Genomic DNA, 72,089 nt, shown 5'->3' with positions numbered 1-72,089 from the left:
TTTGTGTCAAATTTATGTCAAAATTCTTACTCACTTTGCTCAAATTTGCATAGCTTAATTTCTTTCATTGTAATATCATTTAGATTTTAAATATGCATCCATTTAGCATACTATGTTTCTTCATTTCTTAGATTAATAATTTCATCTCTCATCTAGATTAATTGCACTTTCATTTAGCTACATAAATCCTTCATTCTAGAGGTTTGGTTGCCCACTTCTCATTTTGAGAGCAAAGGCATAATCCTTGTAGTTAGAAGGCAACAGGTCACTCTGTTAGACTTTTTGAATAAACAACACAATGTTTATTTCTGGATGATCTCATAGGTAATGACCATGTTGAGGTGTATGTGAGGATCAGAGGCTCCAAATTTTTCATATACATATCTTCTTCATCATCTTTAGCTTCTTCATCTTTTTCTTCTTTTGCAATTCCCTCACCAAATTTGGCTTTAAGTTTCTTTACAATTTTATCCTTCTTCTTCAGTGTGGAGGCAGTCTTCAACTCCATGTCCACCCTTGATCTCACCACATCATAAGTACCAAAAATTAGTGTGCTCTTGTCAACTTCCTCAGCTAATAATGTAGTTATGGCTACAAATGCCTCATCTATATTTATTTCATAGCCAAGAGGTCTTAGCCATCTAACCCTTGGTACTGTTGCTTGTATATAAGTATAATCAATATCTACAAGAAAGAATACATCATTTACATGCTCTTCTATGAATGAAACTAGTATTCTTAGCCTTTGCTTCATGGTCTTCTTGAAATCTTCAAAATAACTAGTCATTAATGTCTCAAAATTAGCTCCCATTTGTTCTATATATTCATTAACTTGAGCTATTATAGACCTATTCGCTTTCCAGACAACTTTACCAAAAGATGGAAATTCATTTTGTACATAGAAAAATATGCAAATCAAAATTGCACCAAACTTGTACTGTGCTCCCTTGGTTCTCCTTATTGCTGCAAATTTCTTGTTGATTTATTGCAATTTCAGTTCTACAAGATCATAAGTATGATCCTTTTTCACTAGTTTTTAACCCACATTCACTACATTTCATGGTACACTATTAAGTTTGCTGGATTGATAAAATTTGTGTGTAATAACTCTAACAGCAAAGTCAACAAGAGGGTCTTGGATAGTGTCTATTGTCATTCCTCTCTTGTTCCATTTGGCACCAGTGTTCTTCTCAATTGCTTCCTTGGAATTGCTTCTAAGGGTTTTTGGCCAATCTAGGGTTCAATACCTTGTTCTTTATGTACAATACTTTTTGTTATTTTTATTGGACCATCCTCCAACCATAAATTTCTATTATGAATCCTGTTGGGCACTATCCTAATCCATTCAGTTTTGAATACTGTGGGGAATTCTAGGGCATGCATCAAATCCTTCTTCTCAACAATTTGATACTCTTCTTTCAAGACTCCATTGTCACACAATTTTTCATAGGCTTCCCTCATTTCCATATCTCCTATGGCTCCAATTTTGCAATTATAACATCTCCTAACATCTTGGACCATAACTACTTTAGGAGGTATAACAGATAGGGCTCTAGCTGGGTCATTTTTGTATGCCACTTCTGGGATTGGCCAAAAATTAGGTTGTTTTACTTTGTTTGACACTAGTTGAACCTCAAACAACTCTTTCTCCTATGGTTTCCTAGAACTGGAGGCCATTTGTGCTGGCTAGGGTTTTAACATGAAGAAATTTAAAACTGCATAGCTCGACACAAATGTAAATACCTTGAATTCGATGAAGCTATGTTGAAATGCTTTGAAATTGGCTCAAATGCTAGATTCTTTTCTTTGAAGTCATTCTGCACTCTTCTTCATCTTTTCTCTTTGTTCATGATGAAGAAAAATAATTCAAAATATGATAATATACCCTATTTTCATAGCATTTAATGCTTAGTGCATTTATAGCTATGCACTCAGCTTCTTAAGCATTTCTACATTACCCGGCTTCCATTGTCTTTCCACCACTCGACATCTGCTGAAGTTTTTCTCACCTAGCTTCAACTAAAATTTCTGTCCACTCAGCTCCCACTACCAGCTTGACTACAATCATTTGGGTTCTACTGACTTTGACAATCAACTCGACATGTACTAGAATTTTACTTGGCATCTGAGGGCAACTATTCTAACTCGAAAACACTTATGAAATCTTGAAGTTTTAACTTTGCATCTCTATCCATGATGATCTCCTTCTTTTTAGTACTTGCTTGTTTAGGAACTGATGTATGATAAAGCTTTGTAAACTAGTCCCTCAATCCTTCTTGTACTTAGTTTGATGAAGTGTGACCACTTGACCTTTTAGGTGAAGTGATCCCTTCATTTAATGTGCTAATCCCATCTTTCTTCTTCCATATCTTATTCATTTCTCCTCTAATGTGTTCAACATCTACCTTCTCTTTTCCTTTGTTGATCTCTAAGTTGGGTGACTTTGACCTTTTTGGGCAATTCTTGCTAATATGACCTGTCTTCAAACAACTGAAACATGTGGTTTGACTCAACCATCTGTTGTAGTTTCCACTAAAATGTGTTCATATATAATTTTCAAGGATGTATCCATATTCCTGATAGTAATGATAGCTATACCTGGTGTTGTAGTCCCAATTTTAGTGATCTCCATGATTATTTCCCCTTGCTGGCTGATTAGGTGTCCACATGGGCTTTAATCTGCACTCAAAAGCTCTATGTCCATACTTGCAATTTTAGTAGTGACCTTCAAATCTTGGTGTTTTGATAGTCCTAATCTTGTAATCATGTGCTTGATGTCCTAGCTTGTTGCACTTATGATAGTGACCCACATTCTTAGGTTTTTCATGCTGATGGGCATTCTTGCGCCTGCATACATTAGAGGTATGTCATTTTTTACCACAAAAATGACAAGTAGGTTTAGTGTTCTTACCTTTGTTACTCCTTTCTTCTGTTGTATTGGATGAATCTCCTTGTTCAGTGTTGGTGTATCCTACTCCTAAAGTATCATTGCTAGCCCTTGGTGATTTCAATAGCTGCTCAAAGTATTTGATGGCCTCATTGGGTTTGTTGAAGCTTTCTACAATCTCCTTCTGTCTTTTTAGGTCATTTTGCATCTTTAGTGTAGAGATCACAATATCCTTGACATTCAGTTCATGATGTGTATTCATCATTTGGCTTAGGGTGTCTAGCTGCATGTTTGAAATTCTTGCAAGTTCAATTGAATTTTCTTCTAGTCTGTTGGCAAGATTTCTCTTGTCATCCTCTAGCATAACCTTATCTTCAGTGGCTCTTTTCTTCTATTTAGTCACTTCACAAAGCATCATGGCTTGTGATTCTTGTTCAAGCTTGAGTGTTCTAATTTATTCTGCTTGGGCTCTATTCTTCTCCATCACATCTACTATTGTTGCATCAAACTCTTTGGAATCTCCATTCGCAAACAATTTTGAGGTGTTAATCTCCTTGTATTGTGTATCATTCTCATCTATGGTAATCTCTCTTCTTCTCTTTAAAGATTTTTTGAGTTCTTCTCTTGCTTCTTCCAAAGTGTGCGAGCAAGTTTTATATCAATTGCCTAATTCTCTATAATCTTCCCAAGTTTGTAGACTTCCATTTCCATATCTTTTCTCCAAGTTGTAAGGCTCCTCCTTGTGAGAACTTGGCTTTGATACCAATTTTTGGAATTTACAAGTGGGAAGATTTACTTCTTGGGGGGGTGGGTGAATCAGAAGTAACAATTTTGACCTCTAAAAACCTTTTAGCTAAAATCATTCACATGCATTTAGTTCATCTATTAAACATGAAAGTAAAGACATGCATGAAAATAGATAACACAAGATTTTGGTAACCCAGAAACCCTCCAAAAATGAGAAGTTAAAACTGGGGTGGGGATGACACCCACAAAGTATCACTACAACAATATGTAATTTTTTAAGGTTACAAAGTTTGACCACTTCCAATGATCTGCCCTGTGAAAGGCCTATCCTATTAAAGACTTTACACTCTGTTAAAAGTGACCGGGTTAAAGGATTTACAAACACTCACTTGGAATGTTACCCTGTTAAAGGATTTAGCACCTTGTTTAAAGGCTTACAACATGGCTATTAAACCAAAATATCATTATAGGGTTTTCATTCCTAATACAATGGCTAGAGAGTATTAGAAAGTCTTGACTTGATGACTTGCAATCTTCAATTGCTGATTCCAGATCCCTTGTTTTGCTCTATCCATTTTGATCCTTTCTTGATTTGATATGTCTCTCCTCAAAATTTTTGATACTCTATTCTTGATCAACTAAATTATGCAATGTTGTTCTACTTATTCTAAGTCTTTACACCCCTCTACACTTCACTAGCATTCTTCCATAAAATCTTACTCATGCACACAAATAATGGGGTTTCATCCTCCTTTTAAAGGATTCAAAGAATTAGGGTTAGTTATGAATCTATGATCAATATTCATTCTTCTTTTCTCGCTCAATTCTTTCACTTTCTTATTGGTTGCATGCCTTCTCCATTTTTTTGATTGGTTGCATGTGGTTTACATAGGATATATAAAAGATTCAATCTTATCTTCAAGATACTTTGAGATTCATCTTGAGTCAGCTCACAAATGGTTTACATCTGAGTTTGTGAAGACACTAACTCATATGTTGATTCTGTGTTACTCAACACTTACTAATTCCTGATGCTCAATACATATAGGAAATTTGTTTCACTCGGCTTCTATAGTAATTTTGTTTCACTTGACATCTATACTTTTCTTGGCACCTATAGTGACTCGGCATCACTAATCACTCGACACCTGTTGAATTTCTAGCTCGACACATACAATAGCTCAGCTTTTGTATTATACTCGTCTTAACTTGAGAATTGGTTAAGTATGTTGACACTGAATGTTCAAAACCAATTTGAGACCAATACATATTACTTTCTATGTTGGTGTATTGAGACCAAAAAGAAACTCATAGTTATAGTCATTGATTCTGAGGATATTGAGTACTCAATGGGATCTGTCATTGTGATAGGCACATGGCTTAGAAGGTAGCATGTTTTTGTCCCCTGCCATGAAGATCTTTTTAAGTCAAATTTTCATTTATAATGTATCAATTTTTACTTTAAATTATATTTACAATTAAATGTAGCTACCCTACCACTAATTCTACCATGAGGTTATTTGAGGATTTTGAGACACACAAACATATTCTTCATTACCTTAACCTTATTGTTGCAACAAATATTCAATTGATACTATATCGTGGTAGGCCTCTTAACAAGAAGTTGTAGAAAGTATGTGAATCTAATCATGAGACAATACTTGATACAATAAGGGTTAGAGTTGATCTAGAAGGTTCCCTTGATTGATTGCGGGCTATATAGTTGAATCATTCTACATATGGTAGAATAATTTTGAAAATTTTGTATATTTGTTAATCAAAATGTTGCAACTTCGTAGTGATGTGCATATGTAGATGCCAAATTTTATATATTAAAAAGAGAAGACATGTAACATGTGCATATTTACATGCAATATTTTGTATAAAAATCTAATAAGAGATGTCACATGTGTATATGAGCAATGTTAGTATGCTAATAGAAACCAAATTTAAATAAAGCTTCTACAAACTAAACAAAATTCGTAAGCTTCAAGATAGACTAAGATGAGCTATCAATTGAGAATATGAGCCATTAATGGGCTCTCTCAATGAGAAGCTCTCTTGTTGAGTAGCTTTGTCTAAATAGATAGGATGTATGCTCAAGCTTTATGCTTCAAAAAGGGCTTCAAATGGAGTTGGAATTTGGGTGTGAGTGTATGGTTTTGATGTAAAATGGCTTCTCAAAATGGTGTTATGACTTTACTTCATGGATTGTGTTAAAATGGCTTGGGAGAGGATTCCTTAAATAGGCAAAGGGCTTGAGAGATCAAGGGCTAGGATGCAAGGATGGGAAAAAGCTTATGGAAGGCTCAGATTGCATGAGAGGAGAGCACATGGATTGTGCTTCCTTACAGCCAATCAGGGAGTGACACATGTCATAGGGTGAGAGGATGGAGGAAAGGGGAAGGATGAGTCAACAAAGGAGGCTCAAGGGATAAAATCTTCATAAAGACCCTCATAATGGATTGTAAGAGCAATAAAAGGGCTTGGAAGAGTCATTTATGGCCTAGTGGGCTTCATAAAGTTTTATGGTTGAGATATTTTGAGGGAGATGAGAGGAATTTCAACTTGGGCTTGATTAGGAAGGTTTTAAGCTTACTTAGGATTGTGCAAATGATTAGAGGATGGATTAGGATGGTTTAGGATTAGCCTAGGGATAGGCAAGTGGATGGCATTTAATGAGGGTGGGTGAAGGAGGAGATATTTTTTAACTTTGGCTTGGGTTAGTAAGTCTTAACCCATGTTTAGAGAATGTGACAAGGTTATGAGGGGATTAGGATTAGGTTTAAAGACATCTTCTAGAAGAGTCTAGACTTTGGATGAGGATAAAGACTTTCTAGAATAGTCTAGAATTTCCTAGGATGAGGATGAAGACTTTCTAGAAGACTCTAGAACTTCTTAGGATGAGGATAAATTAGATTTTTAGGAAATAAATAAAGTTTTATTTATTTCAAGGGTTTGGGTTGAGGAGATATTTATTAAAACTTTTTTGATAAACATGATTAATATTTAATCTTAATTAAATATTTTGAGTTGGGATTAGGGGTAGGAAATGATGGGATTAGCCTTTAATCAAAATTAAAGAAGGATTAGAAGATTTTGGAAGAGGTTAGTGGTCTTAAGGAAATTGGCCAAGTTTTGGGCAAAAAATAATTTTTAAATTTATTTTGGGTTTTTTGATCAATTTATTAATTAAATAATTAATAAATAAGGAAATAATGTTTAAATAAGATTTAAACATTTTTGGGAGGGATTCCTTAATTAAATATTTTTAATTAAGATAAAGGGATTTAATGGTATAAAAATAAATAAATTAATAAATTAATAAATGATGATGTCATTAGGGACTTTTTTCAGAAAATAAAAATATTTTATTTTCTAAAGAATTTTTAGGTGTCTACATTTTGCCCCTCTTTGATGTGATGCCGCAAGTGGCATGGCATCAAAGATAAGAAAATAAGATGCCCAAGGCTAGAGCAGAAGAGGAGAGAATGGACTACAAGATGCCACCTCAAGAAGGTGGCAGGGAGAGAAAGTGAGGCTCGACAACTTCTTGAAATGTACAAGAATCTTGGTGGGTGGGAGGACGAAGAGTGGCTTAAGAGAAGAGGTTTAGTTAGCTCAAACTCTCACTACGAGAGAATGATAAAGGAGAATCGGAGGCACAAGAGGAAGCAAGCTTAAGATCTCAGGGATTTCAGAGGATAAAGGAGCAGAGTGCTATAAAAAGGAATCAATGATAGGGAGATGGATGATGGGATGATAAAGCTGATGCAACAGGATTTCAAAGAGTCAGATTGGCAGAAGATGGGTTTTAGAGATCCCTAGGACTAGGATTGTAGATCTCGAAAGATGAGGCTTGGTGGATTGATTTGGATTGGTGGATCCCTAAAGCTAAAGGTGAGGATTGATTCAAAGAGATACTAATGCATAAGTTGGGGTAGGAGAGATAGATGCTGGATATGGATGGGGGATAATGGAGATGAAGGGAAACCATTGAAGCTTTTTTTTTTTGAGCAAGGGGATACTTCAAAGAGAAGTACCACCATGTAGTTGAGCACTAGATTTGCTATAGGACTATTGGTTAATTGCCAAGGTTACGAAGAACATCAAGGCTGTGTCACCAACCATCTAGAGGACTGACAGACTGACTCGAAAAAAAAACACAAGGATTGCCCCAGCATCACAAATGAAACCCGAAGGAAACCATGTGGAACTGACACTGGGTAACTCACAAGCAAAAAAAGAAACAAACGAAAGACTTGATCAAAACCGTATGCTCAGAGTGCCCCATTTGCAGCATACCATGATATGGAAGATCGTGGCAACCTTGAGGAGGGAACAAAAAGATTGTTTGGAAAAGATACTTCAAGACCCAAAAGGGAAGATTCCAAATCAAAAGGAAACGAAAATCCAAAAGAGAACCATTTGCCAATGAGATGGGTAGGATGAGGTACTAACGGACCAAGATCGAACATGAGGAAAGCTATATCTTGTAAGGATATATTAGAGAGCACCTAAGCTGGTGGATCTGGATGAGTGATGCATCTGGCAAGCTGAATTAAGAAGGATAACACTTTTTTGACAGGAGATCTAGCTAAAGGATGCATTGGAATAGCTAACCAAGGGTTGTACAATGTGTGCAAGATGCTGATCAAGGAGGAACTAACACGAAAGCTAGATAGATACAATGGTACTAAGCTAAAGAGGATGTACAAGCTGACGGACCAAGATATTTACAAGCGAGCTAATCAAGATAGTTACAAGCACGAAAAAGCTCAGGATGATAGGATAGCGAGATGGTTTGATGTTGTGCAAGATGCGAAAGCTAAGGGTGGGGTGATAGAAAAAGATATGGATTTGGCAAGATGCATCCAATGATGATGAGATATTTTGTGACCAAGGATAGCTAGAGGAGCAGGATGAGATGGCTGGATAGGATGGTAGATAGCTAGGATTATGATGGATATAAAGAGATGACATTGGGTTTGCATGAGGATAGCCGAGAGCTAGATACCAATGACAAGGGAGGACAGACAAGACAAGATCTCCAAGGAATATAGTGCCCCCAATCAGAAGATAACATGCGGAAGGAGGTCTTATGATGGATGTGATAGGATTGAAGCTAGGATGGAAAAAGCTGAAGGGGCTAGGGAGATGGATGATAGCTAGGATGGTTGGTTGAAGCTGCAGGAGATAAGTGGATGGTGTGAGATGGAAGATGGAGGGTGGAGGATAGGTGGATAGATTGGAAGATGGAGTTGGATGTCAAGAGATGACCAAAAGCATGAGGGTGATAGGCTAAGCTGGGGATGGCGGGATTACGCATGACGCTTGTTTGCCAAGTTTTCATCATGGTACTTGTCCAAGGCGCTTGAATTGCCAAGTTTTCACCAGTGGACACTTTATTTTTCTTTATTCTTTTTGACTTTTTGACTTTGGACTTAGCTGGAATGATTTTGGCTTTCTTCAATTATTTTGTCTTTTTTGAGATTTTTCACTGGCTGTTGGAATGTTCAATTTTGTTGCTAGCTATTGGTACACCGGATGTGTGATTTATGCAATAGATTGGATTAGATGGGATTGATGATAGGAGATGGAGGGATGAAAAGGTTGGAAAGGAGCATGAGATGGGGATGCTTGCAAGAGCAACATTGGCACATGTTGGGACCTGTGTGAAAAGAGCATATGGGGGATAGATGGTAGATGTGGGCGTGATGGAGGATTTGTGGAAGCGTGCTTGGGGATATAGGCACCCAATATGGAGTTAGGAGATGGGGGACATGAGTCACTGGATGGAGGATTAGCAATGGTGGATGCCATTATGCATTGGGTTTCAACTTTTTTCTTTGGGATCCACATGGTTTTGGATTTTCTTTTCATAGGCTTTTGCATTATTTTGCATTCTATGATTGGATTTTTCCTTTTTGGAGTATGTCTTTTAGAATAGACATATGATTGCCTAGGATGTGGATTTTTAGCTTTATGCATTTTGAAGTTGGCATTTACATTGCTGTGGTAAGCTTTGGGAAGATGGTTAGGAGAGGATATGGGAGAGCGTGTAGGGGGATGATTATGGATGATGTGCCTCGATATGTGCCTTTGCTGATCTTGCATAGGAATGGAGGGAACAGGATTTGAATGATGGCTGATAGGAGGATGGAGGATGGTAGATTTTGGGACATAGGGATCCAAAATGGATTTAGCAGATGAAGGGGAGCTATGGTAGGTTGTTTTAGGTTGCAAAGATGGTGGAGGGGGGATGACATAAGATTTCTTGAAGGAGTGATGGGAGGATGGCATGGGGGGTTTGGAGATAGGCTTGGTTTGGGGGTGTGGTGTACCAACACCTTTAGATGGTGAGCCTTTGGATACATATCCAAGACCATGAAATCCTAGATTTTTTTGTGCAATAATAGGCTTTCTGATTCCTTGCTCTTGTGGTCCTAAACCTTGACCTTGATAATGCCATCGATTGAGCATTTGAACTAGCTGAGGATACTTTTTGCTTGCAGAAAATGGTGGAAGTGCTTTATCAAATGTATTGCAATAGGGAGATACTATTCTTAATTCTTCTACTAAGAGGAGGCCAGTATGGATGAATGTAAGTGAACCAAGAGGGTATATTATAGATGGTGAAATAGCTTGGATAGGTGGTAAGATGGAAGCATGGAGTGGAGGAGATGGTAGGATAGGATCTTGAAATAGCTGATGGGATGAAAAGATATCCTGCAGTAGAGGAGGTATGGCTTGAGGTTTTGGAGATGGAGGGGATAGTGACTGCACTATGGAGGGAAGACATGGTATGATGATATCTTCATTTATGCTTTGGGGGATGTCAACATGCTTTTGGGCAGGATCTTGATAGGATTGGTTTGGAGTGGATGGTGCGATAGGAGGTGAAGGGATGGACTCTTCAAAGGCAGCGAATGGATAGATGGGAGATTCAGTAGTGGAGATGGGTGAGTAGAAGATGGATGCATAAGGGTCATTATGGGAGATTTGGGAAATGCTTGGAGGTGATGTGGATAGAATTTGGAGGGTTTTGATAGATGGTGGGATTTTGATGCTTGCAGGAAGTGGAAGGATTTTAAGCAATTTGATGGATGGTATGGGGATGATAGCTATGGGAGATGGAGGTGATATTATAGATGGGGAAGCTTCATTACTAACTACTTTACATGGTTGGATTAGATGACATGGCTTAGCGACTGCTGGAGGTGACTTTTCTTGTATTTCCTCTAGGAGATTCCTTGGAGACTCGTGTGTCAGAGGTGGAGGTGGATTGATAGGAATAGCTAGTGGGACGGGGGTGGAAGATTGGAAGCTTGGTTGATTGGGTGATGGAGGAGAAGCTGGGATATCATATGGTATGCCTAGATAGTTTTGAAGAATGCATGGAATTTGTGGGATGCTTGGGGGAATGTTTCTAAGGCTTTCAATATACCCATCATAGTCAACAAGATTTTCATCATTATTGGAATAGGAGGTGGCGGGAGCAAGGACAATATGACCGAACACATCATGATAGGTTTGGGATTTCATGTTTTGATGATGAGTCGGATGGGGATAGGATCTTGCATATGGATGAACACGGAAGCTCATGGTTGGATTTGGATTAAGCGCAGATTTTGGATTGGCTGATGAAAGATTTCCTAGGGAGAGTCAAAGATGTATGACAGACCTAAGGAGGATTGGCTAGCTATTTTTGGCTTTCCTGTGGATGGAAGACTTCAAGGGCATGCTATCAAAAGGTGAGAGTTTTGCTTTCCTATGCATTGGATTGGTGGAGATTGTATCAACTTAAGGATAGACTAATGATCCTATGGGTATGACATGAGATTGACCACTTGTGGATCCCAAACTTTAGCTCAAGGTGATGAGGGATAACAAGTGACAAAGCTAGATTACCCTAGACAAAGCTCTGTCAAAGGGATAACCTTGGTGAGGCTGGTGGATTGGTCGGATTGATTGGATAGCAAATTCTAGCAGAATGACAACAACTCTCTAAAGGCTTGGGTGTGATTTTGGATTGGGTTGCTAGCTGGCTAGGGGGGATGATTTGGAGAGATTTTGGATTTGGGATTGTTCTAAAGCAAGGAACTAGATAGATTCGGTTGCAACGGGGGAGCTTGGATGATTTTATGATGAGGCAGTGACTACACTAAGTATGCCTTGAGCTGGGAGATTTTTGCATTTTTGGGATTTTGACCAAAGTTCGCAAACATTCATTCAAAAGCTATGAACAAACAAGCAGACAAAATTTTGGAGCAAGCACGTCAAACACACCAACATCCTAGGAAGCTTTCTACAAGGATGAAATTTGTTATAGCTGGGAGTCCTCAATATACGTAAGGTACGTGAGGCCCAAATTCGTAGATGAAACCAAAAAGATGTCACACAGCTAAGAGGAGCGGTAACCCACTTCTCCTCTTTCACTTCTCAAGTGTATAAAGTTCCTTGAGGCTTAGCTCGAGTGACAAAATCTTGATTCCAAGAGAGGTGTCTTTGGATTCACCTCCCGATTTCACCGGAATGCTGGAGTTGAGGTCGTCCCAAGGGGTGATGAAATCCCCAAGCAGGCCTCCTAAAAAGTGTAAAACAAGACCACATACATGATCTTGGGCTTTGACAGACACGCATTTATTCCAATTGATGATTTAGATTTTGTAAGCTATGATTGAAGACACTTGTGATTATGGCATACAATGTTCATTCCAATTTGACAGCATTGTCAGCATAATGAAAGTCGAGAGATCATCAACATAAGAAATGCGAGCATCATTGAAAATGCATCCAAACCATGCAATGTTCATTGATTGTTAGGCATTCAAGATTGAGTGTGAGTTTGTTTTAAGCTCAAAACAAAGATGTGTGAAACTCGATTGCCAAGCGTGCGCTCGAAGGCCCTCCACATCAAGAGTTTGTTCAATTTTAATGTCCAAATGAAGTGTTAGCGAGCCTAATGTGCATTCAAGAAATTTTCTAAGTTAGAAAAAATAATAAAAACACAAGTAAGTGAAGTTTGATCTTTGTGGAGCACTTAACACCCTCTTAGGTGGACCCATCCCCATAGATGGCGCTGAGATTGCAACCAATGGTTAAATTGATGGGTGATTAAAGAGGGTGAGTCCAACTACAAATTCACTTAAAGAGTCTTTATTTGGTTTTTATAATTTAGGAAGTTCCTAGAATGTAGATTCTTTTTATGCCCCAAAAGATGAAGTGTGAGATATTGTAATGATTAATTGACCTTTTGCATTCAAGATTGAATTTGTTGTTTTAATCATGCATTCATAAAAAAAAAAAACTTGATTTTAATCCATGGCACTCAAGAGTGATTTTAGCAACATGCATTCAAAGACAAGTGATTAAACATTCAAGTTTTTTCCTTTGAGCATACAAGATTGAGATTTTGTGTGTTGTTTTAAGAACTTTGAAGTGCTTTTTTTTAACCTTAGATCATTCAAAATTTTTTTGGACTCAAAAGTGAAAATGACTCTTTGGACTTTGGTTTTCATTCAAGACTTTGTGTTCTAGTTTGCATATTTTAAGCCCAAAAATGATATTCCTAGATTGTTTTGATGCATGAAAAACCTAAGAAACATTCAAGATTTTGCAAAAAGACATTTGTTTGGAACAAATAAAAAAGCTTTTAGGACAATTTTGGCAACCATTTAGGACTCTTAGTTTTCATGAGATTTTTAAAAGAACTTTAAAATATTTGCAAATAAGGTTCATTTTATCTTTGATTGATGCTTTGAGTTTGATTTAGATTTTAGTGTGCACTTAGTGTTGATTTTGAACCTTTTGAAATGGAAACTTGAAGTTCTTTTTAAATTCCCAAAAATGAAGTGTTCCTAACTTTGCATGAATGCATCTAAAACCTTGATGTTGAAAGGATGAAAATGATTGGATTGGTTTAGTTTCACTTGTTAAAAGGCTTTTTTTTTTTTGCAAATTTTTAGTTTTTAATAGATTTAAGTATGATTTAGGGGTTCATTTTAAGCACTAAAAATAAGCGTGTATGATTTTGCTTCCTTAAAAAAAAAATGGCCAAGATCTCCCACAAGAAGAAGAAGAAGAAGTAGATGGAATAAGAAGAATATAGACAAGAAGAGAAAGAAGAATTCCAAGTGCTTTGTCCACCTATAAGCTTGAAAAATCTGCAAATACTATGAGATAGACTATGAGTTCCTTTGTCTTCTTCATGCTCATGTGGACCTACAAAACCAATTTATAAAATCCTACCAATCACAAAAACAAGCAAAATTAGAAAAAATTAGCAAATGACATACAAAACTTGACTAAAAAAGCTAATAAAGATGACCCATGCGGGGTCCCACCGGGCGTGCCAAAATGTATATGAGCAATGTTAGTATGCTAATAGAAACCAAATTTAAATAAAGTTTCTACAAACTAAACAAAATTGATAAACTTCAAGATAGACTAAGATGAGCTCTCAATTGAGAATATGAGCCATTAATGGGCTCTCTCAATGAGAAGCTCTCTTGTTGAGTAGCTTTGTCTAAATAGATAGGATGTATGCTCAAGCTTTATGCTTCAAAAAGGGCTTCAAATGGAGTTGGAATTTGGGTGTGAGTGTATGGTTTTGATGTAAAATGGCTTCTCAAAATGGAATTATGACTTTACTTCATAGATTGTGTTAAAATGGCTTGGGAGAGGATTCCTTAAATAGGCAAAGGGCTTGAAGGATCAACGGCTAGGATGCAAGGATGGGAAAAAGCTTATGGAAGGCTCAGATTACATGAGAGGAGAGCACATGGATTGTGCTTGCTTACAGCCAATCAGGGAGTGACACATGTCATAGGGTGAGAGGATGGAGGAAAGGGGAAGGATGAGTCAACAAAGGAGGCTCAAGGGATAAAATCTTCATAAAGACCCTCATAATGGCTTGTAAGAGCAATAAAAGGGCTTGGAAGAGTCATTTATGGCCTAGTGGGCTTCATAAAGTTTTATGGTTGAGATATTTTGAGGGAGATGAGAGGAATTTAGACTTGGGCTTGATTAGGAAGGTTTTAAGCTTGCTTAGGATTGTGCAAATGATTAGAGGATGGATTAGGATGGTTTAGGATTAGCCTAGGGATAGGCAAGTGGATGGTATTTAATGAGGGTGGGTGAAGGAGGAGATATTTGTTAACTTTGGCTTGGGTTAGTAAGTCTTAACCCATGTTTAGAGAATGTGACAAGGTTAGGAGGGGATTAGGATTAGGTTTAAAGACATCTTCTAGAAGCGTCTAGACTTTGGATGAGGATAAAGACTTTCTAGAATAGTCTAGAATTTCCTAGGATGAGGATGAAGACTTTCTAGAAGAGTCTAGAACTTCTTAGGATAAGGATAAATTAGATTTTTAGGAAATAAATAAAGTTTTATTTATTTCAAGGGTTTGGGTTGAGGAGATATTTATTAAAACTTTTTTAATAAACATGAGGATTAATATTTAATCTTAATTAAATATTTTGAGTTGGGATTAGGGGTAGGAAATGATGGGATTAGCCTTTAATCAAAATTAAAGAAGGATTAGAAGATTTTGGAAGAGGTTAGTGGTCTTAAGGAAATTGAACAAGTTTTGGGCAAAAAATAATTTATTTATTTATTTTGGATTTTTTGGTCAATTTATTAATTAAATAATTAATAAATAAGAAAATAATGTTTAAATAAGATTTAAACATTTTTGGGAGGGATTCCTTAATTAAATATTTTAAATTAAGATAAAGGGATTTAATGGCATAAAAATAAATAAATTAATTAATTAATAAATGATGATGTCATTAGGGACTTTTTTCAAAAAATAAAAATATTTTATTTTCTAAAGGATTTTTAGGTGTCTACAACATGTACATATTGAGATGTCAAATTTTGCATATAAAACTGATAAGAGATATAAATATTGTATATTATTGTTATAAATTTTTGCATTGAATTTATTGTTATGGTTATAAATTTGGCTCTTAATTTTTTTTTTTGTGGGTTTAATGACAATGGCTTCTTAAAAAAATTCAATTATATTCAACTTATATAATTTATAAGGTAAATACAAAGTTCACCTAATAAGCCTAATGACACCTAGATGGTTATCATCTTGCATTTTTCTCCCAACTTTCCGAAGAAATCAAGAAAATAAATTATAGATTTTGGATACCCATTTGTCTTCTCTACCACATATGAAAATCTTGGATAGGGTTATTTTGGGTCGTGTTCTTGCTGTCACACTATGACACCCCTTTTTAGGCTTAAAATAATCCATTTTTACAAAGAAACTACTCTTTATCCTTGACCCCTAAGTCCCCAACTTTGTACAATGCCTACTTAGGTGTTAAAACCATAGATTTAGTAGTTTCAAAGTCCCCTCGGCCTTGTTTACATTCCCAACTATCAAATCCTCACCACTTGCTCCTAAAAACTAGGGCCTTCTACAAATTCACTCTCTAATCACTTTCAAAACTAATTATTTCAATGTAAACCTTCAACTACACATATATAAAAAACATCAACTCAAAAAATTACCCCTTGTTAAGGCATATAACTTTTTGGTATATTGTTGCATCAACTTTATACCCTCCAACAATGCTTTCTCATGATGTACATCCCTCAATACTTCTTTCCTGCATATCTTTGAGCTCATGTGAGGTATTGAAATTTTTTCAAGTGCTACAAGATTTCATTTTCTAGGCCGACAACTACCTATCTTAGTTCTTAAGGATTCAGCTTTGTTTGGATTCGGCATCCCTTTCTCACATAATGCAAAAAGTTGCAATATTTCTCAGTTCAATTGAGCAAGGTTGTGTATATTTCAAAATGTTGGTCCTAGGATCAAATCATCCACTCCATTAGCTCTGGTTGGTCAGGTTTAGGCTAGGATCAACCTCATTTTAGCCACAACATCCCTCGAATGCTATCGATCACACTAAATGAAAGCATCCTTAATAGTCTCTAAGAAGCATCAGATTGTGATATTTGATCAGGCATTTCTCTAAGCTCATGAGAGGTATTGATGAACTATTAGGTGCTATAGGATCATGTTTTCTAGGCCTAAAACAACCTATTTGAGTTTTTACAGATTCAACTTTGTTTAGATGTGGCATCCCTTTGTCGTCTAATGCTAAAAGTTATAATGTTGCTTGGTTCAAATGAGTAAGGTTGTGTAAATTTCAAACTATTGGTCCTGGGATCTAATCATCTACTCCATTAGCTCTAGTTGGTTAAGTTTAGGTTAGGACCAACCTTATGTCAGCTACAACATCCTTTGGATTCTATTGGCCACACTGAACAGGAGTATCCCTAAGGATCTCTGAGCACCATCAACCTGCAATCTTTGAAGAAGCATTTCTCTGAGCTCGTGTGAGTTATTGAAATAATATCAAATGCCATAGTATCATGTTGTCTAGGCCTACAAAAATATATCTGAATTTTTAGAGATTTGAATTTTTTTGGATTTGGCATCCCTTTCTCGTATAATGCCAAAAGTTACAATGTTGCTCAGTTCAAATGAGCAAGGTTGTGTATATTTCAAATTGTTGGTCCTAGGATCAAATCGTATTCTCCATTAGCTCTAGTTGGTTAGTTTTAGACTAGGATCAACCTCATTTCAGCGACAACATCCCTTAGACACTATTAACTACACTGAATGGAAGCATTACTAAGGGTCTCTAAGCACCATTAGGCTAGGATCTTTGAGCAAAAATTTCTTTAAGCTCGTGTGGGGTATTTATGAACTATTAGGTGCTATAGGATTGTGTTATCTAGGCTTACAATAACCTATCTTAGTTTTTAGAGATTCAACTTTTTTTGGATTTGGCATCCCTTTCTCACCTGATGCCAAAAGTTGCAATATTGCTTAGTTCAAATGAGCAAGGTTGTGTATATTTAAAACCATCGGTCCTAGGATCAAACTATATTTTTTTAAAGCTCTAGTTGGTTGGGTTTAGGATAGGACCAACCTCATTTCAGCCAAAATGCCCCTCAGACTCTATCAACCCACTGAACATAAGCATCCCTAAGGGTCTCTAAGCAACATTGAGTTGGAATCTTTGAGCAGGCTTTTCTTTGAACTCGTGTGAGGTATTGGAAAAGTGTAAGGTGCTATAGGATCATGTTGTCTTCGCCTACAATAGCCTATCTCAATTTTTATATATTCATCTTTGTTTGGATTTGGCATCCCTTTCTCACCTAATGCCAAAATTTGCAATGTTGCTCAGTTCAAATGAGCAAGGTTGTGTATATTTCAAACCATTGGTCCTGGGATCAAATTGTCTACTCTATTAGCTCTAGTTACTTTGGTTTAGGTTAGGAACAACCTTATTTCAGCCACAATGAACCTCAGATACTACCGACCACACTTAATGTAAGCATCCTGAAGGGTCTTGAATCGCCATTGGGCTGCAATCTTTGAGCAGAGAATTCTCTAAGCTCATGTGATGTATTGTCAAGTATTAGGTGCTATAGGATAATATTGTCTAGGCCTACAACAACCTATCTCATTTTTTAGAGATCCAACATTTTAGATTTGACATCCCTTGCTCGCCGAATGAAGGGAAGCATCCCTAAGGGTCTCTAAGCACTATCAAGCTATGATCTTTGACATAAATACACAAATCAAGACATATTTTTAATTATCATGTCTTATTTTATTAAAATGAGTGACATATGAGCTTGATTACATGTTATAATAATCTGATAAACATGTTACATTTTCTGTATAAAATATTGAATGTTCATGTGGTGATTAATCACAAGAAAGTAAGATGAAATACAAGTTTTTATGCACACATTGAACAAGTTGGATGGAAATATGAGTTTATTGTACATCAAAATGAACAATATATTGTACCATATCAATAATATAGTTATAAAAAGATGTTATGTCTCATCGGTACAATACAAAAGTTGAATACTTGACAAATGTCGAATATGTACAATAGAAATGTCGAATGTGTGCAATACAAATCCCAAATATATACAATAGAAAAGTCAAATATATGTCAATATCATGTAATGAACACAATTACATATGCATATCACTATCAATATTTATGATTGTGCATGATCATCAAACTTGAGCCCCTTTGATGCAGTTTGTGGCTCACCAAATGTCTGCAAAAGAAAAATTAAAAGATTATATCAAATATCTTATTTATAAGTAATATGAAAATAACTAGAAATTTGGTTCTAAATAGTTGATAGTTGAGTTGTTCTTTACCTCATTCCTTTCTCCCAAAGCTGGATTGAATGATAATGGTAGTGGGCTCCTTCGACGATGGGTGAGACTCCTAACAAAATGATGAGGTAGAGTGATGATGGGAGACTCAACTACTGATGAATCAATGCTCATGGGAGACACAACCATTGATGAATCAGTGCTGGTATGAGGTACAACTTGTATGGTAAGTGATAAAATATTATAATTATAGAGTGGCATTAGAGATTCCAAATAGAATAAAAAAAACAAAAAATGTACTGCAACCTAAGCTAGATGTCTCATGCTAGAAGGAGGCACAACCACTGATGAATCAGTGTTGGTATGAGGCATAAGCTATATGGTAGGCAATTAAATATTACAATTATAGAGTGGCATTACGGATTCTGAATAGAGTAAAAAAATAGAAAATGTGCTACAGCCTGAGCTAGATCTCCCATGCTAGTAGGAGGCACAACAACTAATGAATCAGTGTTGGTATGAAGAAAAACTTGTATGGTAAGTGATAAAATGTTAAAATTATAGAGTGGCATTAGGGACTACAATTAGAGTTAAAAAAAAAAAAAAAAAACATACTACATCCTGAGATGGATCTCACGTGGTAGCAGGAGTCACAACCACTAATGAATCAATGTTGGTATGAGGCACAACCTATATGGTAAGCAATAAAATGTTAGAATTATAGAGTAGGCGTTAGGGATTTCTATCACATACAAAAGCAATAAAAATTGAGATCACAAGAGGGCTTCAACTAAGAATCTAAATGCATACCTCTGGCCTCCATTGTGTTTGACCTCATCTTTGACATCAAGACTCCTTAAAAAATGAAATGTGAAAAGATTTGCACAAAGTCTCAAAGAGTGTTGTAATAGGTAAAAGATACTTACTATAAAACTAAAAAAAAACATGTACTAATTTGTAAATGCAACTATTTAATATGTATATAGAACAAATGAATACTATAACCTATAATTTATGTGAAGGAGAATATGAAATTTTACTTCTTCCATTGCCTTAATATTGGCAGTCTCAGGTGCATTTATCAACTCTACAAAACCCAATTATTTATACATATATTCAGCAAATAAGTCAGCATGTATTCATCAATATTGAGTACATGTATATACATTCATTCATAATAAATTTCAAAATATAAAATTGACTTGTATTTAATACCTTTTTTTGTTTGGGCGTTCTTGCTATTTTCCTTCCCTTTCCTCCAGACCTTGAGCTATGTGGAGTACCATAAAAAAGAAACAAATATAACTTAAGAGGAATATATAAGACACATCATGAGTTGAACTTAAATTGTAAACTTGATAGATGTGAAAGCTATAATATTAGATAGCTCTCAAGGCTAGAGTTAATGGCAGAAAGCATGGCATCTTCAACTTGAGAAATTTCAGCCACGAACAAGCCCTATAAAATAGTAAAAATTATTGTTATAACTATGAGATAATGTTGTAAATGACAAGAAGGCATAAGAGTGGAAGGATAGTTGAAAGATAATAAAATTTGGGTCTCAAAAAGGTTACAAGGCCTAAACTAAAAACAAAGAGATCGGGAAGGGAAAGAGAGATGCGAATAAAATTTTGGAACCTTGTCAAGAAATACAAATGTAGATTCATTATCTCCACACTTCTTCAAGACACCCTATTTGATATGGAGGTTCTTCGATGGGGATGGGTAAATGGAGGATGAACTCATGCAGTTCATTAGATGGGGTTTGGGTATGCTAGGAGCAAGAGATGTGGATGGGAATTGGATGGATTTGATGAATTTGAGATGGTTTCAATGATGGTAGGATATGGAAGAGGATTTATAAGAGGGGTTTAAATAATGGTAGGAAATGGAGGAAGATCTATAAGTGGGTTGGATGAAAGAGGGATGATAGTTATGAGACATGGAAAATCAATGATGAGTGTGGAAGATGGAAAGGTTTCAACGTGCTATCAACTTCACATGATGTAATTAGATGACATGTCCTTGTCAAATTAACTTGGACATGGATATTCTATTAGCTTCCTTGTAAGACTTCTTAGAGACTGGGTGTTCGTTGTAAATCAATTAAGAAACAACATTTAAGGAACTCTGTGTTGTTAGTGTCATACCAATGAAGAAATAATATTTCAAAGCCAATGTATTATTGTACTTTTAAGAATATTTAAATTTTTTTTTACCTTGGGTGTTCTTGCTCCTAGTCTCACACCTCTAGTAGAATGAGTACTTTGTGGTGTTCTCATACTGCTTGCTACACCTTGCATTGCATATTGTTCACATATCAATCTATAGTTCTCTATATAATAAAAATATATTTAGTTTTACAATATTTAGGTGATTAAATAATATCATGTCAAAAATCATGAGGTTCATTAGATGGGGTTTGGGTAATGTTAGGAGAACGAAATGTGGATGGGAATTGGATGGATTTGATGAATGAGAGGGTTTCAATGATGGTAGGAGATGGAAGAGGATCTATAAGAGGGGTTTAAATAATGGTAGGAAATGAAGGAGGATCTATAAGTGGGTTGGATGAAAGAGGGATTATAGTTATGGGACATGGAAGAGGAATGATGAGTGTGGGAGATGGGAAGGTTTCAGCGTGCTAGCAACTTTACATGATGTAATTATATGACATGTCCTCGTCAACTTAACTTGGACATGGATATTCTATTGGCTTCCTTGTAAAACTTCTTAGAGACTGGGTGTTCATTGTAAAACAATGAAGAAATAACATTTAGGGAACTTTGTGTTGTTAGTGTCATACCAATTAAGAAACAATATTTCAAAGACAATATATTATTGCACTTTTAAGAAGATTTAAAAAACTCTACCTTGGGTGTTCTTGCTCCTAGCCTCACACCTCTAGAAAAACAAGTACTTTGTGGTGTCCTTGTACCACTCGTTGCACCCTTCATTGCATATTGTTCACATATCAATCTAAAGAGCTCTATAAAATTAAAAAAATATTTACTTTTACAATATTTAGGTGATTAAATAATATCACATCAAAACTCAAAAAAAAAAACCTATATCTCCTATCCACCAAAGATCATCATCATCAAATCATCTGTGAGTGTGAAATACCCACCTCCATATGAATAACAGGTGCTCATAATATATACATAGATGAGATGACACTCCATCCTTAGACACCTCAATATCTATCCCATCACACCTGTCCTAACAACTTGAACAAAATGTTAATTGGGCCCTAAAGACTATAATGATGCACATGATGATGATGCAAGTGACACAAGTGGGGATGAAACTATTGGTACATGTGACACGAGTGGGGATGATGCTGATGGTGTAGGTGATGCTGATGGAGCTTTCGTATACTATAATGACCCTAAAGGCACATTTGATGATGGTCGAGGTGCCATAGGTGATGATGATGGAGCTGTCATAGGCTATGATGATTCTAAATGTGCATATGATGATGGTCAAAGTATGGTAGGTGAAGGAAAACAACCTAACTATGAGCCATGCTCAATGATTACATCTTTTAATAATACAACTGCATGAAGAGTCTATAAATCAATAGACCCCTTTACAATTGTTGGGAGCACAACATGAGGCATGATTTTTTGTGATGTACATCTCCTCTTCTATTGTGGTGCCACCCTACGAGCCCCAAGCCTATCCTCCACAGAGCCTCTCCCTCTACCCTAGAACTCACAAATGTCAAAGTAATTTGGCTTCTTACCAATGAGAAACTCATAGTATAGATTTATAAAAAATATAGAGGCACCTCATAATAATTACATGGTGGTAGGTCAAATACTATATACCACCTATCCCAAAAACATGATCCCATCCTAGTACGAGTGCACTAGTAAATAGGAAAAGTTTTGGTTGTGTGCAATAGGGAGTTGCCAAATATAGGATCACTGAAAAGTGAACATATAGTACCTTTCTTTATGTCCTTATTTTTTACTTGTTGCTATGATAACTCATCGACATAAAATACACAACACCTATCCCTCGATGAACCCCATTTTGTAATCTCCCTAGACACCTCATTCACATTTCCGACCATTTGTTTAATTGTATTCACTAGGGTTGAGTGGTGAGAAAGTGTAAATGTTCATAACTTATTAACCATTTGGGTAATGTGAGCAATATTTTGTGTAAGGCAGTTTATGAGGTTTTCTTGTGTAGTATTTAAATGATGTAATGGTATGCGCAAAGGGTTTATAGGCAGCAATGGTTGTTGAATGAGAATATTGAGTGGAGGGTTTTTTGGTTGTGTCACAATAGGTGGAGGGTTTTGTGTTTGTGTCACAATGGGTGGAGTGTTTTGTGGTTGTGTCACTATGGGTGGAGGGTTTGATTATGCAGGAGGTGGTCCTTCACCTCCCCTTCATTTTCTTGGATTCGTTGATGCATCTAATATTAATTTTTTTTATTTTTTTTAATAAATTATGAAAAATCTTGCAAATCTTACAAATTAAAAAAACACATTACAAATTATGATGGAAAAATACATAAACTACAAGGATGAAAATGCAAATGCAAAAAAATACTCTTTTTCTTACAAACCCAATTGGGTTTTGGATTTTTAATCTCCAATCTACGCTACTACAATCATTTGAGGGTATAAAATGCCCTTAAACGTGGGTAGTAGAAATAATTTATATTTCTTAAAACCTGATTGGGTTTTAAAAAAACACAATCAGGTTTTAGGAAATACAGATTTAGAAAACCTGATCAGTTTTTTAAATTATAATGGCTAGCCTTGGATACCAAGTGTGGCCGGCCCACATTTGAAATTTAACTAACTTGATGAGGTTATTGAAAACTCAATCAAGTTATTGAGATCTTTTGGAATTTTTTGTTGGGTGTCTATTTTTTTGTACACCAACTTTGTGCACTCACCCTAGATAGGAAGTAGTGTTCTAAATAACTTATTGATTATAGTGGCATCATCAATCTTTCCATTGGCTCCTCTTATAGCATTTACAACCTCTTTGATTCTTCCATAATACTGGATTGGATTCTCACCTTTCGTCATTCTCATTTCATCAAACTTACCTCTCAAGCTCTTTGATTTTCTTCTTAGGACATTCTTGTCTCCTGCATAGATGGTCTATAGTGTATCCCACATTTCTTTATCATTCTTGTAGGTTTTAATATAATCAAAATTAGCATAGCTTAGGGTTGATACAATCTCCGACATAGATTGGTCATGTTCTTGCTTGTCTTTTAGTTTTTGAGCTATTAGAGGAAGAACTATTATTTCCACATATGCATTGTGCACACAATGTATTGCACCATCTCCAATTCCTACTAGATGTAGCCTAATCAAAATTTTCCTTGTAGGGAATTTTTCTTTGTTAAATCTTGGCATCTCTTTTTTGTACATCTTGATCTTTAGCTTCAAGTACCTTCAAATTTTTGTTTACAAGAACCAATAGTCTAGTACCAATTTTAGGAATGTTTAGGAGTCCACAATCCTAAATATGATAGACTTATAGATTAAAAGTGTTAACATTAAATCACCACAAATAACATCCACACATGTTTAACACTAGGATTTAATGTGGAAACCCAATTTGGAAAAAGCCATCAGTAACATGTCTTGAATCTTTCACTCTTCTGAAGTGAGCTTTATTATGAGCCAACTCTATTAAAAGTTAAAACACACACTGTTAAATATGACCTTGTTAAAGGCAATAATCACCCTATTAGGAATGGCCTTGTTAGAGGACTTTAGAACATTCCATATGAATGCCACCTTGATTAAAGGATTTACATATGACTATTAGGTCAACCTTGATTAAATAATTTCAAACCGATACAATGGTTAGAAACTAACAACATATTTTGATCTAAGAAATACAACTCACTTTGCAAATACAGATCTTAGTTTGGCTTAAAAGCTGATCCACAAATAGGCCTTCATTGTCATCTTAGTCTGTGATTTGCTTGACAACCCTTCAAGCAATCATCCTTCTTGTCTTCTCTACTCTTCTCAGCTTTCTACTTAAGTTTGTTTGTTAATAGCATCAACAATTGCTCCAATCTTTGACACCATTAAGGTTAGCCCTTGTACCTCCTTAAATAGGTCATTATGATATTTTTCCCCTTAAACACCATCGAAGATCTTAGGGTTATGATCAAATTCAACACATACAATGAATCTTTCCAACTTCTTGTTCATCCTCTTCTTTTCTAGAAACTTCTCTTTTAAATTAATGCATTGATCGATCACCTAACCCTTTCCTTATATTAAATGTTCCAAGTCATCCATCCTTATCTTCAACATGCTTTTTATATTCTAAGAAATCAACTCTATCAGTTGGGAATTACGATTTCTCACAAACTATCAAAATGTTGTTCTTCAGCCAACATTGTGTTCTAACACTTGGTCACCAATGGGTTAATCAACTGCTATGAAATTTTCTATTCAACACATATTTACACTCAGTCAATATTCATACTCAGTCAATGTTATTTTTGCTCAAGTTATACTATGGTTTGGTTGACACTGGAATCACTTGAAATATCCTTCAAGTTCCTTAATCTTATGCTCTGTTGGTCAATCAAGCCTATGCATTTGGTCAATCTTGGATCACTTCTTCAAGGCTTTAGTACATCTGTCTTCTTCACTTGCAACATGATTTAAAAAATCACTTTATCTTGTCAAAGTCTAACTAATCAAGTGTCCATCGTAATTTCTTCCCATAACTCAACCTTTCCTCTAGGTTCTTTTTCTATGACCAACTTCTCAAATCCTCTTCATCAATCATATGGATATGACAATTGGATCAAATGGAAAACTATCTCACCAATACAGTTTAACATCAGTGACAACATAAAAATTGTTCCAATTGTAGTTTCCAACAAAAATACATCTTGAGGGTCCTTCGTAACCTAACTTCTAAAATAATTAATTTGTTAAAAGACACTTCTACATTGCTGCCGATAAATAGGTACCATCTTTCGATAAGCATGCATTGTTCCAACACAAATATAGTGAGTATTTATAATTGTAAAGATTAAGAAAGTTCTTGTAGCTTGGTTATATCCTTCTTTGACCTTATATTCCCCATTATTAGATGCACCCCATATGATTTTCTCATCTCTTTCCTTATATGTAAAGGTTCTATCCTTTAGACATTAGCTAAATAATATCTTTTGTTGTTTTGAGAGCTAGGTGCATGTAATACTTTTCCACTTCCATCGTAAATTTGGTGAATTGTTGTCAATTTTGATATAGTTTCTTAGCTTATCTTTTCATTCCTATTTTATAATATTTTTGATGTTTGGGTCCATTCTTGAGGAGGCTAATGGTTCATATCTTTTACATGAATCTTACTAAAATAGTACATTGCTCCTATTTCTACTACCCCATGTCAACTTATTGTTAATGACATCTCTACATGATAGTATGAAATTCAAAATTCATGATCTAGTTGGATGGTTTTGAGATCTAAACAAGTTTAAGGGTTCCACATTTAATACACATTTATTAAGAGTAGAATGGAAGCCCATTTCCTATTAGGGTCATATTCCACACTAGTTTTACACATAGAGCTAGGTCTTGAGAAGCCAAAATTTTAATACCTAGTCCCCCTTTCTCTAATGGTTTCAAAATGTGATCCCTTTTATCATTGGCAATTTCTCATTTTTTGAGGTTCCTTGCTAGAAAGAGTTTCCAAGTTTCGATTCAATTTTCTTGGAGATTCTAGTGAGTAAAGGGAGGATGGACATTTGATATGTGGGTATAGACGATAGAACCAATTTGATCATTGTGGTTCTTTCAACACTAGAAAGCCACCATCCTTTCTAGCTATCTATTTTATTCTAAATCTTAGTAATCACTAATTGTTATAATTTTTTCCCCCTTAATCTAATAAAAAACCTAAATATTTACAAGGGAAGTTTCTTGTTCTAAACCTCAATATTTCATATATTTCTATTTTTGAATTAGGATTAGTATTTAGGAAAGAAACTTTCGATTTGTTAGCATTAACTACCTATCCTGATGCTTTTGTATACCTATTTAGAATATCTTTAATATGTTGAACCTCTTCTTTAGTGTTGACACCTTGTAGGATAGTGTCATCAACAAATGCATAATGCATTATATTGTCCATTTTTCAATGAATTTGATCCCTTTAACCTTCCCTCCTTGATGCAATTTGTGAATCACTCTACCAAGGACTTTTGTCACGATGACAAACAAAAAGGGGGACAATGGGTCACCTTGTCTAATTCCCTTAGATATCTAGAAGAAGCCTTTAGGGTTTCTATTGATCATAATAGAAAGTTTGGGGGTGGATATGTGTTGCATAAAAATGTAACTAAAGAAATAACACTAAGCAAGTAATGCACATTCCTACATTATCATGCAAAACCTCAAAATATGAAAGAACACAATGTAAAATAAAGATAGCATGAACATCAAAATGGCACTATGCAAACCTCACAAATCACCAAGTGTAGATGATTTTCTTGCTCATGGGATGTGGTTGCTCACAATTCCTATAGCATAACAATGGGGTAGATAGTGCTTCATGAAAATGAGGAGAGGGCTCTCCATTTATAAGAAAATGGATGCAACGAACGGTTAAGATTGAAGACAAGATGAAGGGTTAGGATCGATGAGGTGTCAATGAGGTGGAGGACAAGTAGACTCCACATGGATTAGGGGTTTGACCATTCAAAGGGGAAAATATGCTCACACATGTCTGAGAAACCTTTGATGGTGACATGATCAAAGAGGTGTGAGACAACTTGATTCTCATGCAAGAGGACAAGTGTGCAAGAGGTATGAGAAGGATGGCTTCTCACACATGTGTGAGACCCCTTGACTCTCATGCAAGAGGACAAGTGTGCAAGAGACATGCAAGATATGAGGGATGAGGGAAGTGTGAACATCTCTCACACATGTGTGAGGATTCCTCACACATGTGTGAGAACACACTTAGGATTAAGAGGGGATTAGCTAGGATGATTAGGAAAAGAAAGCATGATTAAGGAAGTGGGTAGGTTTAGCATGATGGGTTAGATAGGATAGTGAGGTTAGGTGAGGGTTAAATGTAGGAGCCATGTGCTCAAATAGGATTAAATGCAATATTTAATTCCAAAAGGGATTAGGAAGGAATTAATTAAGTAAATAACATACTTAATTAAAGTGAAAGGGGTTAGATGCAAGGGGAATAGGTTAAGATTTAAATAAACCTTAGTTTATTTAAATCAAAGAAAGGGGAATATAATTAAATAAATGTAAATTTATTTAATTAAATGATAAGGTAATTAAATAAATAATAAATATTTATCTAATTGGTTAGGAAATGGGTTTTGGACAAATTTAGGTGTCTATAGGATATACAATTAATTATTAAGTTAATCCTTCTCTTAGAGAAATTGAAAGCTTCCAAGCTCTTACATAAATATCTCCAGTCGACCTTGTCACAAGCTTTTTGGATATCTTATCTTATTCCTAAGTTCCACTAGTGATTTTTGACCTTTCATTTTCAGTCTTTTAGAAACTATTGGCATTTCCAACGCTTCCTTTATTGCTGCTAATCCAAGTTGTCTCTCTAATAAAGTCTTTGTTAAATGGTTTGTAATTAAAACTCTTCTTCTTCCTCTACTTCCATTTCTGTTGTTAGTGGTCTCTCTATAATATTGTTAAAATTTATAATGTCATTCTCTTTGTCACCTAGACTTGCTAACTCCCCTTCCACTTGATCACTTTTTTGCATGAGATCCCATTGTGATAGTGTTGTAGTTAATTTCCCCTTTTTTCTTATTAGTTTTGGTAGAAACGATTCAACTCTATCCTCAGTATCCTTCTCTTGCACATCTCGTGTTCTCTTTATATTATTAGGTTCCCTGATGATGGTGCCTTGGATTTGATTGAAGAACTCCACCCATAAATCTGTTGTGATCTCTTCTATTTCTTTTCTCGGTAGAAGTTTCATTACTCTGTTGACTAAATCCATCTCATTAGTTACATAATCCAAGCTTGGAATTTTATTGGGTGTTTGATAAACTGATTGTTGGTGTGCTTTGTGAGCATATTGCCATAATAATAGTCAACTGCTTACATACATCATTATGGAGAAGAAGAACATCTTTAATCAATTTGATGTGTGTTCTGATGTTTTCCATGATATCTTCAATATAAGTATTTTTTTCTTGCATAATTCACATTGCCTTATCCTATTTATACTTTCATCATAACTTTTATTATCATGGGTTCTTGCCACTATTTTTATCATACTCTTAATATCATGAGTTAAGAACTTTTCTAATTCTTCCTGATTATTATTTCTTATATCTATGTCTATTTGTCGAATGATCTTGCTCCTGTCTATTTCACTTTGGCTTAATTGTGGATGATTTAGTACCACATCTTGACCCAGATCTTCCTCCACAATCTCTCCTTCTTCTATGTCCATGTTTGGGATGTCAATTTGACCAACTAATATGAAGTTTGGCATTCTAATTTCTACTTTACTCAAGGTTTCTACTAGATCTACTCTTTGATAATCCAATTTTATGGTTAATGTTTGGATTCCCCATGCCATGCTTTGCCTAGTAGTTTGTAATGTCCCATTTAGGGCATTACCCACTCACCTTATTATTTGTATAAGTTTATATCATATTTCCATATGATGATCCTTACGACCATTATTATCCCATATAAATATAATAGTAAGGGTTACATCATTTCATAATAATAATCATATTATATTAATAACATAATCATATTAGTAATAAAAAAAGATTACTTATAAAATATTATTATTTTAATATTATAATAAATATGATTATAATATAATAATATTACTTATAAATACAACTTCATTTTAAAATATTATATGATTATAATATAGTATTACTTATAAATATTAAAATAATATAATAATACTTAAATATTTATTATTTTAATATGAATATTAATGTATAATACTTATTTATTATTTAAATTATATGTTAAAGTGAGGAAATCACATAGTTATATGAAGTTTTTTTTAGGTTGGAGGTTTTGTGGGTTTATGTGATAGAGTTTGTGTCATAGTTATGTCTCAAATTTGAATCATACAATGTTATACTCAAAATGTGACATTGAAGAAGTGTGGATATATAATGTAGATCAATCTTTAGATAACTATTTTTATAGGTTTTAAGTTCCTATGTGTCTTCTCTAAAATTAATCAATAATTTAACTTCATTAGATTCTTTGAAACATGACTCAACTCCTAGAAATTCTCATATAAAGTTGCCTATTTTCTCAATGCTCTGGTTGTGCATCAATTCTACTGGGATATTTATAATTACTACCCATGTTGGTATACAAATATGATTTTTTTTCTAGCTTCAGTGAAATTTGGACTCTATTGTATAAACTTAATAATATACCCTTGTGAAAACATAAAGACCTATTTAGAAGTTCATCCCTAATTTCCCTAATTTTATATTGTATGTAAACCAAACAATTAGAGAGAGAAAAGATACTTACCTAATCTCCGAAAGCTACATTTAACCATTCAACAAGATTAGGGTTCTTTGATCTAGGGTCATTTCAATGTGTGAAGAGGCCAAGTGTTTTGCATTTAAACCAATACTTCTTGATGTAGTTGTTGCTAATAATTATTATGTTCTCATTTTTGCTTTGATTGCTACTAGTATTTGTCTACAATACTCTTATTATGATTCTTGACGAAAGGTTTCTCATTTTGTTATCCTCCTTAACCATTGGTTTGGTTATTTTTCCATGATATACTTCAGGTAGCTATTGCTTTGCCCCCAATAAATTTTGTGGACGTCATTCCTTTGCAATTTTCTCTTGATCTTTCCATTGGGAAGCTTCTATTTTTTCATAATTCTTTTTGGTCTAACCCTTGATTTCTTGTATTTGAGATTGCTTATTGGGATCATGTTCACCCTTGTAAATTGCAAAAGCCTAGGGTTTTGCATTTTATGCACCCTAGAAGTGTTTGTTCTCTATACCAAAATCCATCCCTCATCTTGACAAATTTTTTTTTTGATGAATTGTCCTTTTCTATTAATAAATTAATATTGTTGGTGTAAATACATATTTAGTATTTACACTTTACTTAATTTTACTTAGATTAACGTATTATTTTATTATCATGCATTATTTTATTATTTCTTAGGTAAGACGCTTAGGAATTTGTGTAATTTTATGAGTTGTCATGTTGACAACATAGAAGTAAGCAACTCTAATTCTACACATGATGTCTACAAAACTGGAGTTTGCATAATTAATTGAGTTGTCATGTAGACAACATAGTTATTCACACTCCTATTTTAGCACATTTTGTCTAACATTATTTTGTGTGCTATACCTTAGTAGGCTTATCATATCATCATCGCACTTACTCCTATTCTTAATGGAGGATAACCCACACCTGGTGGACATGTGTCTAGTTGTATGACTTATCATGTTGTTGATTCTTATGCATTATATAAGCATTCCAAAGGCCTTTATATATAGGCACTCCTAGTGTACTTTCACATTGAATTGAATACACATTGTTATTTTGATCATACTCTTTTTGGTCTATTGTTGTGCTTGTGCTTGAGTTCCTTGATCTTGGATGAATTTTTCCCCAAGGCAAATTCTTACATGGTATTAGAGTAAGTAGAATTTCTCTTCACATAGCCATTCGAGACCATTTTTGCTTCAGCACCTCGATGCAAATATGGAGTATCACAGTCATTAGGAGTGTTTAGAACCTGAACGGACCTTGCCATTGCATTTAGAATGTCAATTTGGTGAAAATTGACTATAAATTTGCCTACCTTAGGCCAAATTTCATTTTGAGGAAAAATGTTTTTGCAAACCAACACCCAAAGGTTTGAGTTACAATGTTGGTATGATCTATTAGATCTGTAAGTTAATTTAATTCAGATCGGTATTTAAATTTTCTCTGTATTTTCATCAGTATTTTTCTACAATTTTCAGAGGAAATTTTTGGAATTGTTTTTTCCCTTCGGGCTTGCAAAGAATTTTTTTTTGTACAAGCACTAGGTAGTGACACCCCAACCTTGTACATTACACAGAATATTCCATTGCAACATATTCCTTCGAACATCAGCATTTATTTCTAGCCAAAGAAATCATGTCGTCCACACATAAATCTGGCATTAACTTTGGCGAGCATAGGCTAGACCCCATCCGGTAGACACACAAGCCTTTCACACACCAGCAACTCAATTTAGTTTACAATCTAGTGTTTTTTTTTAAAACAACAAACACTTTTTTATTCCCATTGTTGTGGTATCAAAACACCACTTTTCAGCGGCACCCTGCGGTTATACTCCCCCATCATTTACAATCTTTGGCTCAACGATTTGTACTTTCTAGCTTGATTCTCCGTTCCAGTTCCCAATGACCATTAAACACAATTTTTTGGTGACACGAGGAAATTCCAGCTACCACTGCTTTAACAAACCGGAGACTTTGATTTCTAGCTCTTGTGCTCAAAACTTCGATCGCTATTTTGTTTTAAAACTTCAATGCTATTAAAGTTTCTGTCAACTGCTATCTTTCAAATTTTGACAATTGCTGAATGTCCACGTGTCGGCCTCTACAGCCACAGTACTTGGACATGCAGACTTCCACCTTAGCTTCCCATCTACACCATGTGGAGTTCTATCAACTTAGCCACCAAGTCAACTTCTACCTATGTGTCACCCTATCAGTAGGGCTTACACTTGCCACACAAGATGACACTCAATTTTTTTTGGGTACAATCTGTACTTTTTTGTATAGTTGATGTCACCACCACATCTGTAGGGGGCCAAGTTTTCACTGATGTCAACATTTCATGGTGTTAAAATTGATGGTCATCTGACCATCATTCCTAGGCATTTTTTAACTATTGCAATGGTCATTTGATTGTCAAATTTAACCTCGTAGTTTTCTGCCCAGACCCCTCTTCAGATGCAATTTTCATTTGACAATATGATGTTGGGAGGTCATAACTCAGTCATCTGGACTCTAAATTAGGTATGCTAGATTTTTTTTTGATTTTGGGTAGAATTTCACTCACCTTGGAAAATGGGGAATTCAAAGACATTCTTTATGTCATAGGTTGATATGATTGTGGATCCTTATGTACATCAATTGTAGGGGATCTCTTTATCATTTGAGCAGATAGTTAGTTCTTTGGGACAAGTTCTACATCCATCCTTTCCAGATTTGCACTTGTTCTTTTCAACACTATTGGAAGGGGTGATCATCAGCATCGATACAAGGGTAGTTGAGCAGGTTTCAGAGACATCATTCAACAATGAGATTCTTTCTACATACAAGGGAAGCATCTCACTTGTACCTTTTCCATTGTTTCTTCCAAAGGGGAGGAACATTGTTCATCACTCATGGACCAACTTCTAACTTGGAGTAGCTATTACTGATCAACACTCTTCATCAGGGGGGACTACCTTATCTCTCTTCTTCTTCTCTTTTATGGGGGGGATTTCTTCCTCTTATGGGGTTTTTTCCTTCTCATACTTCTCTTTTGTATATACTTAATGTATGTTGTAATGGGGGGGTCTTGATTGCTCCATCCATCCATGCATCTTGAATTCTTATCTCTCTTTTTGGGGGAGGGTTTTTCCCATGAGCTTTTCCCTCTTTCTCTGCTTTATGAGAGATTGTATTTCATTATGTACATGGGTACCTAACATGGCCTAGTAGTTAGGACCCATTATGCATTTCATCCTATTTTTTAGTGAGCTTAAGTGCATTCCCCTAAGTTGCACTTAAGGGGGGGTATTGGTGTAAATATGTATTTACTATTTACACTTTACTTAAGTTTACTTAGGTTAATGCATTATTTTGTTATTATGCATTATTTTATTATTTCTTAGGTAAGACACTTAGGAGTTTGCATACTTTTATGAGTTGTCATGTTGACAACATAGAAGTAAGCTACTCTAATTCAACACATGATGTCTACAACATTATTTTTCATGTTATACCTTTGTAGGCTTATCCTCTCATCATCACACTTACTCCTATGCTTAATAGAGGATAAGCCACACCTGGTGGACATGTGCCTATTTGTATGACTTATCATGTTACTAATTCTTATGCATTCTAGAAGCATTCCAGAGGCCTTTACATACAAGCACTCCTAGTGTACTTTCACATTGAACTGAATACATATTGTTATTCTGATCATACTCTTTTTGGTCTATTGTTGTGCTTGTGCTTGAGTTCCTTGATCTTGGATGAATTTTTTCTTAAGGAAAATTCTTACAAATATACTTGTTACAAATTCACAAAAAGGGGCCAAGGGATACAAGATCAACCTGTGAGAGTTCACATGGCCGTAGCTGGAATCAACAACTATTCATTAAAAAAACATTAAATAACCCCTCAGGCCACCAAAGCAGTGCTAGTTGAGGGGGGTGATTCATCTCGATCATTAAAACCCTAGTCATCCCTAGGATTAGCAGGTGGACTAGGAATAGTCCAACCATCAATAGTGTTATCAAGAACCTTGTCTTTATCTTTTTCCTCTTCCCATGACAGAGAGAGAGCCAAATTCTGGCAGAATGGCTACTTGGCAGAAGCAATAGGAAGAGCACTAGGAGGGGGAGCCACAAAATTCAAGGACTAGCTAGAACCACATCGAGGCAAAAACTTTGAACAGTGACACTGCTAACCACCATCACTACCACTAGGAGAGCGGTGGAAAGGAGCCTGCGAGTGTGGCATGTGCGAATGGCGAGTAAAGGAGTTGGGGCCTTGACGGTGGCCCTTGGGCAAAGTATGGTTAGCTGAGGTATCAAGAGGCACTCTAGTGACTATACAAGGTGTTTTACCCCAATGATTGAGTAACTGCTAAAAGTGGTCCACCTCTAGAGCCACATTTTTAGCCTAGAACTAAATCTACATGATGACATTATCAAAAATGCACACTTTAGTGTACATAGAAACATTGATATCGAGAAAGCTTTGAGTGAAAAGAACAACATTCATATGCTTCCATAAAGTAAAAAAAATCTCCATCTTGAAGGTATGCCAAATCTAGGTAAAATTCCTAGGATCTTGGGGGAATCACCCAACACAACCATATGTCAAGAAAAGGGTTCTAGCCTAAAAGGCTTAAAGAAATCATGTATCTAATGCTAGTAATTTTGAGCATGCCTACAGAACCAAAAAAATGCAAAAATGATTTTGTTTGCCCACAAAAAGGGCACAGAGGATCAAGAACCCCAATATGCTTAAGCCATGGCCCAAGGGGAAGCCCTTAAAAAAGAAGGCACTAGGCAAAATGGGAAATCTTGGGCTCCGATATAGCACTCCAAATAGTATCAAAACACATTCTCTAGTGATAAAGAGAAGACTATAGATGCCATCACTGCTTGTGACTATCCACCATGGGAAGATGGGGAGAAAGCCATTGATATCCTAAGCTTGGCTTGTAATTGGTGAAGGGCATTGCAGGATACCACTTCTAGTTCTTCCACCAAGGTTGAATAGGCTAGATTCCCACCTTGTAAATTAAATGATTTGAAATTGCACAGAGCAAAAGATCAAAAGTCTGTCGATCTTGATGAGCAAGATAGAATTGGACTTGCATATCCTCCCAAGATCTGAGACTCATAGAGACCCTAGAAAAGAGGTCTTTAAGAGTCTTGATGTTGCGTTTGAAAAAATGTAGAGCACTAGCACATTAAGTCTTGACTAGAGGAACAACCTAAATGGAAAACAACGAGGACCACTAAAGGTTCTGTTGATTTAGAGAAAGCCCATCACAAAACCAATCACTAGCCCAATGAAGCCAAGGCTTGACAACTTCCCAAGCCTTCCATATACTCTTGATAACAAAAGAGCCCTAGATATGAATAAGTTCCCACATGACAAGAAGGGTTTGAAAGCCAACCCCCTTCCATGTAGGCACGTTGACAAAAAATCTAGAAGTGATGTATTGCCAAACCAACACTTTCTAAGCTTCATCACCAGTGATAGTATGAATAATCCACTTAGCACAAATTGTGATCCCTTGTTTCTAAGTGGAAAGAAGGTCAAGACCTCTAGATTCTTTGGGGAGACAACAAAAATCCCATGCAACTCAGTGAAAGCCATGGTGATCTAAACCAGATGCCCAAAGAAAGTCATGGAGTAAGCATTCCAACTTAAGATAAGAGGCTTTGGATGGAGCCCAACAGGTTGAGTAATAAACATGAGTAGCCACCAGCATCTTTGAGAAAATCTAGAATTTACCCACAAGAGAAAGGGGTCTAGTAAGATAGTAATCAAGTTTTTTTTTCAATTTTTATGAGCACAACATTCCACAAATCCACCAGTGAAGCTTGAAAAGAAAAGCAAATGCCTAGAAAGAAAAAAATATCCTGTGAGACTGGCAAAGCTTGAAAAGAAAAGAGAATGCCTAGAAAGTAGAAAATCTCCCTGTGAGTGACCCATTTCTACTCAAATTGAGCAAGCCGGGGTGGGGCTGGAAGAAAAGATTGTCTATAACAGAGCATCTTATGCCATTGAATAGTTGAACTAGAAGCTTGAAAAAAGGTGTCCAAGGATTGCAAGGCATTAGCAATGTTCTCAATGTCCTCCAAAATAGCGAGAAAAGACTCATCAACAAAGTGCCCATTGACAAGCTGCGAAGAAGATTTAGGCAAGGAGATGCCTCAAACTAAACTAGAGGAAACATAGTGGGCCAATAAGTAACCAAACCCTTGAGGAACAAGAACATACAAAGCCAGAGCCAAAGGGAAACCCTATCGAATGGATCGAAAGAGCTTGATGGCTTCAGATTGAGAATTGTTAATGGTAATACAAGCATTAGCATCTCCAAAGAGCATCTCCATAGATTGTAGAAATTTAGGGCTGAACCCCAAAGCCTAAAGCATAACCAAAATAAAGGGCCAGTCAATTTGATCATGACCTTTGGAAAAATCAATATTCAAAAACAAAGTTTGTTGATTGGATTTGCTAGCCCATTCCTTGTCTTCCCAAACAGTAATGATGTTGTCAAGAATATACCTCAACTTAATAAAACCAATTTTCTCTAGCCACACAATTAAAGGAAGGAGATTCCTAATCGTAAGAGATAATGCCTTAGCAATGATCTTGCATGACACATTAAGCAAGGTGATGGGACATGAGTTACAAATATCCTCAGGGTCACTAGCTTTAGGTATGAATTTAATGTTTCCTTTGTTAATAATGGCACCTAGGCTCTTAGTATGGTAAGCTTCCAGATAGACTTTGAGCAGGTCTTGACCTATATACTTCCAAAGGTGTTTGTAAAATTCACAAGGAAACCCATCACACCTAGGGGACTTGTCATCTACCATAAAAAAGATAGCCTCTTTGAGGTCCCTGATGGTGAGAAGCTACTCATAGAAATCTTGTTGCTTGACTACTAGGCAGTTTGAAGTAACAGAAATACACTTTCTAAGAGCTTCCTCTTGAGCAACCAAATTTCCATGTGAAGCGAAAACATTTTCATAATGATGCACAAAAGCTTGTAGGATGTCAGGGATATTAGAGATATTAGTATTGCCCTATTTAATCTTTTAAGTCCCAACATTGGTATGGCGTGCTTTGAGAGCCTAGAAGAACCCTTTTGAAGCTTTATCGCCAACCTCTAACCAATGGAGGCAAGCTTTGATTTGGGGCCCCCGAGTAAATCAACATCAAATGAGTTAAGGGTAAGAGTTTTAGAAACCTTCTTGAGGGCCTTGGTATTGGCTTCATAAGACCCTTTTTTGAAAACTGCCAACTACCTCCCATAGATGCAAAGAAATCTATCGGTTCTGGTAACAACATCATTCCACCATTGAATCTAGCTAGTTTGAGAGTGAGGATATGGCTGTAAATTCTAGACACATAGGATGTGAGGTATTGGTGTTTGAAAACGTTACCGGTTCCCAACTACCCCGATGAGAATATGACACATCTAGGGGTAGCTAACTCCCATCTTTAACACATCATTTCAGACACTAGGCCAACTATAAGGCTAGACCCTTCTTCTACTTTAGGCTCTGCAAAACCTAGGTGGGTGAACCTTAGATCCAATCAATATGGTACCAGTGCAAAACATATCCGTGGATTTAACGAAGAAGATAAAAGCCCTTATATATCCTAATAACTCATGTAATGACATAGATCTATAGTAGCAAATTAAAAATCTAGGAAATTCATAAGCTGAGTGAGGGCATCACATTTAGGTTCTTCAACATGAAAGGGAAAGAACGTTTGATTAATAATGTTGAATTCAAAAAAAAACCTCAAATATGTAGTAGTAAGAACTAATGATCTTGTAGCTAACCAGTGCCTAATCCATTGGGAAAATCCATGAATCAAATGCATACATATGGATACCTAATGCGTATTCATATATTCAGATATACAATCTATCCATTCACCTTATAAATAGACATCCATGTTCAATCTAAATCTCATTCTTACATGATATCTCCCTTAGTAAACTTGCAACCGTGTTGATTTCCCTAAAGCATTTACATAACCCCTTGAGTTATAAGCAACAATGAAACAACATATAGCCTTAAGGGATTTCAACTACAACCTAAGCTCTTTATTCAAAGATTATAAAACATTGAAGATCACTAATAAAGGAGACAAGATTCAAGATGAAACTCAATCTGTTGTTCTTTGTATTAATTTCCTTGAAACAATACATTCATATGCATGAAATGAAAACACAAAAAAACCTAACATATCAGAACTTGTTGTATTATCCTTCCTACTACTATCCATAAAGAGAAAATGCTGAAGAATGAAGGTGGAATCACAGATCTGGATCCAACAAAGTGGTCTCACAGAAGGACTGAATATTTCCAACCAACAATGGTCTCACAGTGAAAAACTGGAACCCTTACAATGGATGAAAGACAGGAACATATAGACCAAGATGAATTCCTGGATCCGATCTCAGAATGACATGTGTCCACTTGGAATTCCATCCCATGCAACTGAAAACCTCTTTCATCTTTCTACCATTTTGATCTGATTTTGTTTTCATCATTACTTTGTAAAAAACTTTTAAATATCTCTGCTCAATGATGAAAACCATTCTGCAACCAAAATATCTGAAAACCTTATGATATGCTGGTAAAATCCCCATCTAACTAACTCAAAAGTGATCAAATTCAATCTCAACTGCATTTTCACAATTTTTAACCCATATGTAGGTCATTACCTTACCAGAAATCAATTTTGAGCTTCAATGTCTAAATAAGGTTGCAATTTAGGAATCTAGTAGAAAACCTTCAATAACTCGAACATACTACTTTCTATGCAAAATCTAACTTCATAATTGAAAAAATTAGTTTCTCCTTGTTCTGATGATATATAACATCGCATATTTTGCTTACTAGAAACCCCCAGGAAGTCACTTTGAAAATCACGCCTCTAGTAAAAGACTCAGGTCTGCAACTTTGATATTTTAAATTTTCAAAAATTTAAAATATTGTAATGTCTGAACTTTAGATTTAATGCCCCTTTGAATTTAAAATACCTTGCACGTGCATATGAGGAAATATTTTAAATTGACAATAAAAATATTTTGTTTTTCACCCACCCCCTTCAAATTCAGGGTCAACCTAGGGTTGACTGAGCCCTTTGCCATGTGGTGGCCTCTAATTAGCCTGCCTACACAGTCACTGCCTCATCATCACTGGGCAAGCCCACTACCACGTGGTAGTCACCTGCATCCCCGCATTTGTTAATTGATGGGCATCTTCGTAATGCGGGCATACACTGGCTGTTGGATTGCGACACGTGTCAACATCCTGTGCGAATTTGTCTTGAACTGCTATTGATTTCCACATCATTGTCAGTTGGGCGCACACTACCACTTGTCATCTTCCTGCATTCTCGCACTATTTATCCAGTGAGCACTTTGGTTTTGCGGGCATGCGCCAGCCCTCTGATCTTGACATGTGGCATGATCTCGTGCACATCTCCCCGCATCAGTGCACTTCAATCTTTGCGTAAAACTATATTGACATCACCTTCGATTGTCCTAGGTCAGCTATAGGGCCCCATGCACCCTGCATGTCTTCCCAAAACAAGCCATGTCTTTAAGACATTAAACTTGTAGTGTACATTTGTATTTAAATAGACAAAATACTCACCCTGCAAACCATGTGGGATAAAGAAAATAACTCGTCCAAGTGAATGATGCCTTCCTTGGCTCTGTGTTTCTTTCAATGCCCTACTCCATCCATTGTTTGGTGTTATTTTTCTTAACTTGCGAATGCTCTTTATTGCCTACCTTGAGACACCTCCTCTGTCTTTTGCATTGGATTTTCCCTTTTTATATGGCATGGGCTTCTAATACTTTGGGCTGAGATGGCTTACTTTTAATGCGTGTGGACTATCTACTACATGCATAGATTCATTTGAAAAAATGCCTCCCTTCTTACAAAGGAGACTCCTTATTTGTAGAGGCCCCAGCTCCTTTCCATGCGTGGGTGACCTAGACATGGGGATCCTCTCTTTAATGTTGTGAATAGTGCCCTTTGACTGTGTGACGAGCTTGTCTAAACAATGGCGTGATCTTCTTTGATGTTGTGGATCCATGCTGAAGGGTCTACTATGATGTCCCTGCCTACTCTCCATTTGATCATTGCAATAGAAAGCATCCAACGTGTTCCTCTTTCAAGCTCTGACTGCGTTAAATGTGGGAATCCCTTTGAATACATTGCCATTTTAAATGGCCATCTCCCCTGCATGTGCTTTGGCCCTGCCATGTTCGGCTTTCATGCGTGGGGTACCCTTTAATACGTGGAGTGTTCTGTTGAACGACTTCCTTGCCTTTTGGTGTTACCTTTACTTGGTCTACGACTTTTCTTTTGGCTTGATTGTTCTTCTACACAATGTGTGGGTTGCCTTTTTATTTCATGTTGGCTTTTCATGGCTCCCCTTTTTACATTGTCACCTAGGGGTCCTTTCTAAACTGAGATGCCTCCTTTTTAAATGGATGGCATATTAAAAACATTGGAAGTTGCATGTGGTTTGTGCAAGCCGCTTGGAAGTCTTCATTTGTAATGAATAGCTACCATCTTATTTGTAGTCTTTCAATCCTCTATGCCTTCGAACCTTTCTTCTCATCATGAAAGTGATTGGATTTTCTCCCTTCAAATGAGATGGTAAAATTCCACCAGACCCCAATCTATGAGGCAAAGCTTCCATGATTCATAGTCTGTCATTACATTATAAATTTTAATATCATGATGCATAACCCCACTTTGCTTTGAACAACCAATTTTTTCAAATGAGATGTTCAAATGTACTGATTCTATATTTGAAATAATTCGGATGTTGTACTAGTCTAGTGAAATTAGTCGAGCCCCAAGGTGGGTCTGGTTAAAAAAAAATTCATTTTCGAACAACTGAACATCTCAGACTGATCTACCAACATCTCAAACTAATTAGAATCAAAATCGAGCATTGAATCATCCTTAAAAACTCATTTTATCCTTTTTAGCAAACTATCAATTTCATGCCAAGAGGTCCTTTGACTGGCCTTAAAAATTGATCCAAACACCTGATCAGGCTCTGAAAAATGGCACACTGGCTCTTTGTTCCACATTCTTTCACCCTGTCAAATCTTATCTCATGATAAATTCGGGGTCAAAAGATATTGACTATCAAAGTTGACCTCTCATAACTACTTGCAAGAAAACATGTTAGAAAACAATAGACTGGGTTCAGATTTGGCTTTGAAAATTGGGCAAATGGGCACTTGGGAAAATAAAAATTGGGACATTAGTTCACTATCACAAGGAGAGTATGGATCTACGATTTGGGCTCATGACGAATAACTAGGCGCAAATGGCGAGCGGTCAAAGTAGGCTACTTGAATTTTGCAGACTAGAAATAATGTCTGAAAAAACAATTTTTGCAAATGGAATGAACCTAGAAAAGTGTGCAAATGGATTTGTCAAGATGTGAAAATTGGCACACTTATAGTGTTTTCGGACGACAACACAGTGGTAGAATCCATTCGATCTCACCTATCACAGATCTCAAGTTATAATGTTACAAATAGGGGTTCCAACAAATCTGCAAATGCTAACACTAGTAAAAAGATAGAAATCGTGTTTGGAATCACGTTTGAAAACTGATCAAACGGACTTTTCATAAACTCAAACTTGAAACGTAGCAAGTCTCTGACCTCTAAAATGCAATGCAATTTTTTTTAACATTTTGGTCAACTGGGTCAAAATTATAACACGTCAAACCAGGCTTCCGAGAATTCAAAACTAAGTGCATTAGCATGGCAACATTAAAAGACCAACTTTGAGGGATTCAAAACCTAGTCAAACGGATTCAAAATGACTCAAAATCTAAAACATAGGCTCTCTAGTATGGAAACTAGACATTCCTAAAGAGGCAAATCACAAAGCATTTACGGGTGTGAGATATTCACTTGCAAACACAACCTCCTGTTATTGTTTGACACTTAAGTGAAAATGCAGATTTGACACTAGCTCAAAGCAAGACTTCACGAAATGACTCGAAATGGCAATTTAACTTCATGGAACATGTGGACGCACTAAATGAAAGGTGCTAGAAGCATTAAACACCTCATAGAGCTCAAAGGTACAGCCAAGTACATATACATTTATGAGTGCTTATGGGGCTTGAATTCTTAATGGTACTCAAAATTGAAAAGGCAATTTTGAGTCCCAACATGAGCAATAGTGGAAGAATACCTCAGCACCAATGTGTTGAGGAAAAATTGTGTTTTGACAACTAGTTGGACAACTATTTGGCAAGAAATAGAAAAATAAACGGGACAGTGGTCTGATAATGTCACATCTGGTAGAGGAATGATAAGTAACTCTTGATCCTTAGAAAAGGAAAAAAAGAAAGAGTGTGCAGTAGTTATAGCATGATGGAGATGTTTTAATATGTGGTCTTAGCCAGCTCAAAAATTAGACCAAGTGTGTCAGACCTCGCTTTGTTGGCAGTAATTAGTATTGGGATCAAACAAGCCCAATTTATTGCGCATGTAGTACCACACTTCTATTTCCCCAACTGTCCAATAAAAAGGCAAAATGCCTTCTTTGTTAGAGGCTAGTTCAACTATATTAAAATTACCACACATCACCCAAGTAGCTGGAGGCAAGTTGTCAGCCATCCATTGCCAAAGTTGAGATCTTTTCACAACATCATTGGAAGCATAAACATTAACTATACCAAAGGAATGATTATTGATAGAAAAAAAAATCCAAATAATTTTGTGCATGGGGTCAGAACCATGCAAAATAATAACAGAATGAAGACGAGGTGACAGGAGAGTAACTACAGCAGCTCTACTAGTTTTGTGTTGAGACGAAAACATAATGGCATCTGACCAAGTGATGCGACATGCAGAAGAAAACATGAAAGCAAAGATTTTAATCTCTTATATGCAAAGGAAACCTAAATTGCTAAGTCTATGATGAGTATCCTTGACATATTACTTTCTAGAGAGGTTTGTGAGACTTCGTACACTCCATGATAAAAAAATTCATGAAAGATCCTTCATATCTTCTTCATCCTCGATAGAGGAGTAGCTATTTTGTAAAAAAATAGAAACTAGGGTAAAACCAGAAGGAAACTCTCCTGGAATGATAACTCGTTGCTTCTCTTCTAGTTTCTTAGCACATCCAGGAGGATTGCAAGAATGCTGCACATTTTGTGTCACAATAGAAGACGTGACAAGAAGAGTTCGAACTACTATAGGAGTGGTAGCCCTTGTAGCTGCCTCGATCCCCTAGTGTGAAACTTGTGAAACAATTGGATTTGACTACAGTGAAATCGTCGTCGACCCTTCAAGGGTTGAGGTGTGTGCTCTTGTTTGTATAGGAGGAATGGAAACTACAACAATATATATCTTATTGGGCGCGAAGGAAGCCTTTCCTTTGCACCCAACAATGGTCCATTCCTCCTTGTGTTTTCCTTCTACTAGTTTAGTAGGAGCATCCTTGGGTGGGGTTTTAACCCTGGGTACTACCAAAGGGCAATCCCTAATCTTGTGTTCAACTGACTGACACCTATAACAGGTGTTGGGTAGGTTCAAATAGAGCATCTGTTGTGAGAAAGTGTGGGAACCAACTTGAATCTCTACAGAATTCTTGAGGTCCTTGGAGATATCAACCTCAATGCAAACACATCTTTAAGGGCGAGCATTGAAAAACTTTTCATGTTCCTTATTAACAACTTTGCCAAGAGTGTTGGCAATGGACTCAATAAATGGCCAGCAAGGGAAGGGTAAACCAAGGAACTCAACCCAAATAGGCACCCTAAGCTTTTTTTCGTCAAAGATTGTAAAGTCTTGTGACCATATTTAGAACACAAGCAAGGAGGAATGAACCGACCAAGGGCCATTGCCAAAAACCGCATCAGCCTGGGATGGGTTAGTGAAGTAGAATTAAAAAAATCTTTGGTAAGGCTTTGCATAGTGTTACGACAGACTCCATGAGGAGTCCAACTCTTGTTAACCCATTCTTGGAGATGGCTTCAGACGGAGTCCTACCCACAAAATACCCTATCAAAGTATGTTGTCCTAACCATTCACATGTAGAATCAAATTCTTGCAAAGGAAGGATAATATCAGAATTAGCTCGTGAAAGACCTTTGGGACGAACTTGCGAGGATGTTTGTTCAATGGAGGCATTATGGCTTTTCAAAGCAGCAACGTGAACACCAGTATCAACTACTAGGTCACAGCTGGTTAGAGCCATTATATACTAGCCCTAAAAACTTCACAAACTAAATGCGGTTTGACAGATGGAGAACGCAAAAGGAAAGCTTAGAGAGAGAGTTTTGCACAAGGAAACTTAAGAGACACATGAAACCCTAGCAAAGCGAAAAAAAACTAGCAAAATTTTAAACAAATTTGAATTCAATACATATCTTGACCAAATTTTGACTATCTTTGCCAAGGGTTTTTTAAGGGCTCCTTGATAATTTCTTCCCTTTTAAAATTAAAAATTGTTGTTTGCTACTTGGAGGGAATTGCTGCATTCAAGTTGCTTTTCTTGGGAGATAAATTTTCCTCTTTCCTCATGAAGTTTTGCTAGGGCTTCAAAGTTGTTATTGCAAAGCGTTGGTTCATTTGCCCTCTTATTGCATAGCCCTATTATCACTTGGCTTAACACCTGTCGTTGCCATTGTTGGGGCTTTCTACTTGGCGTGAGGTTATAAATGAACCTCTTCTTTGTTGTTATTTTTTTTACATATGAAAAGCAGTTCACATTTTTTAGACCTTTTTTTATTATAGTCCATTTTTAAAAATAAAAACGCATTTTATTGTAATTGAAGAAGATAAATAATATTATAAGTTGTTCTTAATAGAAATTATGATTTTAATGGGTGAAATTCTTACTTATGACAATTTTTTTTCAGTAATGACTTTTAATTTTTATAACGAAGTAAATGAGAATTGTGATTCTATTGTGAGTTGCTAACTTTATATATTCACCTACTTTTGTTGTTGTTGTTGCTAGAGGCTTTTATCAAATGCACTAAACTTATTTAGCTATTCAAAAGCGAGCATGGGCCGTTCGACTAAAGCCTCTTTTACCAAGAGTCAAGGATTAAATCTGGAAAAAAAAAAAATCTTTTGACTTAAAAATCACTACATTGTTTCAATTTTTCAACTTAAAACTCTGAAAGAAAGATGGACCAAATATGATTGTTTTTCAGGAGACATTTGTGCGCAATCCAATGTTTTCAATGATGATGTTATTTCCATTCGTTGGGTAAAAGTTGTTGCAGCTTTCTGGAAAGGCAGGCGGTGTTGCTACGAGGTTTGTAGATAAGATCCAGAGCACAGCAGTTCCGCCATTAATGGAAGTCGTATTTGTACTCTCAAGTCAGGTCAGTTCAGATTCACAGTCTTGTAATAACTTCTCTTGCAGATTGTCCTTTCGGTCAAAGTTAATCATTTGTCAGTGGAGAGAAAATTTAATACAATCAATTCCAATAATGAGGAATTAACTCATTCACTGCAGATTTTGAGGTCTCTGTGAGAGAATTAGTAAGCAACGGCTCACCTGAAAGTTGTACCGTTTGTGGAGATGGTTGTTCACGTCCATTGATGTGAAAAGTTGGAGCTTTCAAAATAAATAGAGGGAGACATATTAAATGTGAATAGATAGACCAACTTCTTGGAAGGCGGTTTAAATGATACTATGCATGGCCCATGGAATTTTGTAGGTTGTACATTTGGATAAAACCACTTTTCAATTTCAATTAATTAGTAAAAATATGATTATTATTATATGTTTATTATGGTAGATGTTCTATTCCTCTTGGACATATATAAGTATATTTGATAGGGGAAGGATCTAATGAAACATTTTGTTCTCCAAATGTGTTATTATTGGCATGTATTTTTTTAGTTTTGTTTCATTTCTCTTCTTTTTGTTTTTGTCTAACTTTGTAGAAACGAAAAAACTTCAATTTTTTTGTTTTCAATGGTGGAAATGTCATAAATGATCATACTTCTACATGTTCACAAAACAATATGTTCAATTTTGTAATTAGTTTTTCCTGTGTATTAATGAAAAAATGCAAAAGATTACAAGAAAAGAGGTAGCAAGTAGTTGCCATGAAAACAATATTTCCTAACTACCAGTCTTTATAGTTGCTTTACTGCAACTGAAGTTGTATAGCTGCTATTAGATTGTTATAAAAAAAATTACATGTCTTTACGATAGTTACAAATTAGAGATACAAAATAAAACAAGACACCTTTCAATGTTGAAAGAACAACTTTAAACCATGTTGCATGACCACTTTCGTTTCGATAAGCAAACCCCTGAGTTGTGACTTGATTTGTTGAATCTGAAAATTCACATGTAAGTTCTTCTCAACCCTAGCCTGCAGTTGAAAAAAATAGAGAAGTTGGACCAAAAAATATGTCCGAGTAAAGCCCAAGAGAAGCAGCTTCCTAGTGAACATTATTGAGACTACTCAAAAACACTTTGCACATGTATCTCCATATATGAGATAAAATGACATGTCTAACTCTGCCAGAAATAATATTAGGCACAATCCCACAGCAAGAAGGGCTTCTTTCCAATTTATCTTATGTTGGAAAATAGTTGGTAAATCATTAAAAAGAAAACACCATTGTTTCTTGACAAACTAGCATCCCCAGAAAATATGTCTCATGTTTTTAGGCCTTTGATAGAGTGGACAATTAATTGGCTAGACCATCATCCATTTCAATTTGTCCTCTATGGGCAGTTTACAATGTAAGATCCTCCGAGCAATTAAGTGTGCATCTAAGTTGGCTTTTGATTTCCTATTTGAGTTGAAATCTTTGACAGAAATTTTTCATTAAAACCCATAGTTTCATTTGAAATTGAAGTGAGTCTTCAAAGGGCAAATTAGGAAGGAGATGTATGTAGACCTTTTTCAAGGGAAACTATAAAAAGGGATGAGATGACATCCATAACCAATCATTGTAGAAATTATATTGAATATGGGTACAAAGCATCATACTCATTTTCAAAGGTACAAGGGATTGGATGAAAATCATATATGCTTTATATTTATAATTAGATAAATTGAACTGATCTTTGACAAACTACCATGACAATCAACTCATAGTGTGAGAATCCCAAAGATCTCCAACATTATGGACTCCCTTTAAGGGCATAAGACTATTTTGTGAAGGTTAAGAAAATCTGTTGATGATGGTAGCGAATATATTTATTCCATCTGATGAAGGGTACTCCCCTTAATATCATAAGCCATTGCAAAAACAAAGAAAAAACAATAAATGCGAGAACAAAATATGGACTTCTTATTTGCACTACAAATGCAGAATTACAGAATTCTTAAGTACAATATGCTAACCCACATGGGCACCTTCATTATAGTAATCTACAAGACAAGCTATGAACTATCACCTAGAGCTATCCTAGACAATGTTTGGGTTTTTCTTAAATGGGCAATTTTGTGCCGCTTGGGAAGGTTCTAGATGCTCAAACGTAAAACCTAGGGCCAACAAACCTTGAAAATACATATAGAGTTGGCTAAATACATTTTTGAAAAATTATTTTAGAAATTTCAGTTGCCCAACTTCCAAAGGCCATAACTCTCGAATCATTGCTACGATTGGCTATTATAACCACTTTTCAAAAATGCCAGTTCGTGATCTATAGGCTCAAAACTGTGTAAGGGTCCTTTTGTTGAGTTTTTGGACCTCATCCGAGCACTCTAAGGCCTTCAATGCTGAATGGTGAATGGTGAACAGTGAAACTCTAAAATGAACCTTAATGTAGAAAATGAGAATATTTCGAGCTTGTATGAAAAACTTACTAAAAATAGTAAGTTCCATAAATAGTAATCACCTTGTCTACTAGTCCTTATTAAAATAGAAAAGGCTGAAAAGAAAATATTTTTGGGTGATGGAATATTGCTCTTACACCAAGGATGCTTCTATATCAGACTCTTGGGGTAATTTGAGAAGTGACCCCATCACGTCTCAGGTGTTCAAAGGAAAACCAAGATGGTTAAACTCCTCCCTTGCTACCCATGATGAATCCTCTACTGGCCTCCCTTTCCATTTGACTAGATATTCCTCATAAGTTTTGTTCCTTATACTTTTTCCAACACGACTGCCCAGTATCTCCCCAATCTCCTTTGTAGCCGAACTAGTTGGTGGAATACTCCACTGCGCTTCTAGAACTTCATCTCTATCACCTCCTTCATAATACTCTGTCAAATCTAAAATTTTAAATACTAGTGAAATATTCAATTTAGAAAAGAACTCCACCTCATAAGCATTTCTAGAATCATGCCTTTTCACTATCTTGCACGATCCAAACTTCTTCATCTTCAGCTTATTATATGTACCCATTGGAAAATGCTCTTTCCTCAAATGAACCACAACTTCATCTCCAATCTGAAATTCTTTATAACTCCTTGTCACATTTGCCTTAACTTTATACTATATATTCATCTTCATGATGTGCTTCCTCACCTCCTCATAGATGTTCTTCAAATGTTCAACAAATTCTTTTGCTTCAGCACTACTTATCTCTCCTTTGTAAGGAAACTCAGGTGTGGAAATGGCTTCCTACACTAATTTCGTAAGGAAAGTATTGTACAAATTCCTAATAAATCCTTACAATTTTAGATTTGATATTATGTAAACAATAATATTGCAGTCAACCATGAATACAAAAAATAGATAGAGAAAGAAAACACATAAACACAAAGATATGCTAGTGGGGAAAAGCCTTTTGGTAAAACAACCCCATCCCTCCAAAACTTGCACAATGCATCATATTCGACACAAAGGCTACAACACAATTTCAATGCAAGTTCTTTCAGGATATGAAAGACCAATCCAGTAGCAACCAACAATACACTTTTTACTCTCTCCTATCTACAAACCTAAAAATGCTTATATCATGTTCTTTCCATTTTCAAGGAAACTTCCAAAGAACAACCATATTAGGATTTTACCATTCTCTAGAAAAGTAGGAATCCAAAAAAAATTTTGAGCGATGCCCCGAACCCTATGTGCTAGATGGAGACTCGAGTGTATAGTACTTGATGATCATTTGCCACATGTCTTCATATCTTCACACATCATCAAATCTTCCAAAGATAGCTCTTACGCATCATAGTAATCCATTATAACCATTTCAACCATGATCTCCTTACACATAATTTAAGATGTAAACACATCAACATGCCAACTAGACATGTTTACTCACACTTAATTATATTATTTGGAAAAAAATAATTTACAAAACAAATAATAAGAATATGAATTATTCAAGGTTGAGACACCTTATTCCTAACATCCTTTACCCAACTACCTCAATTTAGAAGTATTTCTAGGACTACTCCCATATACAATCTGGAATGGTGATTTATCAGGACTCCTATTGATCTGCTTGTGGTAAAATCATATCCCATCCTTTTGGTTTATCTCTAACCAAGCATCTCAACAAGTTTCCCAAACTATGATTCACAACTTTTGTTTGTCAATCAGTCTATGGATGATGTGATGAACTGAACTTCAAATTTGTCTTCAAATTCTTCCACAATGTATGCCAGAAATACCCAACAAAATTTGGTATCTCAATTTGAAACTATACTCTTTGGCAGACCATGTAGTCTCACGACTTCTTCGAAAAACAACTCTGCCACATGAACAACATCACTAGTCTTCTTGCAAGGAATAAGATGTGCCATCTTTGAAAACTTGTCGACCACGACAAAAATAGAATCATGCCCATGTTGAATCCTTGGTAATCCAAGAACAAAATCCATGTTGACATTCTCCCACGACTTCTCTAGTACATGAAATGATTGATACAACCTTGAATTCTACTTTACTCCTTTCGCCATCTAATATACTCTGTAGCTCTATACAAAATTCTTCACATCTTGCTACAACTGTGGCCAATAATAATTCTTAGCAACCAAAGCAATGGTTTTATCTTTGCCAAAATGTCTAGCCAAACCTCCACTATGCTTCTCCTTGATGAGATTCTCTCTCATTGAACTTTCGGGAATGCACAACTGACTTCCTTTAAATACTATCCTAGATCATGAAATCCAACCACTTTGTCCTTCCAAGTGTAACAAGTTCTGTACAAGCCTTCCACACTTCATCAAAATTAGGATCATTTTGATACAAAGTACTGAGTTTCTTGAGCCTAACCACCTCTATCTGCATTTTTGTCAGCAAAAGTTGTCTTCTACTAAGAGCATCTGCAACTCTGTTAGACTTCCCACTCATGTGTTTCAAAACAAATGTATAACTCTACAAAAACTCAACCCACTTCAAATGCCTTTGGTTCAATTTTTCTTAACTATTGAAATATTGCAAAGCTTGATGATTGGTATACAAAACAAACTCCTTAGGAAGAAGACAGTGTCTCCACTTCATCAATGCTTGAACTGTAGCATTAAATTCCTGATCATAAACATAATATTTTCTTTTTGCATCATTCAACCTCTCACTGAAATAAGCAACAAGTCTACCTTCTTGGCTCAAAACAACTCCTATTGCAGTACCACTAGCATCATAGTCTACTTGAAACAACTTGTTAAAATTAAGAAGTTCTAAAATAGACTGCTTAGCAAATTTCTGTATCAACAGATTAAAACTCTTATCTACTCCTACAATCCACTTAAATTCTTACCTATCCCCTCTCATTGTTTCAGTTAGGGGTCCACAAATACTGCTAAAACCTCTTATGAACTTTCTATAAAAACTAGCCAGTCCATGAAAACATCTTACCTCTATCGTACTCTTTAGAGTAGGCCATTCAAGGATAGCCTTCACTTTCTTTGGGTCCATTTTTAGACCTTCTATTAAGATTGCAAATCCCAGGTACACCAACTCCTTTACAAAACTATACTTCTTCAGGTTTATCAACAACTTTTCTTCCCTCAACTTATCAAACACCCTACAAATATGGATTAAGTGCTCCTCCAATGTCTTACTAAAGATCAAAATATCATATAGGTAAATGATGACATACTTACCCAGAAACTATAATGCCCTGCCCAAGGATTCTTGGAACAAGGATGAAATACAAGCAAGATAATTTTTTTCTTTTAAAACAAGTGTAAGTGCACATGACAACAACATCCACGGATCACAAAGATCGCAACAAAAGACTGAAAATCAACCAAACACCAATGGATCTCCAAACACCACTACTAACCAGAACATAAATAAGAAATCATAAGAGAGCAACCAAGCTGATAGACAAATGCTGACTCCTGAAAATTAGCTAAATCTAAAATTTCCTAGAATCTTTATCTTAGCTCCTAGAGGTCTGAAAAGTATCTCAAATGAATAATCACATATATTGAAATATATCTTAGGTATAAGGAATTAAATATACATCAACTTATACTTAAACACTATACTTTAAACCCCTTAGGAAATTTTCTTTGAACTAGGAAGGTGTAAAACCAAAAAGGGTATCCAAAACCAATTTCTGAACTTTTCTCTGACAAGCCTAGATAGCCCCTGTTTTTCATGTGAAGCCCAAGAATACCAGATTCTTGCATGAAGAAGTGCATAGTGTCACATGAAGAAGTGCCTTCTTGCATGAAGACTCATGACCAAAACACCCAAAATTGTGTAGGGTTTCGTGCAAGGAAGTGCCAAACCATGTGAAGAAACCCAACACACCACACGAAGACTTTACTGGTAAACAGATTTGTTCTTTCAAATTCTAACTCTTAAATGCACAACTCGGAACAATATTTGATCACAAACAGTTGGAAAGCCTCTTTTGGATGAATTGGCTTCCCTCTAAATTGGTAGGTATAGCTCCCTAAAATGGATTTGCAATGAATTATGTTTTCTTCCTAAATTACTTTGGGGGTATGTTCTTAACTTGAGAACAAAAGAGGTATAACAAAGCTAGACCTAAATAAAATCTAACTCAAGTGGATAGAAGTTTCTCAATAACAAATGGTTTTATGCACTCACACATCTTATGAATTCATAAAACTTATCTAAATAATAGTTAATATTGAACTAAGCAAATTTGAATATGAACTATGATTAATAAATTGAAAACACTAAAGGGATTTCTCTTGGAATGAACAATAACAACACCTATTACATTCATTCAATGCCTCAAAAAAAGGGAGCTAAAACTCTGTTTTTCCCTCATCTCAATTCAAACAAAGAGAAAAATGTAAACAAAATATAACAGTAATTGGAATAGAAAACGATTGACATAAAATACCATTTAATTGTCTCTGCAACAAAAAGCACTCCACACCAAAAATTTGTTGACCTTTCATTAATCTTTCAATTTCATACATATAGAGTTTTGAGATGACCGTTACAATGGAAGCTTAATTGGTTCATCTTCTAAAAGTGATAAATGACAAGATGTCAGTTCGTCATATTAAAAATTACAAAAGAAAGAAAAAAGAGGGCATAATATGAATCATTTAGACTTCTTCCCCTTTTCTATTTTTGCTCTATATGCCTTAGCAGCAACTATTACTGGAATTAGCTCCTCATGGTTGGGCACATGTATATTAGTGAATCTCAAGAGCCATTTTGAATGCCCCCTTTCTAGCTCTTTCACAACATTCAACTAATTTGGTAACTCCTCCGTAGCCACTTGTATGCAACCACTGAGTGTCTGGAGTTTTGCAATTCTATTTTGACTACTGGAAGCCACTCCAGATAGATTATCCAAAAATGTAGAAAAGTTATTTTTCATTATACCTACTCCAATGAGATCCTTTCCTTGGCCACTAGTTTTTGAATTAGTGTGTAACCCTCTCATGAGTTTGAATCCTCTATCTTGAGCCTTCTTTGCTTTACCCTTCATTTCCTTGAGTCCCTTCTCAGCTACTTGGATCATTTCTAGCTTGAACTACATACTTTGGAGCCATTTGAACAAAGGTTCATTTCCTTTCTTTAGAATCTTTCCTTCAATTGCTTCTTTTGCTTCATCTGGATGATCATCTTTAAAAGGGAGATGCAGTCATCACATTTGACCCTTTCTCTAGCCAGAGTATTACTATTAAACAAGATGTTGTCCTTTTCTATTTCCAATCTGAGGATAACATTTCCAATTTGATCTATGAGAGAAACTCCTTCTAATTTGAGTCTCTCAATCCATTCTTTACCAATCTAGCCATAATGCCTATCTTCTTGGAGCTGGGAAATGAGGGCTTGCACTTTAGTTGTGGTAGGAGTCTGGGTCACAAACATTCTAGAGATAGTTGCTAGTGGAGTGACTAGTTGCTTGATAAATTAGTTCAATTCTTCTATCTCAGCTTTCATCTTGATATTTGATAACTTAAGACTTTCTAATTGTCCTTCTATTACTTCATTACTTGATCTCCACAAGCCAACTTTTGTATCATGTCTGGCCTCTCCAAGATTGATTGAATCTATAGTAAAATCATCAGGCGTCATATCCTTGATTCTCCCTCCTTTGTTTGGATCAACTATTTCTATTGTCAAGTGCCCTATTTCTGGATCTTGCCCAAGTATTGGGTTGAACCCACAATATTGGGTACCACTTTTAAGGGATGAAGGAAATCGCGAAATGATGAAAAATTTGCATATAGAATTTTACGTATGTTCGCCCAAACACATTAACTATATTCATGCGAACATATAAATGTTCTATGTTCATGCAAACATATCAAGTTTAAATAAGGTATGTTCACGCAAACATACCTTGTTAATATGTTCGTGCGAACATATTTGTAACGACGATTTTGGGATTAAAATTCCACTTTTCCGTTTGAGATCTTGATAATTTTGCCTTTTTTGTATGTTTGTGCGAACACTAATTATTATAAATGTTTGTGCGAACACATTAAATTAAATTTTTGGCCGGTGGATTATTTTTCTCATACGTTTGTGCGAACAAATTTTCGCACGAACATATTAGACAAGTTCGCGCAAACATTGTGTTCGTGCGAACATCTCAAATTACAAATTTTTGTTGTTTTCTAGAGAAAAAATGAAATTGGCTCTTTTGACCCCTAAAATTGAGATTGAATGATCTCCTACTATAAAATAAAAAATGCCAATTTGTGCTACTCGGAGCAAGCTTTCCAACGACTATAATTGTAATACATGTTATATTCATTAAGACTTTCAAACATGAGTTTAACTCATTATAGGTTCATTACTGATTCAACATCAACCAACTTTGACACCTCGGGAAAATTAGTAAATTAGGTCAATTTTTTTTTGAAAAATATGTAGGAACTAGCTTATTGAGATACCTTTCTATTAATAAAAAAAAAAAGTTTATGATAAATTGACTTCAAATTATCTATGTCAAATGGAACGTATGTCTAAATTATGATTCGTGTCACTTCAAAACTTTATAAACTATACAATATTCAACCAAAATGAATCAAACCAAATGCATCCTCTGGATATTGATGTTAGGAATCTAGCACCAAAAGAATTACGTCATTATCATTTATAGAAAAAAAGTTATGTGTGTCAAACAGACTATCACTCTTTAAAAATATTGAATTTTATTATGTACCACTTTTGGAAGGAGAATGAAAAAATTAACCTAAATAATTTTATTTTTTTCAGATTAAAAAATATGGTTACAAAGTAGGAACAGAGTACTCAAAATCATTAGTTTATATCATCTTGAAATTATTTATAGTTTTTGAGATATAGTCAGTTGAACGTGATGTTTGTTGCAAATATATTGATTTCAATGTCAAAATTGGTCAAAAAGTGGAACCCATTATTTTGGGATCACCCATTGACAAAGTCTTTTGCTTCTTAACCTTTGTCAATGTAGTCTCGAAACAAATTGCGAGAGATACAATGTCTTTTGTAGAAACACTTTCATCCATTCTCTTTCTCTTCCTTTCCAAAGTATCTTCCAACTAGGAATATGTTCCTATCACTTTAGAAGCCAGTTTTAGTGATTCAATACTGAACATCTTTTTCTTCACTGGAGTCATTGTTATAGCAGCTGAAGAGAAAGGATTTTTTGAATCCTTTGAGATGAACCTAGAAGAAGTCTACCCCTTCTTCATTTTTGAAGCCTTCTTCATCTCCTCATCTAACTTAGTAGACTCACTACTACTACTCTTTCCATTCCCTAGGTCTGCTATCTGTATAGGGGAACCACTTGGCTTCAATAGTGAAGCACTTATTGATGGAATAGGGCTATGGTGAAGAGATGGGATTGGGTGGTATGCAAAGAAGGAATAGGGGTAGTGTGAGGAGATGGAACTTGAGTAGTATGAGGGGATGGGACTGGAGTGGAGACACTATCATTTGGTTCCTCCATTTTCTTCTTCTCAGTACCAGCCTGGGTTCCTATAACTCGGCGAGAACCATCATGACAGGTCTGGGCTATAGGAACAATTTTTTTCAAAGGTTGATCACCTCCTCCTGAAGGTTGTGCTAGCCCTTGAGTGGAAGCTATGGTCACACCTACTGAAGCATGCTCGGATGAAGGAGGTGTTGTAATAGTTGGAGAAGCTTGAGTGGCTGCACCCTTGCTCTGACTCTTTCTGGTTGTCCACTCAACCCATTTCCCAGTTCTCTTGATGATTCTAGCCATCATTATATCAAGATTCTCTTCCACATCCACATATGGTTTGGAATTGATAGGAATCCCCCTTAACTTAGTCAAATAGGTATTGCTATACATATTTTGACAATCATCTTCCACTCCTTCAACATTGAGATCAATACCATATGTCTTTATTTGTTCCACCATGAGCTTGGCAAAAGCACGATCTTGACTCTCCAACTCATCCTTGCAATCTGCCCAATAATCCTCTATAGTGGTGGCATGCTTGATCACACTCCCAATTTGTAGCACCTCTCTCGCATATCCATTTGGTATTCATCTTCATGATGTAATTCTTCACCTCCTCATGGATGTTCAACAAATTCTTCTGCTTCAACACTACTTATCTCTCCTTTGTAAGGAAACTCAAGTGTGGAAATGGCTTCCTACACTAATCGCTTAAGGAAAGTATTGTACAAATTCCTAATAAATCCTTACAATTTCAGATTTGATATTATGTAAACAATAATATTGTAGTCAAACATAAATATAGAAAACAGGAGAAAGAAAACACATAAACACAAAGATATGCCGGTGGGGAAAAACCTTTCGATAAAATAACCCCATCCCTCCGAAACCTGCACAATGCATTATATTCAACACAAAGGTTACAACATACTTTCAATGCAAGTTCTTTCATGCCATGAAAGACAAATCCAGTAGCAACCAACAATACACTTTTTACTCTCTCCTATCTACAACCCTAAAAATGCTTATATCACGTGCTTTCCATTTTTAGGGCAACTTCCAAAGAACAACCATATTAGGGTTTTACCATTCTCTAGAAAAGTAGGAACCCAAAAAAAAAATTGGGGGATGCCCCCAACCTCGTGCGCTAGATGAGACTCGAGTGTATAGTACTTGATGATCAATTGCCACATGTCTTCATGTCTTCACACATCATCAAATATTCCAGAGATAGCTCTTACATGTCATAGGAATCTGTCATAACCATTTCAACCATGATCTCCTTACACACAGTTCAAGATGCCAACACATCAACATGCCAACTAGACATATATACTCACACTTGATTATATTATTTGGAAAAAGTTAATTTACAAAACAAATAATAAGAATAGGAATTATTCAAGGTTGAGACACCTTATTCCTAACATCCTTTACCCAACTGCCTCAATTTAGAAGTATTTCTAGGACTACTCCCATATAAAATCTGGAATGGTGATTTATCAATACTCCTGTTGATGGAATTATTATATGCAAATTCCTCCTATTGTAAAATCATATCCCATCCTTTTGGTTTATCTCCAACCAAGCATCTCAACAAGTTTCCCAAACTATGATTCACAACTTCTTTTTGTCAATCAGTCTATGGATGATGTGATGAACTAAACTTCAAATTTGTCTTCAACTTCTTCCACAATGTATGCCAGAAATACCCAACAAAATTTGGTATCTCAATTTGAAACTATACTCTTTGGCAGACCATGCAGTCTCACCACTTCTCTCTAAAAAACAACTCTACCACATGAACAACATCACTAGTCTTCTTGCAAGGAATAAAATGTGCCATCTTTGAAAACTTGTCAACCACCACAAAAATAGAATCATTCCCATGCTGAATCCTTGGTAATCCAAGAACAAAATCCATGCTAACATACTCCCATGGCTTCTTGGGTATAGGTAATGACTGATACAACCCTAAATTCTACTTTACTCCTTTCACCATCTGACATACTCTGCAACTCTGTACAAAATTCTTCACATCTTGCTACAACTATGGCCAGTAATAATTCTCAACAACCATAGCAATGTTTTTATCTCTACCAAAATGTCCAGCCAAACCTCCACTATGCTTCTCCTTGATGAGATTCTCTCTCATTGAACTTTTGGGAATGCACAACTAACTTCCTTTAAACAACATACTATCTTGGATCATGAAATCCAACCACTTTGTCCTGCCAAGTGTGACAGGTTCTGTACAAGCCTTCCACACTTCACCAAACTTAGGGTATTTTTCCAACCTTGGAGATGGCCCTAACAAGACTCTCTTCCTCTAGATTTATAACTACCTCTACTTTGACATTTTCTTCTACTTCGTCCTCATCCTTGCTTTCATCTCTTACACGAAGATTTATTCCTCCGCGCACTTGTTCTTCCAATGCCTGCATTTGTCTTTGGAGGGCTCAGAAACCCTGAGGTGTACCACCTATAGCACTTTCACCACGCTTTCTTTGTGGAGGCATTTTTTTCACTTCCATTAAAACCATAGTGAAAATTGCCTCACAATTGACAATTTATCTACACACTCAACTCAATCCACAGTCCTAGTGTGAATTGCCTCACTGTCGGCAATCTATCCACACACTCAAGAACTCTATCTCTAATACCACTTGATGAAGGGTGCTCCCCTTAATACCATAAACCATAATAGAAACAAAAAAAACAACAACAAATGTGAGAACAAAATATGGACTTCTTATTTGTACCGCAAATGCATAATTATAGAATTCACAAGTACAATATGCTAACCCACATGGACACCTTCATTACAGTAATCTACAAGACAAGCTACAAACTATCACCTAGAGTTGTCCTAGACAATGTTTGGGGTTTTCTTAAATAGGCAATTTTATGCCACCCGGGAAGGTTCTAGATGCTCAAACTTAATACCTAGGGCTGAAAAACCCTAACAATGCATATAGAGTCCACTAAATATATTTTTGACAAATTATTTTAGAAATTTTGGTAGCCCAACTTTCAAAGGCCATAATTCTCGAACCATTGCTCTAATTGGCTATAATAACCACTTTTTAGAAATGTCAACTCTTGATATATAGGCTTGGTACTATGCAAGCACCATTCTGCTGAGTTTTTGGACCTCATCTAGGCACTCGAAGGCCTCCAATGGTGAGCCTGAAGATTTTTCAGCAAATTTTTCCACCAAAAATCCACAATAACTTCTCTGATACTTGAGCTAGAGCAATGAGATTTTTATATTAGGCTTACAACTCTAAAATGAACCTTCATGTAGAAAATGGGAACATTCTCAGCTCATATGACAAACTTACTAAAAATAGCAAGTTCCCATAAATAGTAACCATCCTATCTACTAGTACTTATTAAAATAGAAAAGATTGAAAATAAAATATTTTTGGGTGATGTAAGATTGCTCTTACACCCAAGATGCTCCTACATCATCATCGAGAGAGGATGCAAAAAAATTAAATCCATGTTGGAGATAATTGCTCCTCCATTTTAAAAGATAAAAACTATGTCGTCACACCTTCCATATAGACTAATAGGCAAAAGAATATTTAGTCACTCAAAAATGATGCATGAAGAATTATCAAGCCAACCTACATGCTATTATTTACCCTTGGTTGTAGAAAGTTTAATGTGATTCTGGATGAGTATCTTCCATGGTTCATCCCCATTGGACAACTCTAATAATCCTTTTGGTGACCAAACAAAACCCTTGTGTTCTTGGGTCAATATGACCCAAGAAAACTTACATTTGGGCTGAATACATTAAGTCCATGAAGTAGATATAAATCATCTCTTGTTATCCCATTTGGCCGAAAGAAACTAATGGATAAGTTTTATTAAATTGTCATATCCTTTTTTCAAAGACATCCAACATGAAGAGTAGTACATATATGTAGCAATGAAAAATTTGTTAACATCTTGAATCTTTTCAGCCAAAGATAAAAACTTTTTTCCCCAGTTGAAAAGTTTAGTTATGATTCTATCAAGGTACCACTTCCACATATCTTTGAATGACACCCCAATTCTAAAAAGTATTCATTCTTACAAAAATAATATGTTATATTTTTATACCATTCAATTGACCAATCTAATTTGATGCATCAAATAAAGTGTTTGTTGTTTGAATGATTTTCCCTTTGTATAATCTGATGCCTCAAATGGAATGCACCTACTTAGAAAGACACCAAACAAACATCTTTTTTCCCAAATTTATCTTCAAAATAATCATGACAGTTAAAACAAACCCTTTTACAATTGCCCAATACAATCTAATTGACAATATGCTCCCAACAAATAAATATGAAAAATATTTAATTTTTCTATTTTGACTTAATAATAATTTTCACCAAATATAATATACAATTAAAAGAAAACTATATTATTTAAAAAAAAAGAATTAACATAATATAAAATATATGATATAATCATAATAACAGGGTAAGGGGACTAGTAGTTGTTATAGGACTAGTAGTCATTATAGATACCTTTCTGCACCTTAAACTCACAATACAAAATTTTTTGATGATCATTTTTGTAATCTTTACATAGGAAACTTAAGTGTTTATATCTATTATTTTGGATTCTTGGTAGTTTGTAATGCCAATGTCAAAAAGTGATATTTTATTATTATCTAACATTTGATAATACTCCATTGTTGCATTAATTGTTCGCTTTGACCACCACAAAGTTCACACAGTCTATCCAAAATGCTCATTTGTACCCTAGTAATAGTATGCTATTGGTACCAATAAACTTGCATAATATGTATGGTTACTATTTTTCCCTTGAGTATACTAGTGGGTGACTATTGACCCACTAAATGTTTTTTACTAGACTTTTAAGTAACAAAAATCTAATGTACGACTATTGAAACATGGATGATAACTAGACCCCTCTCCTTATATGAAATGTTATTTGGGTTTATAGATTTTTTTGAAAACCTTAATATCCTATCATCTACATAATTTTTTCTCATCTAAATTGAAAAAAAAGAAAAATAAAACCAAGTACAAACATTGAAAACTATTCAACAGACATATTTTATAGAATGTAAATAATTTCTAAAATTATAATATAATCCATACTATTATTTTATAGTTAAAATATCAATTAATGTAAGTATTTTTAAATAATATAAAATTAAATAAAAGTGAACTATTAGTTCATTAAATCTATGATTTTAATAATATAAAATCATAAAAATAATAAAATTAAATTTTAAAAAAAGAATTTAATTTTAGAACTCAAAATTTAATTTCTTCCATAGTAAGTCAAAATAAAAATGTATACAAATTAAACAAGAGATTTAATGTATCAAAAATCCTCCCAAAAATTAGAGAGGAAAGAAAAGGGATAGAAAGATAGTTATAGATAAATCTATGTAAATAAAGACACAAAAGAGAATGAGAGTGGAAGAGATAAAGACAAAGTTAGAAATACAAGTGATTTAAATAGAGTGAGTTCAAGAGATAATCTAAAAATAAAAACTATTTAGCTTTTTAGAAGTATAAAAATATGCCATTTTAAGAAACATTTAAAAGAAAAATACAACTTTTGATGTAAATTATAGTGAATTATTTATTTCTATCCTAAAAATCTAAATTTTATATAAATTAAACTTTATGGAAGAAAATATAATTATCACAACAACATATTTCATAGAGAACTTTTAAACAACACACGTATATTTGTTTGTTAGATAGGAATTATACATGAGTAATAGTCATTTTTAGACTTTGTCCTTGTACAAACTATAAAATCATATGCAATATTTGTACACACGTCTTGTTGGAATGTAATTTAAAACTTGTGGAACACTTCAACAAAAATTACAATCTTAAATTTTTAATATTGGTAATACATAGGTTCAACTTGGAAGAAGGTACATGATAGAGATTCTAAAAGAAACTTTAAAAGATCAATTATAAGTTCCATGTTATTCCAATAATTCCAAATTTGAAATTTCTAGGTTAAAAAATTAGATTTGACTGATCATTTTGTGTACTAAAAATTTATAGGTTAAATCACATATTTGATAAATACTAGATACAAAATTTCTTGAGCAATGGATGTATTCGGTTAGCTCATAGTTAAAACAAGGAAAGTTCATTATATTACTGTAAAACATGTGCTATGATACTTGACGAATAGTGGTGCAAATCATTATGCATCAAAGTATGTTGGAGACTCATAGTTAATCTTATCTGACTTTGTGGATTCAAATTGAGTAGTTGATGGTGGTGCTAGGAAGATCTCTTTATATCTTCATCTAGTAGGGTTAATTGTAATATCTGACTTGTACAATAAGAAAGCAATAATTATTGATCCATGTCACTATTCTTACCTACATTATAGAAATAAAAATAGAAGCTAGACCAAATAGAGAAAGATTTAGTATCGTAAGATTTCATAAGCAAACATGGAAGTATTCATGCACTATACATAGCAATTAGAATGTAGTTCTCTTTGAAAAATGTCTAAGACATCTATTATGATAGAAAATTGAGAAAAAATCTAGGCTACAACTTTAACATCAAGTTTATGATTATCATATATAGACATTCAAATTGCCTCATTTCACATACAAGTAAATTTCAAGCCTATGATTGGACCCTAACTATTAATGAACTCATTTCACTTGTGCTCAGTTATATATTCTTGGCTTGATATTTACATCCAATTTGTAAAAATACCACAAAAGAAATAAGAATAAAAAAGATTGTTAACAAAAACTTGAGTATATCACACTTTACAGTTCTACCCATAACTACAACAAATAAAGATAATGATAATTCCAAAATAAATTAACAAAGAAGATGATGAGTAATTATAATTCTGATGACACATTTTTATTGTTCTCTTTATCAGATATGCAATTGAAAATAGTCCACATGCATTGTCAGTTCTTCAAAATTTTACATCTTCTTGTTTACATGCATTGTCTATGTTCTAGTTGAACATTTCATTTTTTTGGTTTATGTGGTGCATTTTAGAGAATTATGAAAATGAGAATTCACAATTTTCTTTTAAAGGAGCTCTTGGGTATTTTCATTCAATATGTAAGTTGAAGATCCTTTTTATCTATGCTATTCATGTTGTACAAATTAAGAGTGAATTTTTATGGGCTCTAGTCTCTATTTTCTTAGATTTCGTGGTTTACTAAAATAATGTCAATATTATCCAATGGAATACCAATAGGGATTTACAAATAGAGACACTCCAATTTGTAAATGTATCTAATATATGTATATTCTGTAATGCATTGTATTATATTCTTGATGCATTCCACCTGAATAAAAAAGTTAAACTCTTAACCTAGGTCCAAAAGGAGTGAATTAATGGAATTAAAGAAAAGAAATTATAGCTCTAGTTTTGTATATGCTTTTAGCTAATCTTCAAGTTGCACAAACATTTGGAAAGAAGTAATTGGAAACTTAATTCAAGAATCATGATTATTGGAAGCAATATTCATTTGATTAGGAAAACTTGAAAGGATTCGGTAGATACTAGAAGAAAATGGGCTGAAATAGGACATTGGAAAGAAAATTTATGATTAACATGTTAGGAATTAAGGCCTTTGTTGGCACTTAAATTAGTTACTGAGATGTTGTGTTGATGGTCCTAGTTTTTTCATTGATGATAATATATGTTCGCATGTTTATGACAAACACACATTCTGTATATCACAAATTTATTACTAGTTCATGAGGTTAATTATTATGTATGTGAGCTTACATATGTGAAATGAAATTGGTAGAGATATTGTATCTATGTTTGCAATTCTTTATGTAAATATTTGGTTAAGTTATAGGTTGTTTGGTTAATACTGGTAGCAAACTAGTGTAGAAAAAATAGTGATAGAGATAGTTGTTGGCATTTTGGTCATAGCTTATTAGAAAACTTGAATTAACCATGTAGAAATTAGAATGCGATTGAAGACTTGTTTTTACATGTAATCTTGAGATTTGGAAGCATTTGGATTACTGTGGAAAGGTCACTAGTGTTTAACATGTGGTATATTTTACTGACAACGAACTTTATTGAGGAAGCATGCAATTCATTATTGCAAAATGTAATATCTTTATTTTAAGGTGTTGGAACCTTATTATAATGGTTTTAATAATTCTTATGAAGATGAGTATGACCTAGCATGGTCCTATGCAATTAATATTAAATTGGGAAAGCTTTAACATGCCACCCAATTAATTATTTGTAAAGGGTATAAAGGAAAGTTATATTCCTTGGTTAGGTATCCATGTGGCATGTCTTAATACAATATGATGTGATCTTTTATGCTAGATGATTAGAGAACATAAAATTGTGATGTTGATTGATTGAAGTGGACTTCAAAGGAACTATTTTGGCAAGTTATAATTTGTAGATCAGCTAGTTCATGTTATTGGATGATATGCTATCCTGAAAGTATTGTCCTTCACAATTGATAAAACATTTAGGTAGTGGGATTATCTATTTCTTATCAACCTTTAATAGGGTCTATTTGTTCATATTTATTTCATCATAGGGCCCTATCCTCTAATAAGGATTTTTGTACTCAATGCATTGTACTTGACTACTAACAAGGTCACATCCTCTTACAAGGAACTTATATATTAGTACATTATCATGTCGGTACCATCCCCATCAGAGTTTTCCCTCTAATCAAGTGTTTCCCTAGGCAACAAATCATTGTGTATGGCTTCTTGTTATTGCCCATCATTTTTTTAATTATTAGAGATTAAATTTATAAGTTTAGATTTAATTATTTTTGGTCACAAATGATTCACTCCCCTAGCAGTTGTGTATGGACTTTACTTATTAACAATTGGCATCAGAGCATTATGTCCTCTTCAAGAAGGAATATTAAGAGCTTGAGGAGATATACTATGGCTTGTACAGGAATGAGAGTCCTAAATTTTATGGCGATAACTATGATATATGGAAGAATAAGATGCAACCACATCTAATATATATGGGAATTGATTATTGGTTGATTATAAAGATTGAAACTAATGTCAAACTATATAGAAATCTATCTTCATGCACTGATGAGCCAAAGGAGGAATTCCAATACAATATGATTGCAACAGAAGAACTTATCAATGCCTATTTGAGTTAGAGTTTATTAAGGTAAAAGAACTTCACCTAGCACATGATATTTGGAATAAATTAGAAAATTTATATGAAGGTATGATTTTACAAAGAAAGCTCAGTAGAAAAATTGGAAATTTAAATTAGAAACTGCTAGAATGAAAAAAGATGCAACTATTAGAGAATATGTATAGAGGTTTACTAAAATTCTAATAGGGATAAAGAGTGTACAAGGAACTATAATATAAGATGAAGTTGCTTAGAAGATCCTCACATCTTTAACACGAACCTATGAAATTAATGTAAATGCAATTGAAGAAGTCATTCCTATAATTGAAGGTTTATATTGGTAAGTTGCAAGACCTCTAAACTAGAAGATTAATTCTTTTCCTAGAATTGAGATTGATTTTAGAGATGGTACGTGCACAAATATAAGAGATTAATAACCAAGAGTGCAAGCAAAAATAAAATAAATCTTGGAAAATGTGCAAGTGAATGGGACAAAATTGAAAAAGAAGAGAGAAAGATGGATGACCTTGAAGTCTTAATTTTAAAAAGAGAGAAGAGAGGTGGGAGAGTATTCAAAGGTAAGCTACCTATAAATTTCTACAAATGCAAAAAAAATTGGTCACTTTGCATCAAGATGTCCTACAAGAGAACCTAAGGTAAAACATAGGTCCCTTACAAATGATTTTTTTGAAAGAATGTATCTACATCGGTGATAATGAGATTAATATTAGGGATATCGTTTTTATGGATAGTGATGATGAAGATGAAATATGATTTCTTGCTATGAAAGAATAAAGCCCCATTAAAGAAGAACAATCACTTGTTTCACATATTGAGAAAAATAAAATAGATTGGATTATAGATATTACTTGTTTACATCACATGACATGTGAAAAAGTGAGGCTTGTGGAATTGAAGAGTTATGATGGAGGTGTTGTTAGAGTTGGTAAAAATGCACTCTATTTGATAGAAGGAAAAGGTTCTATATCACTTGATGGTAAGACTAACAGTAGTGATGTATTATTTTTTGATGGACTAAAAATAAACTTGTTAAGTGTTGGATAACTTTGATAGGGGTTATCAGTTATAATTAACTAATAATAAATGTTCAATTAAGGATAAGAAAGGAAATGTAATTTCCATAGGTACAAGGACCAGAGGTAACACATTTTAGTAGAAACCCTCTAAGATTAGATGTTTTGTTGTAAAATTTGATGATAATTGGCTATGACATAGGAGATTTTGTCATATAAAATTTGATAACATAGTGAAGGTGAGTAATTCCAATGTGGTTAGAGATCTACCTAAGATTTTAAAACCTTCTAACATGACATAACAAAACAACATTATATGTAAGTTTAAGAAATAAATTGATGGACTAAAGAAAGCACCTAGATATTGGTATGCAAAGTTGGACAAACACTCGATAAACTTAGGATTCAAAAAGAGTAATGCAATCAATAATTTATACTTAAGAGTTAGTTTTGATGGCTTACTAATTATTGAGGTATTTATGGATGACACTAATTTTGGAGGAAATGATGAAGTGATGAAAATTCTATGATAGGTGAGATGAATTACTTTTTGCGATTGCAAATAACTCAAATAAAAGATGAAATTTTTATATTTCAAACTAAGCACCTTAAGGGATTGCTGGTAAAATTTCGTGTGGAAAATTGTAGATCATTTGGAGAAACTATGGTAACAAGATACAAGTTGACTAAAAAATGATAATTCCACTAAAATGATTCAAGGATGATATATATAAAGAATTGTTTGACTACAATATTTGATTCATACTAGACTTGATGTTGCTGGTCCAGTTGGAAATGTAGCAAGGTATCAAGTAGATCCTAAAGAATTACATCTTACATTAGTAAAGAATATACAAATACTTGAAGGGAAATTTTGAATATAGTCTATGGTATGAAAGATCTAATGACTTTAGATTATATGCCTATGTTGATGCTAATTGGCAAGGAGATGTAGATGAAAACAAAAGCACCATTAGAGGAGCATTTTTCCCTAGAGAAGGATTGGTATCATGACTAAGAAAGAAACAAGATTGCATTTCTCAATCTACAACTGACAATTGTAATTAGATAATGTGGGTGAAATATATTCTAAAGGATATTTTTATTAAATTCTCTAAACCTATTATCAGGCATTGTGATAATACAAGTACAACTAACATGTCAAAAAATATAGTTTTACACTCTAAGACTAAGCATATTGCAATAAAGTACTATTTTCTAAGAGACAAAGTCACTAAGAAGGAAATCAAATTGGAATATGTGATAAGAGAAGAGAAGATAGTAGATATATTATTCACTAAACCATTAGATACTAAAAATTTTGAGTACCTTAGTGGTATGCTTAGGGTAATGACCCACCTGGTGAAGAGTAATTGATGTGATCTAAACCAATCCAGTGTACTGAATGCATATTTATTCATATGGACATGATGCTTGGTAGTGCTCCTTAGGGGGAGTGGTTGCATTGAGAAGAGATAATCCTAGATCTCTCATGTAATGATTTTTTTTGTATAATTGCTTTTGTTGGCACTTGATATCTTTGGTTGTAGATTGGCTTGATCAATTACATGTACTTTGATGAAGATCATCATCAAAGGGATATAAAACTTCAGAATGGGAGAAGATCAGTGAGTTTTGTTGATATTTGACATATTGGAACCTTTTTCATTGATGTCAAAGAGGGAGAAGATAGTTGATAAACATTCTAGCAAGAAGATATATGTAGGAAAGTATAAAAGTTGATCAATGTAGATATATGCATGGGTGAAGACTGTAATACCCCAAAATTAGCTCATTGCCATCTCAACCAATTCTGGTATATTTCTGATCAATCCTAAAGACCTATTCTAATAGGCAATTCTCATTTTGCTATTCGCTACTTGACTTAATTGTTAGATGCAGAAGACCCTAATCTGCATTCATCGTATTTCTTATTTAATTCCTATAGTACATACTCATGTTAGTCACATTAAACCTATTGATTAATATTTAATTTAATTACTAAGTATTTATACTTTAATTAAATTAAATTATATCCTAAAGGCTAATGTACTACAGAATTAAATTTATTTAATTTAATAAATGTGCCTATTTTAATTAATTAAACAAAATTATTTAATTAAATGGAGAACTTACTTCTAATTAATTAAACAAAATTATTTAATTAAATGGGAAACCATTCCTAATTCATTAAATGAAGTTATTTAATTAAATAAGAAAAGTGCCTCTAAATTAATTAAAAGATTATTTAATTAAATAAAAAAGGTAATTATGAGAGCATATCTCATTTTATTAAATTAAATATTTCACCAAAATCTCTCTTTAGTTCAAAAAGGGAAATTTCCAGTTCACTATTGATCAAAAATGAGTTAAATCAGTTAACTCCTTTTTCTACTCAAATTGAATCAGTTAACTCCTTATTTTACTCAAATTAAATCTGTTAACTCCCTTTAATTTGGGAATCTCCCTTTATGACTGAACTTCACCTTTAATCCTGACTGTTGATTGAAATCGATCTCAACCGTTGATGGATTCCAGGAAAGTCTATTTAAGAGACCCTCATCTCTTCATTTTAGAGAGGATGAATTTGGAGAATTTGCATCGAATTGCTGCTAGAATTCATACTCACATTTGCTCATATTCTTACATACATCTTGCATTCTTAGTTTAAATTCATCTAGCTTAATAATGCATACATTTTTAGTTTAATGTCTTTTATTTCTTAGATTAATTTCTTGTACTTCATCTAGATTATTTGCACATTCATATTGCTTAAATTGCATTCAAATCCTTCGTTCTTACAGGGTCTGGTTGCTTAAACACCTTGAATCTGAGGATATCTAACAAGCAATTCCCTTTAGATAGAAGGCAACAGGTCACTTTGCAAGTTGATTTTCGGATGAACAATCCAATGTTCATTTTGGGATGAATCCGCATACAATGACTGTGTTGAAGTGTGTGTGTTAGCAGAGGCCGCATATTCACGCATACATTTTTGGCGCCCACCGTGGGGCTCGAAAATCAATTTTTCTGGCCTCTTTCTGTATTTTTTTAATCATTTTTTTGCTCTCTATCTGTGGTGTTCTGTACAGATTCGAGAATCTTCGTGCGAGACTGTTCATTTTCACGCGAGGATCCAGAATCTTCGCTTGAAGATTCTTTCTGCATCGCCTGAGAAAGTTCTTGGGCGCACAAAACTTCACGCGAAACCTTTTCTTCGCACGAGCTGAATATTATTTCGTGCAAGCTATAAAACTTCTTCGCGCAGAGTGTCAGGAATTTCACACGAGACTCTGCTGACAGAGGCAATTTTTTGCATTGATTTTTGTGTTTTCTGGTTTTTCTGCTGACTGTTCATGGTTTCTAGTGTTTTTGTGTTTTTTGATTTTTTTGGAACAGCATAACAGCGGTTTGCGAGACAATTGGAAAAGCATAATAAAGTTACTAAAAATAGGTAAAATCTACTAAGCGTGTTGCAAGGATCACCAGGTAACCTTCCTCAGCTGATAACACTTCATTTGGATCTAAAACAAACATCTCTCATGTCGAGCTTGTGTGTGTTTCCTTCCATATTTTTATTTTACAACACATGCATAATTTGATGCTAGGGTGTGATCTCTGTTAGTATTCATTTAGCAGGCTTAGGTACTAGTGATAGATTTAGATAGCTATTTTGGGTTATTGGACTCGCTAATCCATCGGCTCCTCATTCCACCCTGTGGTTGCAAGATCAACACCACGTTAAAGGGGAGGGGTCTACAGGATAGAAGCGTTAAAGGCTCCACTAGGTAACCCTTTTTTGCTTTCTAGAACTCACTAGTTTCTGAGTTGTGGACTCGTGTTATCTTGTGTGAGGGGTTAAATGTTCCACATCTTTGGACTCACCTCACATCAGTTAAAGCATTAAGTGTACCACCTTGTGCTCTTTGATTACTTTTGGATAGATTTGCTTTCAGGAATTGACATCTGTACACACATAGTAATTAAGCCCCCATGAACACTATTCATGGATCTTGAGGGAGTGGGTTCCTAGTGAAACTCCTCTCTAAGACAGATTCCTTATAGGTGGGGAGGATACTTTGAGCATCTCGCAGATAGATGAATCTTCAACTTGTTGATTAAGACATCCTTTCTCTGGAGAGGTTGATAGATCACTGGGAGATGATATCATAGATCTTTAAGAGATAATCTTAGTTTATCGTTATGGATTAATCTATCTACTTTGATTGGGCTAAAGGTGAAAAGGTTTCAAAACCTTGAATCTGCAAGCTAAGTCCCCTTGTGGTATACTATTGTGAGTCGGTCACCTTTAGAGAGGATTAACCGTAGCAGACAATCCCTCTATAGGGAAAATTGTGATGATGGAACCTCAAGCAGTAATAGCCATTTTCGCCATGGTAGTGGCAACCGCTATATAAATGTCCTTGTGGAAGAAATCTCCATGGGTGTGGTTCATTGTGGGTTGTTAGATTTCCCTAGCAGCTCTTGAAGATTAAGTTCTCAGACTGTGTCAAAACCTCGGTGCGCCAAGATTGTAGGTCAGCCCTGTGAGTCATAAAAGTTGCAAAGTCAAACCATTACTAAAAACCTTAGAGAGGCCAACTTTTATTTTCTAGAGATATATGCGTGATTGCAAAACCTTTTGAAAACATACACAAATAGCTCTCCTAGGGATTAGCACAAACTAAGTGACTTGATTGCTCATGCGCAAGGTTGCTTTCACCCTTGCTCATTATTTTTAGACGTGCTTGAAATCACTTGCTTGCTGTTCTACGTGCCTATTTATCTGCCTAGTTACTGAAACGATAAAAAAAAATTAAAATTGTCAAAATCAGTCATTGTTGTAAAAATGGTCTTCCTTTTCACGAGAAATCATTTTGGTCTCGCATGAAATTATTTTATCCTCACGCGAAATCAATTTCTTCTCACGCGAAATTAAATTGTTGTTGTGCATCTTTGCACGATCTTGAAAACTTCTTCACGCAAAATTAAACTGCTGTCACTGACGTTCGCGCGAGACAGAAACTTCTTCGGGTGAGCTGTAAAACTTCTTCGTGTGACTCGTAAAGGTTTTTTGTGTGAGACTTTGTATCGGCATTACCAATTTGGATTTGTTTTAGCTATCTACGGCCCACACACTGTCCTTTTTTTTGTCTGTTTATCGCTCTCTATTTGCAAACAGTCCTAAAACAATGACACTTTGCTTAGTTGAAGGCTTGTGTCTTACGCTTTGACTAGTCTCGTCTCATAAGTTTTTTTTGGTCTTTGTCTTAATGCTCATCCTACTTTGTGTCGCAGTGGTCATAATCTCTAGCTATTCTAGCCTTTAAATCAGACCATTTGTGCCTTAGTGAACAACATTCTTGCTATTATCTTGTCCTTTTTGAGACTCAGTCTTAGTGTAGTCCTTGTCTAGGTTCTAGCTTCTTGTCCTTGCCTATGACTGTCACAACCAAAAGTGGCAACATGTTTTATCTCAATAACCTTAGACGTGGTCATGCTAGGGGTCGTAATCATGGTAGAGGTAGCTTACCTTTCACTACACAATCTGTATCTAGTTTGGCTAGTGAGGCATCTTCACGGTCTTCCTCACCTGCCAGGTCATCTCAAGTTCAACAAACATTTTCCAATTTGCAACAAATTAGGAATCCTTTTTACCAAGAGGATACTGAGACAGGTAGAGGTCCTGCATTCCCAAATACAATGTATGATCCTTTCTCCATAGACCCTTTTGAAACACAACATATGAAACTAAACACATTCCTATAATGACTAATCATGAACCTAAACATGGTAGTCATAGTCGATATCAAGAACCACCTAGGGATGACAAAGAGAAAGAGAAAGAATATGACATCGATGAGGAACAGGAAGAGGTGGAAATCCTTCCTAAACACATAGCAAAATGTCAAAGAGACAAAAACTTTCAGAAGGTCATGGGAATCCTACTCAATGAAGAGAAATAAAAGTACTTTCTCAAACTTGCCCAAGAGGGTGCTAAACTGCCCACACATTTTGATGTGGAGACCATTATCACACGTGAAGAAGAAATTGAGACCGCTAAACTCCAAAAACAACTAAAAATAATGCAAGACCAATTGGCTCAGATGATTCATGAGAAGGAGAAACCCACAAAGACATACACATTGGACGCTCTTTGTTCATTCCCATTTGACAAAAGCATAAACGTGTTGCCTTTCCCACGAGGCGTAGAACTACCCAAATATGACAAGTACTTTGGTACTACTGATCCCCAAGATCACTTGCGAGAATTTTGTGCTTTGTCTATGGAGTTTATAC

The sequence above is a fragment of the Cupressus sempervirens genome, chromosome 11 (genome assembly GCF_028749045.1).
Source record: "Cupressus sempervirens isolate cs-2001-9-10 chromosome 11, ASM2874904v1, whole genome shotgun sequence".
Taxonomy (NCBI): domain Eukaryota; kingdom Viridiplantae; phylum Streptophyta; class Pinopsida; order Cupressales; family Cupressaceae; genus Cupressus; species Cupressus sempervirens.
This window is presented reverse-complemented; position numbering follows the sequence as displayed.